Source organism: Chenopodium quinoa, unplaced genomic scaffold, assembly GCF_001683475.1.
Source record: "Chenopodium quinoa cultivar QQ74 unplaced genomic scaffold, ASM168347v1, whole genome shotgun sequence".
Classification (NCBI taxonomy): domain Eukaryota; kingdom Viridiplantae; phylum Streptophyta; class Magnoliopsida; order Caryophyllales; family Amaranthaceae; genus Chenopodium; species Chenopodium quinoa.
In genome coordinates, this window is record NW_018743099.1 from 382,971 (window position 1) to 455,059 (window position 72,089).

General features: G+C 36.5%; 3 protein-coding genes across 3 annotated transcripts; 2 read left to right on the plus strand and 1 right to left on the minus strand.

Annotated features, from left to right (window-relative positions):
• Window positions 1-2,933: 2,933 nt before the first annotated feature.
• LOC110731798 (plastidial lipoyltransferase 2-like) lies at window positions 2,934-6,304 on the plus strand. Its single transcript, XM_021911679.1, has 5 exons — window positions 2,934-3,304; window positions 4,000-4,096; window positions 4,195-4,478; window positions 4,886-5,036; window positions 5,470-6,304. The coding sequence occupies exons 1-5, from the start codon at window positions 3,191-3,193 to the stop codon at window positions 5,811-5,813; spliced, it is 990 nt and encodes a 329-aa protein (XP_021767371.1). The 5' UTR covers window positions 2,934-3,190; the 3' UTR covers window positions 5,814-6,304.
• A 3,260-nt stretch (window positions 6,305-9,564) lies between these two features.
• LOC110731891 lies at window positions 9,565-21,448 on the minus strand. Its single transcript, XM_021911811.1, has 13 exons — window positions 21,252-21,448; window positions 19,298-19,442; window positions 18,918-19,191; window positions 18,697-18,787; window positions 17,750-17,879; window positions 17,494-17,552; window positions 17,183-17,303; window positions 16,948-17,102; window positions 15,699-15,718; window positions 15,382-15,599; window positions 12,705-13,733; window positions 12,444-12,624; window positions 9,565-12,353 (listed from the first exon to the last, which is right to left on the minus strand). The coding sequence occupies exons 1-13, from the start codon at window positions 21,446-21,448 to the stop codon at window positions 9,565-9,567; spliced, it is 5,409 nt and encodes a 1,802-aa protein (XP_021767503.1).
• Window positions 21,449-31,369: 9,921 nt separating this feature from the next.
• LOC110731892 (replication factor A protein 1-like) lies at window positions 31,370-33,292 on the plus strand. The gene is made up of 7 exons (XM_021911812.1): window positions 31,370-31,513; window positions 31,606-31,867; window positions 31,965-32,094; window positions 32,154-32,281; window positions 32,357-32,435; window positions 32,966-33,086; window positions 33,158-33,292. The coding sequence occupies exons 1-7, from the start codon at window positions 31,370-31,372 to the stop codon at window positions 33,290-33,292; spliced, it is 999 nt and encodes a 332-aa protein (XP_021767504.1).
• Window positions 33,293-72,089: the final 38,797 nt, after the last annotated feature.

Below are 72,089 nucleotides of genomic sequence, written 5' to 3' on the forward strand. Positions count from 1 at the left end.
TCTACATCTGGCGCCTGGTCAGATGTTTCACTAAGGAGCACCCTTTGGGAGGAGCCGTCTGAGTTTGATATCATGGCAGTCTTTTTGGTTCTGGCCATCACGTTCTGCATAGACACAGATACAGTCGGACTTTGTATAAAGGGCAAAGATGGGTCCAGAAAAGGGCAGGCGGCACTCCTAGTCCTAGATTCAGCCGTCCCCGGTGACCGGCTGATCACTAACTTAGGTCGTGTCGTGTGCTTCCGTGGTGCCATTTCAAAAAATAAAAAGAAAATTAAGAGTAAGAGAACTGAGTTACCTGAACGAGTGACGGTTGATGAAGATCTGGAAATCCGGGTCAGTCGGCTTGTCAGAACAGGCGGTAGGCAGAAAAGGTCCGAAAATGTCAGAGCAAGTTCAGGGGTCCGAATGTTCTCGCAAAATTCTCAAATGTGAAAATGACCGAAGTCAGCACTTCCTTATATAGGCAAAGTGAGAAGGCGAATGGTCGCTTTCAAATTCAAAATATGGGCGGGAAAATCTCTCGGCCGTTTGCAAGGTGACACCTGTAGCAGGCCGTCGCCTCTCACCATGCGACACCTGTCACAGGCGACACGTGACCAGTCACGTGCCACCTGTGAGGGGCAAATGATTAGGGGATTTTTATCCTCCAATCACCTTCTGACAAGTGGACCAACCAGGTTCCGCCACGTGTCCTTCACGTAGGCCAATAGGAGCCTGCCACGTGTCAATCACAGATACGTCCTCTGCGGACCAATTGAGACACGCCACGTGTCCACCCATGCCAAATGGGAAAACCGGCCACCAAGGCCCAATCCTGTTTAGAGGCCCGGTCAGCCCTAGGTTTACCCTAAACCTAGAGAGTGGCACGCTTCTCAAGACTATAAATACTCTTCTTAATCCTCATTAAGGAGGGAGAGAGAAAAAGACAGAGAACTCTAATAACACACGGATTATACATTAAACACTCTCACCTAGAGAGACTAAACCACTTTAATTTCCGCACTCATTACTCCTTAATCAGGTACTAACTTGACCGTTGGAGGCGGAGCTCTCAGGAGTCTCCGTTATTTTGCAGGTACAGGCGGCCGGTTCCAGTCTCGGTGTTGTAACTCTCCCGCAGGACATCAGAAAACCCCGAAACAACTTCCTTCGCTCCAAAATAATTATGATATAAAATATAGATTTATATGATAATTTTATAGAATTATAATCTAATAATTTTTTTTTGAATAAAATTATAATTCAATTTGTACATCTGAAATTGGTATTTTATCAAACATAAAACTCTAAATTAACAATTTTATCGTAAAATTATATCCAAATAGATTTAATCCTAAAATATGAAAAAGTGTCGCTGGCTCGTGACCTGACTAAAAATTTAGTTTTATATATTAGTTATATGATTTAACCCAATGACTTATTAACACGATCCGCATTTAATAAAAAGGAAAATTTGTTAGAAAAAACCTTTTAAATGACTTATTTTGCAAGAAAAAACCTTGTAAAGCATTTTTTGTTAAAAAGCCCACCACGATCAATTTTTTTTGTTGAATGAAACCTGGTCTAACTTTTCCGGCATTGACCAAGACTTTCTTGGCGTTGACTCCCTTATTTTCCTACTTGCAACCCACAACAACAAAAACAAAATTCCAAATATTCAATAATCTAGGGCAACAATTTCACAATTCCAATCAAATTGAGTTGGTATTATTTAAGCCATCACAGTTCAAAATCATCAAACAACCAACAACAATTAGGTTAATTATGTTTGATTTAAGTTGATTTTTGGTTATAAAACCTAACAATTTAGACACAAATTGAGCAAATGAAGAACAAACCTGGGTTTGTACTTCACTATGTAATTGGGGATCGTTGATTTTTGTCCAAGCGTCTTCTTCCTTCGTCCTTTACCCATTGAAAAGAGTAAAAAAAATGGGCAACTTTGCTTGTCTTGAACACAGTAAAAACCCCAATTTATTTATGCTATGTTTGGATAAGAAATTAGAAGGGAAATGGAAGGGAGGGAAATAGGAGGAAGGGGAAGGAAGAGAAAGTGGAGGAAATCATGAGCTCCATTTTCCCTCCAAATCTCTCCAATTTTGAAGGGATGGTCTTTATTAAAGGAGGAGGGAAAATGGATCCCTCCCTCCCCCTCCCCTTCCCTCCCCCAACATATTATCCAAACAAGGAACTTTGTCTCCCTCCCTTTCCCTTCCCTTCCTTTCCTTCCATTTTTTGTTATCCAAACATAGCCTTAGGCAATTTTCGAGTTTAAAAGTTATTACTTTACACTTACCTCAATTTATTGATCAAGTATTAATGGCGAGCTGAGAGAGAGAGAGAGAGAGAGAGAGAAACCCAAATTGATGTGATTGTTTTGACAAAGCATTCATGGAGGAGAGGAGAGAGAGAATATTGATGAACTACTTTGGAGGGAAAATGAGGGGAAGAAATAAAAGGGGGAGTGCAATTAACAAAACAAAGGGCAGCAAGTAGGAAAATAATAATAAGCTGTTGTAAAAAAAAAAAAGTAGGAAAATAAGGGAGTCAATGCCAGAAAGTCTTGGTCAGAAAAGTTAGCTCAGGTTTCATTCAACAAAAAAAATTGATCGTGGTGGTTTTTTTAACAAAGAATGCTTTAAAAGGTTTTTTCTTGCAAAATGAGCTATTTAAAAGGTTTTTTCTGACAAATTATCCTAATAAATATTGTTGATTTATGTACAAAATGCCACCACATAAATTTTGTATTTATTTATTTATTATTTTCAAGAAGTTAGGGTTTGTTTGGTATCATTTTTGGTTTTCAGTTTTTAAAAACTAAAAACCAAAAACAAGAAACAAGAAAAAGGCGTTTCCACTTTTCTGTTGTCAGTTTTCAAAATTATCATAATTTTAATAAGTCTAAATAATTTTTGATTCAATATGTGATATATATAATATACTTTAAAAAAATAAAAAACCGAAAAACAGAAAACACATAGATGCCAAACGATCCTTTAAACTTCCATTAGGATTTGGCATTCGAAAAATGCTGGAAGACTGGGAATTTTTCTCTCAAACGATCCTCCATTTTCGCTCCTCCATCACACTCCATTGTGATCTCCTCTCCTATAGGAGCCCAAAAATGCGACGATAATTCGCAGATTAAATTTCCATCATTCTCTTTCCTCCTTTGCTCTGAGCAATCATGGCGCTTTCTCTCATGAGAGGTCAATCCGTCTTCATTAGCGACATTCGTAATTGTCAGAATAAAGATCAAGAACGTCTTACGATTGATAAGAAGCTCGGCATTATTCGTAAGGTTAGGGTTCTCAGTTTTAAATTTGTTATTTTTTCGGCTTTTTTTTTTTTTTTGAGATTCTACGCAGTTATTTAGTGATGTTGATGCGTAAATGTTAAAATTTGAGCTCAATTTGGGGATTCTTGTTGCAATTCTTATTAGTGAGTTGTCAATTTTGTAAAGGCATTGATGCTTGATCTTTGTTGTTCATCTTTCCTTTATTCTTGGTGATGTCTGAACAATGGAAATGTTTGGGGAAACTAGAATGCTTTAAGTTGGGCCGTTGATTGATTATTATAGTGGAAGTTGTGAATTTTTCATTGCAAATGCAGACTTATTATGAAATTGAAAATCAAATTGTATAGGTTTTGTATTTACAACTAAATTTTTTTGTATAATTGCATCATATTTTGAATATTATGGGCAGAGAGATCATTATATACAGTCGGGTGTACGGTACACCTAAGAGTATTTGTTTGTTCATTTGATGATAATGAGTAACAATTATCAAAATGACCAAAAAATACTCTTGGGGCACCGTGCACCCGGGTGTATGAAACAATTTCTATGGTTGGCAAACTTGATTTTGTGTGGTTCCAATCTGTTTATGATGGGGATCAATTAATGGGGTTTCGGGCCGGAACAGGGTTTTGCTGTGGCGTCTGTAACATACATTTGACTAGGTAATAATGTACCCAATTCACAATCAATGACAGTGTAGCCGCGATTCTTATGCTTTTCGTTTAAGCACACGCTGCCAAGCCAGGTTTCCATTAGCAAAGACTTTCTGTCAAAACTCTCCACTAGGAAAAGGTGAGATTAAGTTAAACACCTTCAAGACTCAATTTGACAAGCTTAACATACTGATTTGATATACTTTGTTGGAGCTAACATGGTTTCGTAATTGGTAGAGTCACCATTGTCCAACAGATGTGAATATGTTGACCTCCACAATGTGCTTGTACATTATAGTGAGGCGTTGGCGTTGCAGAAGGCCATTGTTAAAGAAAAAAAATATTTGATTGAGAGGAACGAAGAGTGCCCTGATACTCTAATTATGCTGCAACATCCTCCTGTGTATACTCTGGGCACTGGTAGCTCTGAGGAGTTCTTGAATTTTAATATGGAACGTTCCCCTTATGATGTGATTAGGACTGAACGTGGTGGTGAAGTTACCTATCATGGTCCTGGACAGGTACATTTTCTTCTTTAATATACTGAATCTGTCTCTTTTCTTTAACCTTTTCTTGTATCATGTCTTTTATTGCTGAAATTTATCTTGTGCTATGTTTTAAATTGTATTCATTTCTGACAGAAATTATGCATCTATTTTTTGCTTGTTTGAATTACATTACCAAGATTCCAGCCTTGGGCTAAAAATAACGTTAATATCTCTGTTAAGAGATAACATGAAAGTCCGAAAAGTACTTGAAATCGGACTTAAGAATGTGCAGATTTTCTGCATGTACGGTTGCAATATTTAAATAAATATTGTTTTGAAGTTCGGCACAATAGATGTATCTAGTACTTATTTCTTTTGTTATTACTATTTGAATTCAAATCATCCCGGTCACTATCCTAACTCTTTCATCTTTAATGTAGTTGGTTATGTACCCTATTATCAATCTTCGGAATCACAAGAAGGATCTACATTGGTACCTAAGGGCTCTTGAGGAGGTGGTGATTCGTGCTCTTTCCTCAACTTTTTCAATTGAGGCTTCTCGACTCAAGGGCTTAACAGGTGTTTGGGTTGGTATGAATCGTATCCTCTAAACTGATTCACCTTATTGTCCAGGTCATTTATCAACAGGGTGCATCTAGTGGCTGTACTTGATAATGTTGGTTAATAATGTTGTCGAAGTTTGGATAAATGAAATGGACATTTGACTTTTACAATGCATAATGGTTCATCATTTTATTCTTGTCTTTTAAAAGGACCTCGCAATAATCTACTATGAGCATAGCTTCATATTTATAAGTCGATTTTTCTGGAATTTCTGTATAGTTACTTAAAGTATAGGTACCATTGTCTTGTTGTCCCCTAATTATATGTTCTTGTCACTGGAAAAACCCCTTTTAAGTACATTTGTAAACAGAGGGAGCAAAATCATTTTTGTTAGATGGTCTCTAGTCTCCATGTTACCTATAGAAATCCTCTTTAATCTGCAGTTTCTCATCAAATGCAGGAAACCAGAAGCTGTCAGCGATTGGGATACGGGTATCTCAATGGATAGCATACCATGGACTAGCACTGAATGTTTCTGTAGACCTGACACCCTTCCAACAGATTGTACCTTGTGGAATACGAGACCGTGAAGTTGGAAGCATCAAGCAACTACTTGGAGAAGTCCAAGCATCCCAGTATAAATCAAACGTGGATCAACTCGGTACTGATGATTCTGTACTAATTGACATGGCCCAGAAATCACTGGTTCAGGAATTTTCTGAGGTTTTCCAAGTTAAACTTGAGCAAGTATCCTGGCCAACATCATATCTTTGGAAAAAAGAAAATCCTTCGACTTATGTGTGAGGGTGCAGTACTAATTGGTCTATCAGAAGAATTTTTCCATTATGTCCTCAAAAGTCACAAATTCAGTATCAGGAATGCACAAAAGGATCTGGCAGTAAGCGCTCCTATTTATGTAGTAATGTGATATTGGCATTCAGCATTAAGCAAAGCAAAAGCTTGTTACAGGGATAGGGTTTTGTAGGATAAACAATCAGGCTGATATACTAGCAAGCTTTCTCACACTTTTTAAATTTTTTTTTTTTTTTTAATTTATAATTTATTTATATATTTATTTATTTATTATTTTTTTCTGGGTAGGGGGTTGTAAAATAACTTGAACAATTTACACCAGACATTGCTGTAAAGAGAGATTTCACTAAACTAGATGTACTGTTATTTTCCTCCATACTTTATACTCGAGCTAGTTGAGTATTTGACTGATCCCTACCAAGTTTATAAGTAAGCAATTCAACCTTGGTTGTATGTGTTGCTACCTGTTCCCAGGAAAAATATACATGATACAAGAAATGATCGTTGGGCGACCGGGAGGGTTTCAGGGATTTGAATTGAATTTAAGATAAAATTATCATTTGAACACACTCCTTGCAAGAAATGATAGGAACTTGACCTCCATCATAGAACAATTAGTGCGTTTAAATCAAAATACCCGGGAAGAGGGTGTATCACCCAAACTCTGGCCAAGGTTTTTTCATCTCAAACTTGCAAAACAGGCTACTTGTACAGATGGGTCGTTCAATCGCAGGCACCAAAATCGAATTGGTAATTTTCTCAATGACCCACACATACACGAGATTCAAGTCTCTTTTAAGCTTAACTCTACTAACAGTTCACAAGATCTCCCTCGCTCCGTTTTTTAATGTGTCCCAATTTGACTTTTACACTATTCACATACATCACTTTGATTAATGTTTGTTATATAAGATTTAATCAGTGGCGGTTTTAGAAAATTTTTTAACGGGGTCAAAATACATTTGATTAATTTTAATAGGTCAAGTAGATAGTTTTTATGAAAAAACTCCATTTTAAAGAAAATGAACTTAATTTTATACCCCCTCCGTTTTTTAATACTTGTTCCATTTTTCTATGTGCGGAATTTTAGGAGAGATTGGAGAAAGTAATAAAATATAGAGGTAGTGGGGCCAGTGAAAGGTAAATTAGAGAGAGGAAATCTAAAAGTAATAAAATTGGGTCTTACTAGTTAAGAGAAATGAATTAAATATTATTGAAACTTTCAAAATAAGGAAATAAAACAAGTACTCCCTCCGCTTTACTTTGTTAGTCCCCTTTGGAATCAATCACTTAAAATAAGAAAAGAATGAATCTTAGTAATTTGGAATTTGATTGCAATTTTGTAATTAATGTTTTGTCTTTTCTTGTTTTATTTATGGTTACTGGATATAATTAATCGCCTATAATAAATTTTGATTGAAAAATTTGCCATGTCAGCAATTCACTAGCACATACATTAACCAATCAAAATTATTTGATTCTTAAACACCCAATTAGATTAATTATTCATGGATTATGAAAATTATTCACCTTATAATAATGTTAGGAAATATTAAATATGGGTACCTCATTTTGAAACGCCCAAAATAGTATATGGGACTAACAAAATGAAGCGGAGGGAGTATTTAAAAAAGACCGCGAAATGAAAGTGGAGCAAATATTTAAAAACGAAGTAATTTTTTTTAACTTAGTATAAGTTGCAACCGCCACTAGATTTAATTTGGTCATGTACTCATGTGAGTACTTGTTAGAGTCACCTAAATGTGTAGTTTTCAAACACTTGTACAATATTAGAACTACACATTGAGGTGGGCCAATTGACCATATTGGTATATAAGTTAACACCCTTATGACATATTGGTATATAAATTATTGCTGGCGACATATTGGTATAAAAATTAACATGTGGCGACATATTGGTATATAAATTAACAAATTGTGACATTTACCCCCTTTTTTTTCGGATGAAAGAGCGTGTTGTATACTTCAAAAATTTGTTTTAATTACTTTTGCAATCTTATTTATTATCATAATATACTTATTCAGCACCAAATAATAATTTTTCTCTCTTCCCTTCCAATACAATAACTTTGATAAATCAATCAAACGATAAAACCCCAAAGAACTAATAAACAATAAACAAAATCTCAATATTAGTTATTTAATTTCAAAACCAATTACTAGTAGACGCTAACTTTCATTATTACTTCATTTGTATTATACCCACAACTTTGTAAATCCACAATATAATAAGAAAAAATATATATGAGTGTTTTTTTTTTAAAAAAAAAAGAAGAATCTACCCTTGTAATGCTTCAATGACCAACGCCCTCAATACATTCAAGCTTATAACCCTTTGCTCAAGCTTTCCTATTCGTTTTCTCCTAGCTTCTTTCTCATCACTTTTGGGCTTTCAAAATTTTTTATTTATTTATTTTTTTGGATTTTTACTTCATAATTTTTTTAAATTAATATAAAAAGTAGAGAAAAGTACAAAAAAAACAAAATGTCAAATAAAAGTTATTAGCACTAAAATTAAGTGCGTGTATCATACGCATATCCTCCGACGAGAAAATAGGGGTAAATGTCGCAATTTGTTGACTTATATACCAATATGTCGCCACATGGTAATTTTTATACCAATATGTCGCCGACAATAACTTTTATACCAATCTGTCATAAGGGTGTTAACTTTTATACCAATATGGTCAATTGGCCCATTGAGGTGACTTGTTAGAGTTAACATTGAGGTTTTCAAATATTTTATACTCCCTCCGTTATTTTTTATTTGCATCACTTGAGATTGCACAAAGTTTTAGAAGAGTAATATATTATTGTGAGTAGGTGAATAAATTATTATGGTAAAAGTAATGTGTAGAAATGAAAGTGAAAGTATGTGAGAAAGAGTAGTGGGACCATGAGAGAGAATTGATAAATTAATTTGAGTGAGTTTTTTTTTTTTTTTTTTTTTGAAATAAAACTTGAGTGGGGTTTAAAGTAAGAGAGAAATAATAAAATATAATTTAAGTTACTATATATAAAGAAAAGAAGTGATAAAATAAAAAAACAACTATAAATGGGAAGTGATGCAAATAAAAAAAAAAAGAGGAGGGAGTACATATTAAAAGATACAAGCTAAAATATGCACGCCATGCGTGCACAATATACTACATACATACATGATATTTTATGAAAATTAAGAGTTGAAATTATTTTCGCATACATATTGTAGATATACTTGGAGATAATGCTGTAATAAAATTACAATATTAAAAACATAAAAAATATCCTTAGCATGAGTTGTTTTTGCTTCCATACACTTTTGATGCTTAGTTGTTGACTTTTATCACGCTTAGCTTGCTCCCTGATAAGAAGATAAAGAAGTCATTTCATAGATGTATATTACTTAAATAGTTATGTATGCATGTTTAATATTTACGATTATACCTGATAATTAGGGTTGTGGCATATGAGGCAGGAGGACTTCTTTGTAAACCACGTTTTTTTTTGTAAATACACCACATCTACCTAGAACATCTCCTTTACTAACCAAAACTCTGGTTGTTTCTTGTGAGGTCCCTCTCGATAGTGCAACATATAACTGTCCATGGCTGAAAACATGTTGGGGGAGATATATACCAACATGAGGAATGGTTTGCCCCTGCGATTTGTTTATGGTCAAAGCAAAACACAATTTCACAGGAAATTGTTTCCGGATCATTTCAAATGGCAACTTCACATCTTATGCCGTTTTTAAAGGAATACGTGGAATGAACACTCGTGTCCCTTTATGACTTCCGGTCAAAATTTCTGCCTCAATCACATGATCCGTTAACCGACTACATATTAACCTTGTCCCATTACACAACCCACTGCTTGTATCAATATTTCTCAAAAGCATGATTGGAGAGCCAACTTTTAGCTTAAGAATATGTGGTGGCAAACCACCAAAGGATAATGAATTCAAGAACTCCTGTTGATAGAGATTTTGACGATCTTCTGGAACAGTGTCACATGAGTAGTAGGTTTTTTCTTCTCCGACAAACTCTGTAAGTATCTTCTCAATAAGCATGTCAACTTCGTCATTTGTTGGTGTTATTATAGCTCTTTGTACCATGTATGACACATCACCTACGTGCTTAGTGAGGTTTGGGAATATTTGATGGATAAGATTATCAACTGAAATATTATCACCATTTCCTGCACATATTGAAGATGGTAACTTTATCATGTCTTCATCAACTGTAGGCTCACATCCATCTCCAACTCTTAAAAGAAAGGCTGCAAATTCAGTATCCTGTATCGATCTCATATTTTGAGTGAGATGGAGTCGCTGAACATGTCTCCATAGTGTTGACCTGACCAAACACGCATCTATAGTTTGAGCCTTTGTTCCTTTTGGTACAACGGGTAAAATTTGCCTAAAATCTCCACCAAACACTACGACTTTGCCGCCAAATGGAACATCAACCCCTGTTAGATCTCTTAAACTATGATCAATTGCTTCATACGCATGTCGATGAGTCATTGTTGCTTCATCCCATATAATGACAGCTGCATACTTGACCAATTGCGCCTCTACATCTTGTTTACTAAACTTCCAAGTTGACGAAGCATGCAGCGTAACCGGAATACCAAGAGTTTTATGAGCGGTTTTTCCTCGATGCAATAGTGTGGCAGCAATACCTGAGCTGGCTACTGGTAATCCAAATTTCCCTCTAAGATTGACTGTTGCAAGTATGGCTCGATATAGATAAGTCTTACCTGTCCCACCTGGACCATCTATAAAGAAAATTCGACCATTCTCTGCATCAATAGCTTCCATTATGATATCAAATGAAGACCGTTGGTCGTCATTAAGATGCTCCGCACAATGCACGTCTTCAGGGGGCACTGGTGCTGATAATTCATCATGTATGGCTCTAGCTACTTGTGCATTTCCATCCAATCGCATGTTTATTTTAGTTAAGTCGAAGTCATTGACACTCTTTCCTAATTGTTTTAACATGCGATCTATATCATAGAGAACTGAATCACGTACCAGCTCTGGATTTGTTGAAGTTGAATATAAGTAGTCTTCAGCCATGTAATGATAAAATTCATCCCATAAAGATCGAACCCCAGTTGGTTGACAATAAACCAATAACGTGACAAACAATCTTCTCAATGATGATGGCATCTTAGAGTTTGATGCTTCACGCAAACAATCACGAATGCTTGCATCATTCTCCATGAGACCTAGTTTTTCAGCTGCTTCTCTAAAAGTAGAATAAACAATCCCATTGACAGTACGTAGATGCTCAAATGATTCGGGGCCTTTAACATGATCCAACAACAAACGCAAGAAAAATCTTTCTCCTTCCATTGGTGAGTCTGTGTAGATTCTACCTATCACTCTTTGTGTACTCCTCCTTTTTCTCCATGTTTTTATAGCCGTCAGCCACCGATAACGTTGAGGAAATTCTCTATATAGGTATGTTCTTGCCTCTGGATCTAAGGAATTCATCTTGAAGAACTCTGTGAGCATAGTTCGAGAGTTTTGTGGCATTTGAAGGATGTCTTCAATAGATTGATTTGTACTGAATCTAACCATTTTCCTATCTTGCAAATGTAGCTGTAACCGATCAACAGATGGACACATTCGAGTAATGGGAAACTGATATATCCTCCATAATGCTTCAGGTGCACATACCCACCTAGCATCCACATATTGTTGAATCTCATTGTGTTCAGCCCCTGTTCGAACTTCCATTGAAACACGATCTACACCCTTATGCACATACTTGTACAAATATTTTACACTCTTGATGCTACTACAGATCTCTGCATTGATATGACAATCATATTTTAGTAGCAACCATGAATTATATGGAACAACCCAACCATTATCAACGAAGGTTGCACTATTCTCATGTAAAGGCACTGGCGAACGATCACCACGACGACGATTAATAGGATATGAGTTCTTGCCTTGGACTGTGCTTTCTGCAAAGGGTTTAGGAAATTTACGTTTACAAACCCCATTTTCCATGCAAGAAGAATTTCGACGACCTTCGCCACACGGATTATGGATCATATGCTTCAAAACAACATCGTATAATCGTGGTTCTTCATCTCTATCAGGTATCTCGGCTCTCACAAATGTGTCATACTCTTCCGGAGATTTTGGTTTGTCTTTTTCGTCCAAAATGAGCAGCATGTGAACATGTGGCAAGCCTCTTTTTTGAAACTCAATGACATAGACATAGGCAATAACCTTCCCTAGAGCGCCTTTTTCTACAACGTCCATCTTGAATTCCTCAAATTTTGCATGGAATATTCTGGTGATTAAGTCGGGACGATCTTGTGCTGTTTGACCTGACAATAACTCATCTACAATTTTTCTCCATGATGGGTTGCATGTCATTGTCAAAAACAGGTCTGGTTTTCCATAATGTGTAACTAATGCCATTGCATCTTGAAATCTTTGATTCATGTCTCTTGGACACCCGACAAACGAAGAAGGTAGAACGGTTGTTTTCCCGGCATTTGCTATAATTACAATGTACCGTAAATTATATTATATTACATAATAATAGTAAAATTAAAATTAAAGGCAAACAACATATTTAAGAAAAGAACCTGGATTGAGTTCTCCGACATCTAAACAATCTTGAAGTCCCTGATACAATTCAGCTCTAATTGTATCTTGATTATCTTGAATCCATCTTAGCTTATTTGCCTCAATTTTCACAAACATGTCAACAATGAATTGTTGAAATAAGCGCCCTGCCATTAAGATGATGGAGACATATTGTCGTACCTACAATCAATAAAGTATTGTTAAATTATGAGAAAATAATATAAATCTACGTGTTAATCCGAGAGAGGAGTGTACTTTACTTGAATGATATAAGCGTAGAATGCTCGGCAAGGTATGGTTCTTCCATTATTATCAAGACTGTTTATCGACCATCCATAAGAACCATATGGAAATAGTAATGGATATTGAAGGGGATCATAGTATCCAGCAGTATCCAACACATTCATTAATTGGCCAGAGGTTGATTGAACTAAAATATCCCTTGGATTTAAGTTCGCAACCTCTTCTCCTCCGACAATCACAGCCGCAACTTGAGAAGAAGTAGGAAGACAATATTGTGGTCGATCTGATGGTTGTTCATTAATACGGAGTGCACATTCTTGTATGTTTCCTTGTTGAGCCAAACTTCGAAGATTATGAACAAAAGGATTGCACCGATCAAGGATGGCTTTAATTTTTTCTACAATATCTTGTCGTATTGTGTTATTCTCCACAAGACAATTTTCAACCTCATGCTCAGTGTCATATATGTACAACTGAAGGAATCGTGGTCGAGATTCTGATGTACTTGGGAGCAGCCCGCCTATCTTGTGATATATAGACCCTTGAGCTCGAAATGTGTATACTCCGTGTTGAGCATTAGCTAAGCTCTCATCTAAGTGCACTCCCATGGAGGTTAAAGCGAATAAGTGATTAATTTTTCTAATGTCACTCTTAAATTGTATTCCAATAGGTGTTTGATCAATGTATAAAGAACGTAGATCTTCGGGAACAGGTAAGGTTGGCAAGGTAATCTTCCCAGACAAACAACATATTTGGGATGTTTCATTATGAAAAAGGCGAGCTTGACAAAACTCACACGTTCTCGGAGGTGATAGTTGAACGATCGGGACTCCTCTTTGCTCATGAAAGTTTATTGCAGAACGATGACATACTCTTCCCTTATTTCTTCTTTGAACATTGTTGTTATGCATTACATTAGGATTGCCTTGAATGCCACTATCACCAAAAATTGTGCTACCACCTTGGATATTTTGTTGTCCATTACACGTAAAATTGTGCGATATGACACTTTCACCAATATGAATTGTTGTATAATGAATGAAATACTATATAGTAAGTTTGATAAAAATTTAATATGTTTCAATAATTGATAGAATACATAAATGAACATGTATTGACTTTAAAGATTAATGAAATATTAGTGTGCATATATATCACAATTATTAAATATTTTTATAAGCTTATTGATTAGTTTGTGTCACATTTTCTTGAACAATTATTATGGAAATTGTTACTTTATCATTTTTTTTTGTGTCTTATCCAGTTCACCGTTTGGGATATTTCGGATTTGGGGATAAGTTATAGATGGTTAGGTTCCAATCCCTTTTCAATTGTTGTTACTTTATCATAATATAATGATATTGTTTTCTCACCAACATGAGAAGTGTAATAGTTATAGTAGCGGGAACCGATTGATTTCATCATAAAAGCATTAGAAAATTTTGGTATGCATAGTCTGAATGTGTGAATATAATGGTTTAAATTTTAGTTAGTATATGTCTATATGACATGGCGTAGGCATTATTATAATGGCAAGTGTGCTATTATTATTATAAAAGGTCCTTTTTTGGTTTTGGATGGAGGCTATGTTGGCTTTTTTAATAATTATTTGATAAGTCAAAGAATTTTTCCAATGGTTAATCAGTTGCAAATTGGTTTCATTTGTAACGTGTATATTTGAATAGTATAGGGTGAGTTAGGTTCACTTTGAATTTTATTAGAGCTATGATCAGGTATAATTTGATCTAAAAATGATAATAATACAATTTTAAAACAAATTTAGGTGTAGAAAACACACAATTACTGTATAGTATCATGTAAGTCTCATTTGATTTAGTAATTAAGAAAGAGAAGGAGAGAGTTATAATATTTGCAATTTTGCATTGGCATTCACTTATTTAGAATAAAGTGAGTTTTGAAAAGTTTAGTTTGCAATGCAATGTGGAAAATAAAATCGTACATTTAATGCTTACATATACGTACATTAAAAATGAAAAAAAACACAAAACTGAAACATGATGGGTGATGAATATTTATTTCTCCTTAAATGTGAAAATAGGTGAAGCTGATTGACAACATGCCAATAAATATATCAAATACATTCATTTCTATTGTTTAGAGTGAAATTGAATATTCATTTCTTCTTCTAATCTCAACAGACTGTTCTTCTCGAGCTTTCAAGAATCACTTACTCTTATAATTGGAAATTTTTCCAAATTTAAATCATGTATTAGAGGTGAATCATTATTTAGTGTTCTTCTCTCAATTAGTGACTAATCGAGTCAATACAATAGCTCTTTAAAACCTTAATTGTTATTAGATAATAATGTTGTTTTGTACAGTAAAAAATTAGTAATTAGTAAAATAATTTTGTTGTTGGTCAGAACTTTAAATAAATCAGATCTTAATTGTGGTTTTGTGCAACTAAGTATATATGTAATTCATTTGCGACAACATATAAGCTATACTCCCCTGGCCTACTTTTATACTTTCAAACTATTTTTTAGTCATCTTTATAAAGTAAGTACTGTAACTACATAATTTTTTTTAACACTACAAACATAAATATCTATGATCTTTTGTAAATAACTCATATTCGTATATCATATAAAGAACAATGACACTATTTACAATATGGAAAATGCTTCAAACGTAGTCTATGTAACTGAACTCACATGTGCTTCTAATTGAAACATGATTTGAAGAAGTGAGTGTGCCACTTGCGACATCTTGATTAGTAATATCAATTAAAGCTGAACGATTGTCATTTTGTCGAGCATCTCTCCTTAATTGGTAAGTAGCCCGCCTTTGAGCATTTCGGGCAATAGCTTCTTGTTCAAGTTGCTCAGGGGTCATCCTTTCTCGTGATAGCCTACGATAGTATGATGTAGATGACATTTGATTTTCCATACCTTGAAACATAACAAAAAAAATTATAAATTTATAAACAACCAAAATCATATATTATTATGTTTCCCTAAAGCTCTTTATTAGATTTCCCAAAAACTCACCTTGCAATACCTTGCAACACCTAGTTATATTTGAGTAGGGAGCATTAATCTAGTACATTGCAATTGAAGAATGAAAATAGTGGATGTCAATAGAAAAGGAAAAACAGTTACTATTGTACTCATGTTTTTAAGGAAATATAACTCCTAATTTGATAGTGGACATGGTCACGTCATAGTTCATTTCTTAAATGTTAAGAGAAGTTACTTTCTTATTTGGATAATAGTGTGAGTAGTTGTTTTTTAATAATACAATAGAGACTTAGTGTAGTAACGTAGTAAAACTGTATGTGAAAAAAAAACGTTAAAAGAAATGTAATTTATTATTTTTTTTTTATTTTGACAAAAAGGTTATTGAATAATCTAAGAAGTAGAAATAAAATTTATATTGATGTTTTTTTTAATTAAATGGATGAATATTTAGATATATATATAGTTAGTGAGGAAGATCATGATAATGATGATATATTAATGGGAAGGAGTTGATGACATGTTTAATAATAGTGGTTGTTGATACATTTTTTTAATATTTTTTTTTGTTGGAGTAAAGAAGCAGTTTTGATTGATTCCAAATGAAAAATAACCTTTGAAATTGTATCCCATATAAGATGGACGATTTTCTTTTTTATGTGAGGACGGTTTTTTTTTTTTTTTTTTTTTTTTTTTTTTTTTTTTTTTTTGTAGGATAGTGACTAATTTAATTTAATCAATTCTTATCCCAACAGTAGATAGTGGAATTATGATAACTTTGAATTGTTAGGTTTGGTTTCCAAAGCATGGTATAATTATATATGATAGATTAAAAATAATCCTCCATTAATTATGGAATATTCATGTATACGTTGTACATGTGTTGAAATTTAACTTTATGAATTCTTTGTTTCATATTACATATTACGTTGATGATCAATAACTTGATGAATTCTTTGTTTAAGTTAGACTTTTATCATTTATTTCTTTGTGAAAATATTGTTGAAAGTAAGAGTATGAACATTGATTACATTGCAAAATAGTAAAATTCGTATAAAGACTATATATTTACATATCACATAATGTACAAACTAATAAATTCTTTTACAAAGTGCTAAACTATATAAGTAAAAACTTTATGGAGCACCATCAACAACGCGTTGGCTTCATGATTGATTTATAGTCATTTCTCGTTTCCTAAAAAAAAATAGAATCAATATAGTGAATATAGCATATAATAGTTTAGTTACATTGAACCAAAATATGTTATGAATGTGCTCACCTTTTAAGTAAATATGCACATTCTTCCTCCCAATTAACAAATGTGACATAAATAACTTTGTAGTGTGACGATAAAGAACTTTGGGATGTAAGAGTAAAAACATATGAGGTATCATAATGTGTATGTAACAACATCATCATCTCTTTCTCATTTACCTGTGTATAATATAAAATATAATAATGTTAGAAAAAGAAATAAATGAGATGGCAAATAAAAATATGTTGTGTAGATTAACCTGTTCATGCAAGTCCTTTAATTGGGACACAGTAGACCGAAGAAGGAATTCAATTTGTTGGTTGAACAAAATCAAATGCAATATTCCACTTGAGTCTCTGATAGTAATCTTGAGTGATAAACTGTTTACCAAAATAAATACATAACAATTTTAAAAACTGATTAAAAATAAGAAATGATTGATACAGACTAAAAATAATTCAGGGAATTTACCCTTGAATGATTTCAGGATTATATTTGTGGCAATTTGAACATGTCCTTTGATCACCAAAATAATTGACTTTATAATTGTAAATAGAGCATGCATCATACCATGTGAGGCTTTTTACATTAATATCAACCAACATCCCAAGAACTCTATATACCTTTCCCTGTAAATTATAAGGAAAAGATACATGGACAATTTATAAAGTACAACAATTTAAAAATATAATTATGTAGAAACAAATAAAAGATAATTTGGACAATTTAATAAGTATTAAATAATAAAACTTGAATAATTGAAAATAATAGTTGATGGAAAAAAAAAAGTAAATAGTGTATTTATTGAAATATGGTGAAATATTACTCTTGGCCTTGATGGAAACTTAAATGTTGTAGTACGACGGGCATTTGATATCAAAAGTGTCCGATGTAACGAAAGTCCACATGTTTGTATCCACTTAGCTTTTGATTGAGCAAAGTAATCATTACAATACCTTTTAAAAAAATTAAGATTGCATTAGATATTTTAAGTAACATGCTGATCATATTTTTAAAAAAATACATATCATCCTCAATGTATAAGAAAGTGACGGTTGAAATTATTAGTTTAATATTATTATTTATGTATATAAAAAAAATCATTAATATAACAAAAATAGAAAAAAGCATTACAATAACATAAATTATTAACCATTTTGCTATTTCATGGGAAGTAGAATCATTGTGATTGATATATAACCTTGTGTACCTTCCGGATGTCAAATGTAGTGTACTTAAAAGGTGAGTTTAGAATAATTAAATCAATATCTACATAAAATTAATCTTTTGTAGTAGCAAACTATGATTTTATAATAAAAATTGTTCATGTAATTAAGTTTACCATTATAATTTTGAAGTTGGACACTACATGCAAGCAAAGTGAGATTTTGATCATAATCTTCTATTGCTCTTTCACCAATGTTGTTGACAAAGCTATTCCATATTGTCAATCTCATAGCAAAACAACTATTTAAAAAAATTTAGTTCATTAGAATAAAGTAATATATATATATATATATATAATAAATAAATAAATAAATAAATAAATAATATTGCGTCATTATCATATTGGGATTTGTTAAGATATTATTAGATATTCTTATCTTATATTTTTTGGGTAGTTACCTTGTTTATAGGATAAATTGATGATATCTTAATATGGTTTTGATATCTTAGTACTCAAGCAGTGTACGATATAAATTAAATTAATGAATGAATGCATGAGTGATTGAGTGGGCAAGCTTTCAAGTCCTCTAAAACTTTAGATTTTACCTTTGATCAAGCAGGATAATATCTTGTTTAATAGTACCCGTAATGTCATTCCGGTGAATCTCACTTGCATATATAATTAGTCCCACAACATCTAATTTAAAAAATAAAAAACATAAAAGGAAAAATATTAATTAATTGATTACTGAAGATTTCCAAAAAAAAAAAAAAAAAAAAGTACCGTAAATAAAAATAAAATGTAAAATGAAAGGTGATATATTAACCTATCACAATTCCTTCAATGCGCTTGAATGAGGTCACACCGTGTAAAGACACCAAATTGTAGAAGTACTTGGGGAAATCTTCAATGTCGGTATCAATCAAGGATATTTCTGTGTCTGTAGTAATGTTGAGTTGATACGGATTACGAACTATTCGTAACCAATTGTCAGCTTGAATAACTTGTACCCTTTTAAAACAGTACACTAAACCTTCTTGAAATTTGCCAATAAAATTGTCAACATCCTTTGTAAATATAATACCTTGAATGGGTTCTCCCTGTAAAAAAATATAGATAAATATAAACGAGTATGTTATTTTTTAAAAAATAAAAAATATAATAAGAATGCACTGTAAAGAGGAAGTATAAAAAATGTTTACACACCGTAGCATCAAGAAGAACCATTTTCCAATTTTTTTTGTTATTATTGACATGTTGAATTTCATACAATCTAATTATCCTTGCCTTTACATTCCAAAATTTGGAGTACGGGTTCAAATACACGAAAGGAGCGTAAGCAATTGACATCCTGCAAATAAAAGAAGATGAAAATGAGTAGATAATGATTGGCAAAATTGAAAAAAAAAGAAAAGAGATTGACTATAAAAGTTATGGAGTTTAATAAATCAATAATTTTGATATGATAAAACCAAATTCGTCTATTATTATGTGCCCAAAATACTAACCTTGCAATACTAAAAACACACAGTTGAATTTGAAAAGAGAGTGTTAGTCTTCCAAATTAAGATTAGAAAATATAGAATTGGATGTAAAAGGAGAAAAGGAAGAGTAACTACTGTTTGTTCTCATATTTGTATTGGAGGATAACTGCTAGGGAGTAATTTGATAGTAGTGGACATGTGTTCACCTACTAATGCAACACCTAATTTCAAGGAGCAGTTTTTTTTTTTTTTTTTTTTTTTTTTTTTTTTTTTTTTTTTTTTTTTGGCTTTGAATGGAACCGTAGATAGCAGTTCTATTTTTACCACCAATTGAATAGGATGCACGTGCATGGAACTTTATTTGATATTTTTTTTCCTTTTTTTTTTCTTTTTTTTTAATATGTTTGTATAATTCAGTAACTATGAAAGGGTATTTTTGGAAAGGGAAAATTCCCAACCAAAAAAGGGTGTTCCCTTTAAAGATTAACATAGATTGTATCATTTATTATTTATGTACAAAAAAAATACATGTAATTAGTTAAATTTCCGCCATTTGTGCTACTCAAATTGGGGCACAATTATGTCAATAAATAAAAAAAATACGTGTGTTGTATATTCCTAAATTTACATAAATTTAAATTTTTATACTCAAACCAAAACGTTAATATTCATATATTTTGAATTATCGTACATGGTTAATCTACTGAAATCTAAAGCACACATGTATTTAGATGTATTGTATCATTAAAGAACATAACCAAAATTAAAAATTTGCACCGATGCAACTACCATCGATCTGGGATGGAAAGTGTTAATTGTTACTCATCTATCACTTGGCTAAGGTTGTCTAAATTATTCCTGCAAGAGAAAGAAGCTAGAACTTCTAGCTAGGTTCACAAAAAAGAAAAAAAAAAAGCACTCCTAGCTAAGTTAACCTATAGAACACACCATATTGGATGGGTTACACCACGAATACGTGACAACCCAACTCGTGGTGGTTGGTTATAAATTTATTATCAAACTCTATGTAAATCCTTCCTAATTAAAGGTATGTTCTGACTTATTGAATCGAGCTGAAATGAACTGAATTGAACTGATTGGAGTTGAACTGAACTGAACTGAATACATCTGAAATGAATTGTTTATGAGAGAAGGAAATTAGGAACTGAACTGAACTAATTAGAGCTGAATTGAACTGATAACTGAAGAAATTAAGCTGAAAAGAACATGCCCTAAGTGATTAGAAGCTTACCAAGGACATAATATAAGCTGATTTATAAATTATCTTTTTTCCTACATCATAACTATTATAAGATGATTTATCGAACCTTAATTACTTAAGTTTGTTCGTTTAATCAGCATGCATCAATAATAATTGGAAATGCAGCCTAATGTTCAGGCCATGGCCTCCCCCTTGGCTCAAGATAAATACTAATATTAAATTTTGCATACTCCCTCCGTTTCTTTTTACTCGCAACAAATACTATATATAGCCGTTACACATTACTTACAATAAAATATTTTCTTTTCTTTTATGGTAAGTTTTTAATGGTAAAATGACAATTTTACCCTTACTTTATTTTTTTTAACTTCTTTTAATTTTCCCTAAACACTACTTATTTAACTCCTAATCTAATTCACTTAATCTAATCTAATCTAATATAATCTAACCTAACCATTCCCACCAAAAATTACCCACCCCCATCTGATTGCATAAGAAATCATCCAACTCCTCAACTACCACAATTGAATGATCTTCATTCAATTGACCTCGACAATGGTTCCTAGGCTCTCCTTCTTCTGGATATTTCTCCAGAATAACTTCATAAACCCTAGATCTACTCCATTTTCCTCCTTTCTCTCTCATCTTCATTCTCTATTCTCTCTCTTCCATCTTCTCTTTAAAACCCTAACTTCAATTTCTTTGCAATTTCTGAGAAAATGAGTCCAAAAAAAAAGACGTAGTCCCTAGTTCATCCTAAGAAAGATGAGGAGTCCACTCTTTACATTGCTCGATGAGGATTTGGAATTATGAAACCAGTTTGTCGTTGCTCTGCGTCATTTTCCAGGTACTTTGGAGGCAAAATTGGGGCTAAATTGGCTGAGTATATATCCAACGACGACGAGAAGGAGGTTGTGGAAGCAGATCCGGTGCAGGCTGTTGATGTTCCGGCGTCAGTGGTTGCAGATCTCCCTGCTACTGGTGGAGAAGTGGTTGATGCTGATGATGGCTTGAAGGGGAGCCCTAAACTTGCTCAGCCGGAGAAGAAGGAGACGCTTGAGAAGGCGTCAAGTAGTGGTGGTTCTCCTCGGGGAAAGAAGAGGGGTAGATCTGTCTGGAGGGAGGACTACAACGACTAGGATCCCTGCTACATGGCCTATCTGAGGACAAATACCCTCATGACTTCCCCCCAGATATCTAATCATGCAGCGTAACTATTACTAAACCCTAATTGCATGATTTTTGCTTATATCTAAGTCCCTTTGAATGAGTCATTCTTGTGTTTCTCTTTATGAGTTTGATTATGTTGGCTAAAGTTGTTGCTGGTTGTTGTTCTGGCTATGTTGGCTAAATTTGTGGCTGTTAGTTGTTCTGAATATGTTGGTTGAAGTTGTTGCTCTTGGTTGTTCTGATTAATGACTTATGCTTGTTAAATCTGAGCATAAGTCATTATGGTTATTGTTCCTTTATAATGATTTTGAGCATGTTGGCTGAACTTGTTGATGTTGGTTGTTGTGATTATGGATGTTCTCTATTTTTAATTAATTATGGTAGTTCTAAGTCCCTTGTGCTGGTTGGTATGAATTGTTGTTGATGGGCTGGATGTGTGTTGGCTGCTTGTTTATTTGAGTCTATAGTCATGCAACTTGGAGGTCTTGTGATGTATGGATGATGACCATAACACTTGTGGTATAGCCCTTGTAATACTCTGGTTTGAAGTGTGTTTGTGTTGTTTCCTTTGAGTCCCCACTGTTTGCTGGTGAACAAGTTTGAGTGAGTCCCTATTGTTGGTTATTATATTGATGCATTGAGTCCCCCCACCTACCTTGCATCATAGTTGTATGGAATTCCAAATGATGAAGGGACTCTTATGACTTGAGCCCATTGTATAAGGATGCTCCAACATCTTCTTAAAAAGGATGTTGTTGAGGTTCCTGTTAATGGTAGCTAATATGGTTAAACCAATCCCATCTAATGGAACTTAGACACAATGACCTTGCCATAAATGCACAACTTATCAACATGTTAATTCTTTCACTTCATTTGCCCAAAAAATGGTAGAGTGTACATAAGTTCTATTCCATATTCACTACCTATTCATGACTGCCTACCTATTCTATTTAACAAAAGACACCTAACCATTACAAAAAAAACAAAACCTAGTTTTATTGTTAATGGTTATGTGTGGCAGTCTCTGATCTTCTACCTTGGTTCTTCTTGTGCAAAAAATTGTTAGTTGCTGACTGAACACTATACATGGGATAATGGGAAAAAGGCATGGTTTCAGAGAAGAAATAAGAAAATAGTTGTTGGAAGGTTAGCCTTTGTTGCTCCAGGCGAGGGCGAATTATTTTATTTACGTCTGCTACTTATTAATATTCGGAGTCCTACATCATTTGAAGATTTGTTAACGGTGAATGGACATGTCTGTTCCACTTTCCAGGAAGCAGCTATTAAAAGAGGCCTTATGGAGGAAGATGGTGCAGTGGTGGCTTGTTTAGAGGAAGCATCAAAAGTGCAAATGCCTGTGGCAATGAGGCAACTTTTTGCTACTATCCTTATCTTCTGTCAGCCCAGCAATCCAAATACTTTATGGCTCCGCTTCTACAATTCACTTGCACAAGATTACAGGCATGCAAATCCAGGTGATGAAGAGAAAGCAAGGAGGCTAACTGTAACATCAATTGAACAGTCGTTAGAAGGCATAGGTAGATCATTAGGAGATTTTGGCTTAGGCCATTTAATCTAGCCCGCTGATGCAGAAATCAGGAGAACTAAGGACATTGCTGATGCGTTACAAGCACCAATACCTGATGAATGCATTGCTTGCAGAGACTCCCTGAATCCAGCTTAGTAAATTGCATTTGATAGCATTATGGAACATGTAAACAACGGTATTGTTGGTTGTTTCTTTGTAGATGGTTCTGGTGGAACCAGAAAGACTTTTTGTATAATGAATTGTATGCTGAAATCTGGTTAGCTGAGAAGATTGTATTGCCTATGATCACTTCAGGGATAGCAGCTTCTACCATCTGGTAGGACAACACATTCTAGATTTAAAATTCCTCTTGATTCAGACATATCTCTTGCATGTGATGTCCCAAGACAGGGTAGTTTGGCCGCATTAATAAAAGTAACTTCTTTGATAATATGGGATGAAGCATCTATTACACGACAGGAAAATGTGGAATCCCTTGATTTTCTTCTCCAGGATCTCTGTGACCCTGATCAAGTATTTGGAGGGACGGTGGTCGTATTTGGGGGAGATTTCAGGCAAGTTTTACCAATTGTTCCTCGTAAGTCTCAGAGAGAAGTGGTAGCTGCAAGCTTAGTCAGCTCATACTTGTGGCCTAAGCTAATAAGATTTCGATTAACAGAGAATATTAGAGCTAAACACGATCCTACATATTCTGAATTTTTACTGGCACTTGCAAATGGATAGCTGCAGAATGCTGAAGTTGATTTTGTATAGTTTCCGCCACACATTGTACGTTGCTATGATCAAGAAATCAATCCTGTACCTGTCGTGGCATCTGCTTCTTTTCTTGAAATTAGCAGTATAGACATATGTCTAACCATCTTCACAGAAATAGCAATCCTTACACCTATGAATGAAGATGTAGATTCAATCAATACTTATATCATTGACTGATTTCTTGGAGAGCACGCTACTTACAAAAGCTTCGACTCGCTTCTTGATGATAATTGTACACTACTATACCTAACTGAATTCCTCAACAAATTATGTCTCGGAGGTATGAGCCCGCATGAGCTCATCTTGAAGATAGACTGTCTTGTCATCTTACTGCAAAACATAACACTGTTGGAAGGGCTGTGTAATGGAACAAGACTTATATGTAAGCGTTTTTTACCAAATAATATTCTCTGCGAGATAGCAACATGCACTTACAAAGGGAAATATTGGTTCCTGCCGCGTGTTAATCTTCGCCCTTCATCTTTAGCAAATTACCCTTTTCAATTTAAGAGGAAGCAATTTCCAATTAAGCTCAGTTTTGCCATGAAAATAAACAAGTCACAGGGTTAAACATTAAACAAAGTTGTCATATATCTCCCACAGCCTTGCTTCTCACATGGTAAGCTATATGTAGCACTTTCGCGTGCAAATAAATCTGAAAAAGTCATTGTCTTCAGCCTAAAAGTATCTTCAACACTGTTACTTCACATGTGAAAAATGTTGTTTCTTACGACGTCCTAAGATTAGTTTCAATCATTTAGCCAGAAGAAACTGTGGTATGTATGAACTTGTCACTGTTCAGTTTCATTAGTTTTTGTATAGCCTATTGCAGTTTCTCTTGACTTCATATGCTTTTGCTTTTATGTAATACAATCTAGCATTACTTTTATTTATATTTTTAGTATATCTTAAGACTTTACTAAGATTTCCTTACCATTATCAGCACTCAGTTTATTTTACACTAAACTTTAACAAAGCTTCATGCATTACATATACGTTGAGTAAACAGCTGTTATATGGATATACTAAACTATAATAGGAACAGACATTAAAAAACAGCTTCTGACTAAAAGTTAGCTGGCATTAATACAAATAAGAAGACATAAAATAGTGATAAATCACACTTAGGGTGCATAATACAATACAGTCAATAAAACTTCAGCACTCAGGCATTACACACCTAATATTAAACTCAACACATTCCTAGCATTATACTACTTCAGGGTACATTTAGAAAACTAACAATAATTACTTAGATCACCAGTAGTGTAATACAAACTTAGCAGTTATTTAAATAGCATAAAGACTCTCTAGCTTAAAATGAACCTCCGTATGAAGCATCACTTGCAGGGGAGTATGATGGACTAGAGTGATGGTGGATATTAGTGCTGCGAAGGATAGGATGACCAGTGTACTTTCTTGTTACTTCTCGTGAGTTTTCTTTAGCATTAAACTCAACAGAATGCATAAAAAAGTTTCCTTCTTGACTGGGGAGTTTATCTTCAAGTTAGCCAAAACAAAGATAAGAAACAAGCTTCTTTAGCTTCTGCATCCTCTCCTCAAGTGAATTAATTAACACGATTCACCACTGCTTCCATAGTTGTTTCTTTTGGTGACGCATGCTGCCCACTACTATCCTCTTTACCTTTCCCTTGCCAACCATTGTGAAGTGTTTGTTTTGAAATATATTGTATAAAATAGCTAAGAAATTGCAGAAACCACGCACTATAAAAAAAACTGTTAGTTTCCTTTATATAGACAAAAATATTTCAATTTATTGTTTTTAGGGTAAAGGTATGTCCTATACAAGTGTGCTCATTACAGTTCATGTACCACAAAATTAGATAACACTTTAAATAGACTGATTGACAAAGGATTATGCTCATAGGATTAAATGCTACTGAACATTAATTGATAGGTAAAACTGCAAAAAATTAATGTGCATTGGTTCTGATCCACTTGAGGCACTGCACAGCATAAAAATGCATATCTGATTGTGCAGAGGTGTGGCTTACAGCTTAATGTGTCCGTAAAATGTAAGACCTTTAACTTGAACCCTGAATTCATTACATCTTGTGTTCTAGATTTTCTGAACATTGTGGCATGAGCTCAGCAGATATTTGTTTACAAAAAATGTTTTAAGCATCTTTGCTTGTTACATTTAACTTTATGGATTAAGGTTCTTGCATCATTAAAAAATTCCTTACAGTTTAATAGTCCTTGACAGTCTAATATAAAAAACTACACAACATAGAACTTCTTATATCATAAAAGACATGTGATTAGAAAAAGCATGCTAAGCAAAATGTCCATACAAGCACCACCAATACAGAATGCCTAAATTAAATTGTACACATTACACTTATCTTATTCCGTGCTTCAAAATTCATTATTAGGACTTATTACATGAAACCTAGACGAAGGAAATTTCTCAGTGGCTCAGACTGGCACTAGATCTATATCAAAGAGTGCAGGATATCCCTTTCTATACTTAATTAATGCCCCTTTATTTTCTTGAACATTATACTGAGAAGTGAAGTTGTTGACTTTCTTTATCTCACACTTGGTGATCAGGCCATTTTTCTTCACACATTTCACCTTAGCACGAAACTGTGTATCAAAGTTCTGCAGTAATACATGAGTAGAGTCCTCAAATTCACTTAACCAGTAATTTGCAAAATTGACAGGCACATTATGCAAACAACGCCAATATATACATTAATAATCTATCAGGAAAAGTTTAAACCATACAAAAAATACTTAACTACAATAGGCAGTTATTATCAACACATACAATTGTCCCTATCTTAAGATAAGGTGTTGTAAAAATAAATTTAAAATCCGGCTCATGACAGCAATTTGCAAGCTCTTAAAGTCGAGCATTTGCTTCGGTCATACTTCCTGAGCTTTCATGATACGCAGGCTTTCGCCCACACCTCTTGTTCAAACTGTCATTTTCCTTGCCAAGTCTATTGCTTTATATTCTCCTCCTATCTGTTGGCCTTAGTATCTGGACATAGAACACACTATGGCCTGTATATGAAAATTCTAGGCCATCGCCGGGGATTACACCATTATCCCTAACAAAATCACACCAACCACCTTCTAAAACAGTGATCCATTATTTGTTTCCATCTTCTTCTTGTACCATAGTAGCTTGCCAGATTCTTAATTTTCCATGCACCAGCAATTCCACATTTTGGAAACCCTCATATAATATGTCTTGGAATTCATTAGGGATGGGCTGTAGATAAAAATTCATTGACAAAGTATAAGCGCAGGATACTAAATCAGCAAAAAAAAAAAAAAGAAGAGAAAAAGCAAAGTTATATTTCATACCACTTTCTCAGCATGCTCAGCCTCATAACGAACAGTAAACATCATTGCATAGCTAGCCATTATACCTTATAAATACATTGCTAAGATATGTATTTTTTCTGTAATCACACTTCGATAGACATTGGATGCTTGATAGCAAACAATGCTATATATAGAACCAAATGCAGGCCAGTTATTTGTATCACATTAAATGCATTTAATTATAGCTTTGACAAGAAGACACTTAAATAAAATTTAGTTTTTAGAAATTGAACAGAAACCATCTTAAATATTCCTTTTAAATATTCAGTGACAGTAATAATGACAAGTTAAATAGATTCAGCAAATTTATAACGTTAAGCATAATTTCATCTTAATTAATATCTGCGTTTTTTAAAACTGTCATGTATGTTTTCATACAGATATAACACATTCTATGTAAAACAGAATTCGTTAAAAAATATTATCTTACCCACTAAATAAACAGATAGCAATTTATTAATGCCAAGCATTGTAACTAGTAGAATAAACTTAATGGGCAGCCACAAATGGCAAGCGGTTATTGAATTCCGCTTGCCAAAATGTAAATGGCAAGCAGTTTTGTATGAACCGCTTGCCAAAATGTAAATGGCAATCGGTTTGAGCATTGAACCGCTTGCCATTTGGGCAAAAAAACCCTAGGAAATTAAAACCCACTTACACGGCACCTCATCTTCTCTCTCCTCCGTCCCCTTTCCCCTCATTTTCACGCTCTCTCTCCTCTTTCTCCCCTCCATCACGCCTCAGTTCTCTTTCCTCTATCTCCCCTCCATCCTCCATCTCATTCTCTTTCTTCTCTCATCTCCTTTCTCAGCCTCCCTTCTTTCCTTTCTCACGCCTCACCACAATGAAGAGCGACAAACACCGAGTACCCAGCGACGAGAATGAAGAAAACGTTTGGGTTCAGTTTTCCGGCTCGACGTTAGGGTTCAGATCGCTGCTTCTTAAGTCATATCTCTGTAGACACCCATTTGTGTATCCCCAAAACCAAACCCAGGGATGAATACCTTTCACGTCATTTGATTATCGAACAAAGAGAAAGTGTGAAAAGTCTAGTGATGAGGATGTTTTTATTAAAATATCTCTTCTTTCTGTTTTTGAAAATATTTTTTTTCTTACCTTATTTATGAAAAACGTGCATTCCAGTTTAGTTTGGTCCATGATAAGGGTCCAATAATAGTGTATTTGGATATGGCTTAAAAAGACCTTTCCAACGATATATTATAAGCCCAATTACGATGAATAATGAGGAAGTTATGGCCAAAATACTAAACTGGGCTCGATTTGGTATTTATATGCTGCCCAATGATCTAGAGGAGGGCCTATTATTAATTATCATTCCTAAAGCTATTAGGATTGATTATAGTCTTCTAGAATATTCTAGAAGGTTCTCTTAAATCCTAATGGAGTTAGGATTGATAATTATGTTTCAAAGAGTTTGAAATTGAATAAAACTACTCCTTTTTAGAATCCTTGTTTTGTACGAAGTGGAATATATTCAGATTTTATTTTTGTGCCTCGTAATATTTATCCAGTTCTTATATGGTTGGATAGATATTGAAATTATCTTTACAATGATATATTATAATATTAAATTCGAGTTATAACGAAAAAGATATGAATGAGATATGAAACTCTATCCAAAACTGACACCCTTCCACTATTTCGGCCATATCTTTTTATCTACAAAATATTTTAATTTTATTCCAATTGGGTTGGAAATTAGACTTTAAGAGCTTTCCAACGACATATTATATGAATTTTTTGGACTTCTGGATCTAAAGATATGATTAAAAACAAAATCCGCAAAAACTGTTTTCCAGCGCCTGGCGCCACTCATGGCGTCTGGCGCCAGAGTCTAGCGTCTAGCGCCACTCCTGGCGTTTGGCGTTAGAGTCTAGCGTTTGGCGCCACACGCGTGTTTGGTGCTGCGGTTGTGTTTTATTCTTTTCGAAACTCTGATTCATTTTTTTTTATCATATCTGGCTGATTTTCTCTATAAATAGCCTCTTAAAATTCTGTTTTTAATCATCAATTCTTCTCATCAATTCTCATCAATTCTTCTCATCAACTCTCATCAAAAATTTCTTGATTCTCCCTCTCTTTCTAAACCAACCCTTTTACAAACACAATTCCTCATACATTAGCACTAGACACACACCTAGCATAGTTCGAAGTTGCCTTCGCCCTAGACGTGAAAGGTTTGATATTTCTGAGGGTTTGGTCCCAAATCTTCCTTTCTATTATTTAATTTAATTGTTTGATTATTATTTTCCTTGAAGTTACTAACGTGTGTGTTTTGTTATTAGAAAGAGATACGAGGCATCCAAGTAAGCGCTTTAATTGATTTTATTGATATTATGATATAGAAATCATGTCTATGTTATTGTTATGATTCCTAATGTCATGTTAGGGCGTTTTGATTTTCCTAGTATCATGTTTAGGGAATAGGTTATAATATCAAATATGATAATTATGATTCCTGCGATGCTTCTTATGTCCTTCCTAATTTTCATGATAGTATCATGTTAGGGTTAAAGCTTTGACTTTTATTGTTTAGTGACATGCTAGGGTTTGTTATTAATCTTGTAGTATCATGCCTAGGATCTTGCTATTAATATTATGCTTTAATATTATCATGATTATGATTATTGTCATGATTATTATAATTTTGTATTATTATTTATTATTATGTTGCTTGATTATATTTATCGTTATTGCTTGATCACGCCTTTTATGCATGTTTAAAGGGAATTGGTACTTGTGATCACGTTTAATAAGATAATTAATAATCTTGTTTAGGGTTAATGTGATTATAATTCAAGTGATCGCCAATAATAGTTTTATTTGTGCATTAATATTCAACCAACATAGATTAAACAGGTTTAGGGTAAACCTATTGATTGCATGTTAGTCAGAAAGCGCACATGAATAAGATCAGAATAAAGTAGAGGCCTATTGTTAGGGCAGGTTCAATCTATTTTAGGTTGGATTTGTACCTTCATCCCCAAACTACCAATCATGGTTCCAGATACTTTTGATTTGGGGATACGACTATACCCTGTCAGTATTTATGCATGATGACTATTTTGATTCATGTACATGGAATTAAATAGAAATCATTACTGTCTGTATCATATAGCCACCTACATCTATCATATTTATCTACTATTATTGTTTGAATTGTTGCTTGCATTACTTGCACTTAATGTTTGTATAGTGATATTTGTCTAAATCTACTTCGTCTTGCATGCTTATCATTAATGATAATAGTACTATGCATGATATGACTATCTTGATTCTTCCTAATATTGAAATATTCATGTACATGGAATTTAATAGGAATCATTACTGTCTGTATCATATAGCCACCTAGATCTATCATATTTGTGTACTATTATTGTTTGAATTGTTGCTTGCATTACTTGCACTTAATGCTTGTATAATATTATTTTCCTAAATCTACTTCGTCTTTCATGCTTGTCATTGTTAGCCACATTTCTGTACACCATTAAATTGTTTTGTTACTGTGTTAAGATTTTATTTCCAGTTAAAAGACACCAATAGCATGCACATAATACACTTGTTTTGGTTTTATGGCTACTTATACTAGCTGTTTACTTTATTTCCAATTCAGAATTAAAATAGGCTATTGTTGGTTTGGTAAGCTAATCAAGACCTAATATGCATATGTATATATGCTTTGTGAGACAATAAACTGAACTGTATTGTATTATTAGATGAAACCTGAATATGTGCCACTTAGCAAGCTCACTCCAAAGAGCAAATCATACAAAATCAAGGTTGCTGTAAAGGAAAAGTCTCCTGTGAGGACTCCTCCTAACAAAAGGAGGTTCCAAAAGCTTATCTTTGCAGATGATGAGGTACCATCTAATGGTTGTAGCTATCGTAATTTGCATACAATGCTAACTGTCTTGTATCACTAACACTTGTAGCTATCTTCTTATGTATACAGGGCAATAAGATTAGAGAAACTTTGTTTGGAGATGAAATTGATCACTTTAAAAAACTTCTTGATCACCAAAAGGAATACATAATAGAACATGCTCCTATCAAACCTACTGACCCCAAATTCGTCAATAGAGAAGGGCCATACCAGATAGGCTTTGGAGGAAAAATTGCAATCCAGCCTGTAGTTCCAGATTCTGGACCTGTTCTTCCACAATATACTCCTATTACTGTGGTTCCCCCAACAAGCAATGACAATAACCGATTCGGTAATACTGTTCAATTTTAATAGCTAGATATACAAATGCTCTCTCATGAATTATTCTTGCCATATATCTAATGCATTTACTACTAATCATAATTCAGACATACTCGGTATTGTTGTTCACATGGAAGATGTTCGGCAAAAGACTTCACTCAATGGATTTCCATTTGATGTTCGCGACATTGCTTTTGTTGACCACACTGTTCAAAGGACTTGTTATTTCATATACCAGTAATAATTGCACTACTTATAACTTGCTACTAAAGCTAGACATATAATTGTGCATGCAGAGATGATCAAGCTCTTATTATTTTTGTGTATGGAGAGTTAGCTATTGTTGACTGTGAACAATTTAGTAACTGGTTAGACTCTTTCAAAATAGTAAGATTCAGGCATTTAAAACCAGCTATACACAGAGGTAATTATACTTTAACACCTTAATATATAGTCCATTTGTTTTCTGTATTAGCTGACAGTAGACAATTGTTGCTAGGTTTTTCCCTAGCTTCTTCTATGTCAACAACTATTGATCCAAATCCAACTTCTCTTGAAGCAGTTGCACTGCGAGACTGGTACATTTAACTCATACACTACTAATTAAGCGTCCTCCACATAATCTACACATTTGAAAGCCTTGGTCGCCTTTTGCTGATACTATATATGCATGCAGGGTTTAAGGAAATGCTGACAGACTAAATGACTGTGTTTCTCACCAACTTAAGCGCATTGAATCTCTTAGCAGCAAGAATGTCACACCAATTGCTGAGATTGATGATAAGACATTATGCTTTGCAAATTGCCCTTACAACATAATCTAAAAAAATCCTTTCATTTTCTAACAAACTTAATTTTTACAGTCTGCAGATGTTACTCCTGATACACGCTTCTGGGCCAAGATAACAATTCCTAACCCTTAGGAAGAAGATGTTTTTGCATATGTTGGATGTGTAACTTGTAGCAAGCGCTGTGACTATTTTCAGGGCTCTAAGTTTATGTGCACATATTGTGGAGAAGAGAAAATCGCTGAATTAAAGTAAACTTTGATTCATTAAACTAATTATATATACATATACAATAGCTAATATGCATTCAATCAATGCAGGAACAACTTCACTTTTATTGCAACAAATGGGACTGGAAGCATTCGGTTCACTGCTTTCGGCGAAGAATATGCAAAGCTACTACACTCTACGCCCACTGAACTTCTAGAAAAGAAGAAACAGGTAGTTAGCAATGCAAATATTCACTACATAAGCTTTATGCACCATAGTAACTACACCTGTGCACTGTATAGGAGACCTGGCCAGAATTCAGTACTCTAGCTGTTGAACTACAATATAAGGCATCGCTTATTCAAGTCGACCTTGCAGGCACCATCAAGAGGTCTGGCATGCTCAAGCGGTACGTCAAGGTTGTTTCACTGGACTAAGAATTTCAACAAATCAGACTAATTGGGCTTCTAATATGAACACATTCTCCTAAGATAAGCTATGTTTATCCTTTTTCCTGTGTTCCTGACAGGGTAAAGTCGTATCCCCTAATCAAAAATAATTCCTAAGTCCTCTAACTAAAGCAGATAGGGAAGTAGGGTCGATCTCCACAGGGAAACAAGTCTTTTTACTCCTAATTAATTATTATAATCTAAATTATCTAAGTAACCAATATTTATATTTGAATAAGAAACTAAACTACTAAGATTGAGAATAGGGAGTAAACAATATATAAAAGGATCTAGGGCATAGGTTCACTAATAAATAATACTCCAGGGTAAAACATAGTAATCAATCATTGACATTGCATAAATAACATGATTAACAGGATCTCGCAATTTATTAATCAACATAGATCTAACAGGCTCTCGCAATTTACTAGATCTAAGTTCTTATTGAAAATAGACTTTAATATCAAATTAACATCTGCTCGATTCATCAATTCAATACTGCTATACTTTTTCAAGCCGCAATTGTAAAACGTTAAAATAATTCAATAAGAAATTATCATGCAATACCAATAATCAATAATAGTCAATCACCAATGCATCAATTCACCAGATTGTAAAGGGCTTTCGCTACGTATTACAATCACACAATTAATTTACCGGTATTAAATATCATCTCTCGAATCTCGACTTAACCATTTATAAATTAATCTGCCTATTGAAACTAGACCTAAACATCAACCCTCATCTCTCGAATCTCGAATCAATGTTGTCAAACTCATGCATAAAAGATAGGCCTAATCTAGTCACAGAGCATTAATTCAATCAATAGGAAATTAATCTAGCATTGATAATTAACAACAAAAAATTACCCCTTCATATTATTTATGGATCCCCATAAACCCTAGAAATAAAACTACTCACACATAGTAGAAATTAAACTAATCAAAGCAATAAAGCAAGACATGATAAAAGGAATAAAGTAAATAACTAAGATTAAGAGAAGAGAAATCGTTACCAAACTAATCTGTATTAATGGAAAATAATCAAGAACAAGAGTTGAGAGAAGAGTTAAGAGAGAGAAAAGATCATAAGTAGAGAGAGAAAGTCTAAGAGAGAAGATCCTCTAAAAAATTCCGTACAAAATCGTACTTAAACGTTTTCTAAAACAAACATTAAAACTAAACTAATCAAGCTACATAAAAACACGCGCCCGATCGGGCGAAGGGCCGCCCGATCGGGCGCGCCTTTTTCTTCGCGTTCCTTCCCATCAGCGTCGCCCGATCGGGCAAGAGGCTCACACGATCGGGCGCGCTATAGCACGCTCAACAACAAAGCCTTGCCGCGCCCGATCGTGCTAGAGGTTGCCCGATCGGGCCCTTGCTCCATTTTGAGGCTTGGAATTCGATTGGGCTTGATTTCTAGGCCCAATCCGGATTTCCTCCTCGGGTCTTGAATACTTGGTCCAAATGCCTCGGGATCCCAATTACCGAGACCTTAATCACCGGCTTTCACCGATCCTGGGCTCCAAAAGTGGTCGTGTCCTTCTAGCTTCCGTAGTTGATCCATAAAGCCTGGGAAAATGCTCCAAGAGTGCAATTTCCTGTAAAATACAACTAAAACTACGAAAACACTAGAAAACTCAAATTAGTAATAAAAGTGGCCCGAAAGAGCAAAAAACACTACTAATAACGACCAAGGGACGGGGGTAAAACACTATATAAAATGGACATATCAAACTCCCCCAAGCCAAACCTTTGCTTGTTCCTAAGCAAAGAGCTCATCAATGAATCAATAAAACATACTTCACCCCAATAATCAAATCAAGCACCAACGATTCAAGGCAAATCTAATGAACATGCTTCAACATCAATCAATCTTATCCAACTAATTACCAATCTTCCCTAACAATTGTCAAGTAGAGCAAACCACAAGAGCATATAGAATTCAAGACTAGTGCTCACACACTCATCTCTCATTTATGTGGTGAGTAAAAGATGTACTGGATCGCTCTCCAACCAACCCCTTTAATGTGAACAATTCCCTCCCAACTCACACTCTCGTGTGTATAAAAACAATGAACGCTCATCCTACTAGTCGACTCGAAATATGCCAAGTCATAACTTGCATTGATAAACAACACTTTCACATTCATACAATTCTATGCACAAAGGTCGGAAGGTCTTTAAAGCTTGTAATGTAAGGCTAGGGCAAAGGGTAGGATAACTTTGGGAATAAGTGAGAGAAAAGCTATGCTTAAAGGAGCCATATCCTAATAAAACCCATGATCAAAATAACTAATGATCATACATCTCCAACAACATAACTAACTCAAACATCAACCAAATATACTCCAATCATAATAAATAAACCCAACTCTTACAATTTCACTCATAAGATATAATAATGAAGAAGTAGAGTGAATAAACAAACTTTATTTTCAAACTTGAATTTTTCATTGAGGCTCAAAATTATATTTTTCTTTGATCAACCTCCAACTAGAACATTTGAACATTTTTTTTCTTTTGAAGTTCACTTATTTTTTTTCACTCTTTTTTTTCTTTGAACTTCTATTTTTTTTCATAATATCATGCTTTATTTTTTCAAGAAAATATAACTCTCAAACTCATCAAAAATAAACATGAATAACAACAAAAAAACTTCTCAAATCCCACCCAAATTGTGCAAATAATAATCACACCACAAACTCCCTCACCTCACTCACTAATTGCTCCCCAAGCCAAGCTTGGGACTAGTAACCAATGGGGCAAAATAGGCTTGTAATGCGGCTAATAAATAACAAAAGGTCAAGGCAACAACATGGGTAGCAAGAAGGGAACAAATGTATCTACAATTTCTGGAGGCTATCTAAAAGAACAAATGCCTTCGTCCTCCACAATGTGCATAATAATGAATCATATAAATATTACTAATAGTTGCAAACCAATACTCAAATTCATTGACATACCAGGAACTATGGAACTATCACACATTCCTTACCAAATCAACTAGTCAAGCACTATATTCACAAGTAGTTGGACAAAATTGACGCATGTAAAGGTTTCAAGGCAATCAAACACCAAATCATGATCAACTAATCCACAATGCTTATCATCAAATACCAAGAATCAAAACAATTTTCTCAAGTAAGGGGCATAGGGAAGCATAATTTATAATTCATTAGAACGTATTTTTGAATTTTTTTTTTCAATTTTTATGTATTTTTCATAAATAAGAAAGTAATAAAAAACTACACTAGGAAAACAAATAAAGGGAGAAAAGGAAGAGAATTACCAAGTGAAGAACACCCCCCAAGCCAAATCAAGCAATGCCCTCATTGACTTGGGAGTGGAGCCTACTCCTCATCCTCATCCATCCTCGAATAGCCTCCTCCGTGGCTAGAACCGGCTCCTCCTTGGCCAGAGCCACCACCTCCATTACCCAAACCACCTGCAAAGTAGTTAGGGTCCACATTCCCCCCATACCCCTAAAAGGAGCATCACCCCCATATCCGTGGACTGAAGAGTAGTCCACATAAGTACCATACGCACCGGGGTGAGAATACCCTCCTTGGGGGTATTGGAACCAATCGGGAGTAAGTGAATCGGGAGGAATAGCCCCCCGATGGGCATAATCGTCATACATGGGGTATAGACCCCTCCCGAGGTTCCTCTCTATGTAACCAACCCGCCCATCTAAGGTGCTTAACCTAGAATCTAGGTTTTGCATCATACCCTCAACTCGCCCTTGCCCCGTCTCGATACGGTCTAATTGGCTCCTGAAAGCCAAAAAGTCATAAGGGGCATTGGGGTTGACGTTATAGTCAACCGAGGAAGTGGGTATGCCATAGGTGAAGGGTGGAGGCGGTTGGTAGTGTGGTGAATGGTGAGTGGGGGAATGGTGTATGGGAGAGTGGTGAGGTTGAGGTGAAGGGTGAGGTGGTTGAACCTCACCTTGACCGTTAAGCTCGAAAGTGTAAGAAGGCTTTCCCTTCTCAAATTTGGTCAAGGTGGGGTTGGGTAAAGTGAAAGCATTATCCCTCCTACCCGATTCCCGTTGAATCACCCACCAAGTCTCCCCTCCCATGACATTAATCCAATTAAGGCCACCTAGATAGGGTAGGTCCATAATAGTTGGGCCGGCTACCTTACCGTCATCGTTAGGGACAAATCTAAGGTGTTTGACCGCTATATGTGTAACTAGGCCACCAAAGTAAATGGGTACCCTAGACCTACCCGCCTCGGCCGCATTGGCCACCCGTTGAAAGTGGTTGGCCATTTTGTGGACTATATTGAGCTTTTCACTCCTAGGGATCATGTATGACCCTAGTAATTCAAGCTCATCCCGCCTAACATTGGCGGGTTCATGCCTTCCAAAAATGGTAAGGCCAACAAACCGTTGCCAAATCTTTGGCACGGGATGTTGTATCCAAGTGCCTTTAGCATGTTGGAGGTTCAAATTGGAATCTCCCGTAAGGGATTGATAGACAACGACAATGTTGTCTTGGGGCGGTTCAAGGGGCCTATCCGATTTCAACTCAAAAAGTTTACCAAATTCTTTCAATGTCAATCTAACATCATTATTGAATAATCGAAATTGAACATGAGAAATTAAAGCATTTGATTTTAAGACATTAAAACTAGAAACGAATTCTAAGGTTAAATAATCATAAGTATCGTAATGCATGTTAAAGAAACCGCTCATGCCAACTCCCTTGAATAATTTTTCTACATGCTTATCAATTCCTAATCTAATGAGGGTAGGGTGATGAATGAAACGAGTGGGAATTACCTGCCTCGTAATGATGTTAAGCATCCTCTGTTTTTGCTCTTGGGTGGTGATGACCACCCTCTCCCATCCCGGAATTTGCAAATCCGGGTCAATTCTCGCCTCTTGTTGCCTTGAGCCTTCCCCCCTTACCGTTCTTGATCTCTTGAAAGCCATTGAGATTCGAAAGTGTAGGAATTGAGTGGTTTCTCTCTCTTAGGGTTTAGAGAAAATTGAGATAAAATGGTAGAAATTGGGTGTAGATTGTAGAGAAAGATGAAAGGATTAAAAATATGTAAAAAATTTTGAGTTTTGATGGAAGGATTGGAGAAGATCTTGAAAAATAAGTGAGTTTGAAGGTGTAAAAATGGAGGTTTTAGAGAGATAAAGTAATGGAGAAGAAGATGAAATAAGAAGAAAGTGAGGAAAGAAAGAAGAGGAGAAGTATAAGGGGACGACCAAAATAGGCGCGCCCGATCGGGCAAGCCTCGCCCGATCGGGCGGATAATCTTAATTTCCAGAAACATAGTTGCGCGCCCGATCGGGCGAGCTCCGCCCGGTCGGGCGCGAACACGAACGAAAATTTCGCCCTATTACTCGCCCGATCAGGCGAGCTTCGCCCGACATATCTTTCCCTTCACTCGATTAACGCCCGATCGGGCGAAATTTCCTCGAGTTCCTGGCTGCACTTGCGCGCCCGATCGGGCAACTTCGCCCGATCGGGCGAATTTAAGGCTGCTTTCCAGCTCTCCTTGCGCGCCCGATCGGGCAGCCACGCCCGATCGGGTGAATTTAAGGTTGGAATTTTGCCTTCCTTGCGCGCCCGATCGGGAAAGCTCCGCCCGATCGGGCCCGTGCCCAGTCTGATTTCCTTAGCTTTTCTTCGTCTTCAAATTTTTCTAAGTCTTACGACCTCTTAAACCTATACCTGTACAAAAACACTTATAAACGGTAAAATTTCACTCTCCTCGCCTCTCTAAAATAAAAATAAAAATAAAAAAAACGGAAAACTAGTCTAGAAAGCAAGAAATACGGGTTGCCTCCCGCAAAGCGCTGGTTTATCTAGGTCCCGCACGACCTTCTTACCAAGTATAATATCTAGGACCCTTGGCCTAACGCTTGATCGGGTGGTTTCTCACCCGGTCTAGCGGTGTTCAGGCTGCGATGCAGCTTCCTGACATACCCTGTGGGACGCCAAATTACCTTATTTGGTGGTTCCTCCTTGACTTAGACTGGGGGATCTTCAATGCTACGCACTAAAAATCCTTCTTCGATCGAAGGTTGCTTCAAATTGTCATTGCGTTCAACACTTGCAACTCGATCTGGCGGAACACTTACCGTAGGCTCGATTCGCACAACTTGCTCGATCGGTTCCACCTGTTCATCCTCGAAACCAAGACCAACAGTGTAAAGCGCTCTTTCTATTGCATCGACTTCCTTCTGCCATTTGTCTATCTCATCTAAAAAGGATGCAACACAAGATACCGCCTCCAAGGGACCTTTTCAAGAGCTTGGGGCTTGTTAGAATAATTTTCAACCACATTAACACTGAAACATTTCTCCTCAGTCATGGAGCTTTTAGGGGTATTATTCAGATTAAAAATAACTTTATCATCCCCTACTGATAATGTTAATTTACCACTTCTTACATCTATGAATGCTTAAGGAATGGTCTACCCAAAATAATTGGGGTTTGCATATCCTCAGCCATATCAAGAACAACAAAATCTACAGGTATATAAAATTTACCTACTCTAACGGGGACATCCTCTAAAACACCTATGGGGTATTTGAAAGAACGGTCGGCCATTTGTAGAGTTATATTGGTAGCTTTTAGTTTACCCATATTCAGCTTAGAACACACAGATAATGGCGTGACACTAACACTAGCACCCAAATCACATAATGCATTATCAATCAAGAGATTGCCAATATGACAAGGGATAGAAAAACTACCCGGATATTTTAATTTAGGTGGAGACTTATTTTGAAGTACGACATTACACTCTGCAGTGAAAGCTATTGTCTCTACCTCACTAATATACCTTTTCCTCGTTAATATTTCCTTCATAAATTTTGCATACGAGGGGATTTGTGTGATTAATTCAGTAAAGGGAACTGTTACCTTCAAATCTTTTACCACCTCCAGGAACTTACCAAACTGCTTATCCAAGTTTGTCTTCAATTGACGATTGGGGAATGGAAGTTTGATAATTGGCTTTGGAGCATTATTACTCATGTCTGGAGTAGCCACCTTCTCTGGAGTTGTACCCTGCAATGTAGAATTAGATATGTTAGTATTATCCTTTAGCCCTGCAGGGCTATCAACTACATTGTTTGGTTTAACGGAATCAAGATTATCATTATTTAATAAAACAGGTTCATCAACTCTGGGCATAGGGGGCCCTTCATAGTTTGAACCACTCTTTAGAGTAATTGCAAATGCTTGATCCGTAGGCCTAGTCGGCTGTGCCGGCAGAGCTCCCTGTTGGCGGGCTTGTAGAGTAGCGGAGAGTTTTGCAATTTGATTATCTACAATTTTATTATGCGCTAGAATTTGATCAATTGTCGCATCTCTGCTCTCCATGTGCTTTTTCATATTAACTAACATTGCTCTAATTTTCACCAGAGAAGGGTCCGAAGATGAGGAGGGTTGTTGTGGTTGGTTCTTCTGGCCAGCATTGGGATGATAATATTTCTGCTGCTGTTGCTGTGGCGCCTGTGGTTCTTGTGGTGGTGGATTTTGAACATTAGTGCTCCGGTAGGAAAGGTACGGATGATTCCAATACCCAGGATTGTAGGTGTTGGAGTATGGGTTATTCTACCTATAGGCTTGAAAGGCATTAACTTGCTCCACGGAACTTCTGCAATCTTGCTCCCAATGACCTACAATACCACAATTTTCACAGAAAGCCTCATTAGAATTATTATTAATCGCAGAAACATTAGCTACATTAGCAGTGCTCAGATTATCTAATTTTTGGCAAATAGAGGTTAGTTGAGCTTGCAAAAAGGATACAGAGTCGACACTATGCTTCCCCTTGTTAGAAAATCCTCTAGGGTTCCCATATTGGGAATTATGTATCGCCATGTCTTCAATAACCTGACTTGCATCCTCAACATCAAGATTCATAAACCTCCCACTAGCTGCAGAGTCTAAAATTATTCGAGAAGAATTTCCAAGGCCGTTATAAAAGGCTTGGATTAACTGCCATTGTGCTAAATTATGGTGGGGGCAATCTCTTTGTAAATCCTTGAACCTCTCCCAAGCCTCATATAAAGATTCATCGGCTTCTTGGGCAAAGTTCTAGATCGCACTCCGTAGTACGGTTGTTCTCTCTGCAGGGTAATACTTGTTATAGAAATTCAGAACAAGAGTTTCCCAGTCAGTTATACCAAGTGTAGTTCTATTTAAATCATTAAACCACAATTTAGCTTTTCCAGTTAAAGAGAAGGGAAAGAGAATCTCCCTGATTTGGTCTTGAGTGACCCCGGCTTGCCTGATGGTGTTGCAATATTGACAATAGTCGGCAATGTGAAGATTCGGGTCTTCACCCTTGGCTCCACTGAATTGCTTCCTCTCTATCATCGTTATAAATTGAGGTTTAATTTCAAATTGAACCCCATCAAGAGCCGGAGTAGGGGTGAGATGTGGAAAATCCGTAAGCTTTGGTTGTGAATAATCACTAAGCTTTTTTGGAGCCGTCATCTCTGATTCCGCGTCTGATGATGTCTCTGAATCGCTAGAACCAGTTAGAGGATCTCGGTGATTATTGTTATTATCACCAGAATCCGCCAGGATTTACTTGTAGAGATTTTTCTGTCTATGGAAGGAACGTTCGATCTCACGATCGAATGGGATATAACCTGATCTTGAACACCTAGGCATAAACAAAAAACTAGAAGCAAATGTGAGATTTGTCTCAGAGAACTAACGCTCTATAAGACAAAAGGAAAATAATCTAGACTACAAAAACAATAAGAAATAAAAATAAAACCGTCTCCCCGGAAACGGCGCCAAATTTTGACAGGGTAAAGTCGTATCCCCTAATCAAAAATAATTCCTAAGTCCTCTAACTAAAGCAGATAGGGAAGTAGGGTCGATCTCCACAGGGAAACAAATCTTTTTACTCCTAATTAATTATTATAGTCTAAATTATCTAAGTAACCAATATTTATATTCGAATAAGAAACTAAACTACTAAGATTGAGAATAGGGGGAAAAAATATATAAAAGGATCTAGGGCATAGGTTCACAAATAAATAATACTCCAGGGTAAAACATAGTAATCAATCATTGACATTCCATAAATAACATGATTAACAGGCTCTCGCAATTTATTAATCAACATAGATCTAACAGGCTCTCGCAATTTACTAGATCTATGTTCTTATTGAAAATAGCCTTTAATATCAAATTAACATCTGCTCGATTCATCAATTCAATACTGCTATAATTTTACAAGCCGCAATTGTAAAACATTAAAACAATTCAATAAGAAATTATCATGCAATACTAATAATCAATAATAGTCAATCACCAATGCATCAATTAACCAGATTGTAAAGGGCTTTCGCTACGTATTACAATCACACAATTAATTTACCGGTATTAAATCTCATCTCTCGAATCTCGACTTAACCATTTATAAATTAATCTGCCTATTGAAACTAGACCTAAACATCAACTCTCATCTCTCGAATCTCGAATCAATGTTGTCAAACTCATGCATAAAAGATAGGCCTAATCTAGTCACAGAGCATTAATTCAATCAATAGGAAATTAATCTAGCATTGATAATTAACAACAACAAATTACCCCTTCATATTATTTATGGATCCCCATAAACCCTAGAAATAAAACTACTCACACATAGTAGAAATTAAACTAATCAAAGCAATAAAGCAAGACATGATAAAAGGAATAAAGAAAATAACTAAGATTAAGAGAAGAGAAATCGTTACCAAACTAATCTGTATTAATGGAAAATAATCAAGAACAAGAGTTGAGAGAAGAGTTAAGAGAGAGAAAAGATCATAAGTATAGAGAGAAAGTCTAAGAGAGAAGATCCTCTAAAAAATTCCGTACAAAATCGTACTTAAACGTTTTCTAAAACAAACATTAAAACTAAACTAATCAGGCTACATAAAAACACGCGCCCGATCGGGCGAAGGGCTGCCCGATCGGGCACACCTTTTTCTTCGCGTTCCTTCCCATCAGCGTCGCTCGATCGCGCGCCCGATCGTGCTAGAGGTTGCCCGATCGGGCCCTTGCTCCATTTTGAGGCTTGGACTTCGATTGGGCTTGATTTCTCGGCCCAATCCGGATTTCCTCCTCGGGTCTTGAATACTTGGTCCAAATGCCTCGGGATCCCAATTACCGAGCCCTTAATCACCGACCCTCACCGATTCTGGGCTCCAAAAGTGGTCGTGTCCTTCTAGCTTCCGTAGTTGATCTATAAAGCCCGGGAAAATGCTCCAAGAGTGCAATTTCCTGTAAAATACAACTAAAACTACGAAAACACTAGAAAACACAAATTAGTAATAAAAGTGGCCCGAAAGATCCAAAAACACTACAAATAACGACTAAGGGACGAGGGTAAAACACTATATAAAATGGACATATCAGTTCCTAATTGACACCTTTTACACAATGCAGGATTAGTTAGCCCATTTAATTTTCCTTATCTGGTCTGCACTTTATGCACAGTATAGTTTATGCCAAGCACATATGTTTATATACTTGGCTTTTGAAAACTTTTATCTATTATGGCAATCTGTGCCTTTATTTCTTCTAACAATGCACTGAATTCTACATGAGATTATGGCATTTGCTATGGCAATGTGTACCTTTTGGTATTATTAGTTTAAACACTCGTGATCTATACTTTGATTATTGCACTTCTCTATTGAAATATATTTCTATGCATGCTATTTCTGTTTTCGTGCATTGTTGTTGGCGCGCTATTTAAGCTATCTATTTAACTGATCATTCTTAAATCCCAAAATTCTAATAGCTTCAAAATATTACTAAGTTTTTGAAAAACCAAAGAATGTGCTTTGTTTTCCTTCAATCTTTAGTTTTTGAACAGAACACTTAATTTGTGTTTAGCTAATCTAAAACTTCATCCAGAACACCTGCTCGTCAAAATTTAAAACTTCACGTTAATTGTCATGATTATGTACGATTTCTATTCAACAGAACTCGTGCTATGCACGGTTTTAAAGTATAACAATACTTTCATTATTCGTTTATCAAAAAATGAATAAAACAAAACCATTGTTAGTAAAAAAACATTAAAAAAAATGTGTAATAAACATTATATTGTAATTCCATGGCATGCTAATCTAAAACTTCAGCCAGAATACGCTAAGATTAAAATGATAGTTTAATTAAGCATATACACTCTACTGTCAAATTGCACCACAAATAGCCAACCCGAAGGCAAAGCATATATCATAACAAAAAAAATCAGTACAGCCTACAAGCATCCATGTTAACAGCAATAATCTCAGATTTATCAAAAAATCTATTTCTATAAACTATTTGTTTGAGTTTAATTTATCCTAATTAAGTGTTTCAGAACATAGAAAAAAACGTCGGCGACCGCCCACAAGAGAAAAATTACAGCTGCCGAATCAAGTACACCTAACCAAAAACTAGGCTGAAAGTTTGTACAATGAGGCAAGCTCAAGCAAAAAACATCTAAGAAAAAAAAAAACTGAAGTTAGATCACGACAAGTTTGAAGTTAAGCGCACGTTGATCCGCAAGACTCTGACTACTGCTGCCCGAGTTCCTATGCTTCAAGATGATTTGGTTGTGCTGAGCTAGAATCAATGGGCTCCTCAGTACCAGATGAGGACTCGGTAGCTTGAGCAGAAGCCTTCTCAGCTTTTTTCTTCTTCTGTGCCTTCGCCTGTCTCTCCTTCTCAGCTGCTTCAGCCGCCATCTTGGTTAACTTGGCATCCCAGCGAGCTAAGAATTCACTTTCAGCTGGATGGGCATTATCCAAATAATATTTATCACTAATATATGCCCATTCCTCAGCCTGGTCCCAATTTATCTCTGGGTTAACATGAATAGCAAGGCGTCGAGCTACCTCGTAACCAATGTTGTAGCCCACGTCATACTCTTCCTGAGTATAAATTTTGACCTTCAGCTCTTCCTTAGCATCAACAAGTTGCTTCTTAGTCTCATTGAGCTGGAGCTGAACCCTAGTGTCTCATCCGTCTGCTTTTTCAATTGGTTTCGCACAAGGTTTGTTGCAGACTGAGCTTGAGACAGTTCTGTCTCTTTCTCTTTCAGCTTATTTTCCAGCTCTTGCAGCCTCAGAAAGCTGGTTATCTCTGTTTGCAACAGCCTGGTGTAGACGGGATGCATCATCCTCCAGCACCTTGATTCTTTGATTAAGCCTTGCCTCTCGGCTCACCATCCGAGAATCAACTTCAGCCTCGATCTTCCGCTCAATTTTAGCTCGAAAAGTTGGGATGTCAACTGCCCCATACTCATTCAGCAGTTTTTCTCCTTCGATAAAGGCAAGGAGAACATCTTTCTCTATCTCTTTGCAGAAAGTGTTAAAGGTAGTGACAATTCCCTTGGCTCGAGCTTTAGCCTCAGTCTTACTCTTCTCAGCCTCGGCAAGCTTAGCCTCCAACTCATCACGCATAGCCATGGATACCAAGTGGTTATCCGACAGCTGCAAAAATCAAGGAAAGTGAAAAAAAAAATTAATTAAGACTGAATATTAAAGGTTGAAAGGATTACCTGCAACAGAAGTCGCTGCCTATCGACAAAAGGGTCAGGCACCCTATCTAAAACTTCAGGAGCACCAACAGCAGCTCCATAAGTCCAATACTTCATCATGTCCAGCTCAGAAGCGCCGGCAGGGTCGCCGTAATAAACAAAAGCATGGGGGTGCCACTCATTCAGAACGAGCCGAGCCTTTAAAGGCAAAGGCACCGTTGGAACAGATCCAAACCCCATCTCCAAAAAGTGGAAGGTCTCAAAGTAGCCGGCCGCCGAGGAAGAGGGCATAAATGTCATGCGCTGTTCGATAGTCCTTTGATCCTCGGCAGCATCCTGAAGCTTCTTATTAGTAAAAACGCGTGGAGCCTCGTGCAAGATCTTCACATCTTCATCATCCTTCTCCCCCTCAACCAAAGACTCCAATTTCTCATCCTCAATTCTAATTTCAACTAAGAATGACGTCGCTGTATGCCGAGGGGAAGGAACAATTCTTGAGTCCCCCTAAGCTTCAGCAGTTTGCTCAGGGGTCTCTTAGGTAACCTCCTCCTCCCCATGAACTTCGCTCTAGGGAGGAGTCTTCTCAGCATCACCTTCTTTGGCAAGGGGAGTCTTCGGAGAAGAAGTAGCCACCTAGGGGTCAGGGCTGCCGCATCCTCTGTCCGAGGTCTCTTCGAATGAGGCGCTTCTCGGAACGGTCCAGGGTTTCTAACGGTTCTTTTGCGGTTCAGCATCAATCCCTCTTCGTCTGAATGAGCCTCTTCTTCAATATGATTGTTCTCCTCTTCCTCCTCGTCTTGCTTCAGAAGAGAACAGGGGGAAAAATGTCAAACAAGCCAAAAAAAGAAGCAAAGCTAAGTCAGACGCCAAAAAGCTTACCGTGGTAACCAACAACTTTGCGTCTTCAGATTCCTCCTTCGGCTCTTCTGCAACAGTATGAATCCCTTCTTCGCTTTCGACAGCTTTAGCAACCCTCGCTACCTCAGCAGCGGTAGTAGCAACTTCTTCCTCTTTAGGAGGTAAGCGGAAGAAAGGGTCCTCTTTTTTCAACCAAACCTTCTGCTGCATATATTCGGAGGCCTTAGTGATAGTGATTTTTTTAGAGTGCAAGTGAAAAGGCCGGTCCTTGGAATCAGTAATGGCGGGCTGATTGTTGGTAATAACCCTCTGAGCGTTTATCCCGAGCCGCTGATAGTTGACGGCGACGTTGTTTTCATTAATACTAAAAAAAGGAGAAATATTTGCGTAAGTTTAAAGAAAAAACATGCTGAAGTACTACAATATGAAATTAAAGCAAGAAATATGAGTCACTAGCCCCAGCCAAAGGTACATACTGTCTCTATATTTTCGGCTGAGGCCAACAACAGCGAGCATGCGCTCCTGTAAGACATAGTAGTAGTATGGCAGCCAAGTCTCCGGGACGAACTTCCATCGGCATGTTCCTCCGGGATTCTCCATCTTACCAAAGTAATTCAGCTGAGCTTCATCAGGTGCCCTAGCTGGTTCATGCCTCAAGTTTTGCATCCTCGGATCAGGCTGGGATAAGTATCGGGCACACCGAAAAAGTTCGGATGCCCGGGGTTTGAAGGTGCCCTAACCCAAATCCACTGGCTTCGCCAGTCCTTGTAGGAACTGTTGTTTGGCCACACGGTTAGGTACCATATTTACTCTGGGTTTTCGGCACAAGATGATGCAGCTTCTTGAAAGTGAACGCTCGGCTGCTGACGGTAGAATAAGCACACCTTGAGATAGGTCATTATTCTTCGGATGCTTACAGGCGTCAGCTGGCATAGAGAGATGTTATAATTTCTCAGCACCTCCATAACAAAGGGGTGCAATGGGAACCGAAGCCCATACTGCAGTTGTCGTGTATACACCCCCACATAGACTGGAGGTGGACGATGAATTCTGTCAGTTTCGACAAGCATTCGACATTAATACCCGTCTTCCTCCAAGATGCCATAAAAAATTTCAATTTGTGCGGCAAAGCGATAAGCTTCACCATTCTTCGTCCACCAAGAATAGGGTGGACAAAGCATCAGCCCCCAGTTGTCTTCATAATGCCCCCATTTAGCAACTCTAGGGGGAAAATCCCAGACTACAGCGACCACCTCCTGTTGGCCGGAGGTGCTCGCCTCCCCTGTTCCTCGAAGAGGCGTCGCTCTAGAAGTGTTAGCCTCGGTCGTCTCTCAAGGAGGCACTGTATTCAACGGAACGCCATGAATTCCTCCCTCTTCAAAAGAGTGGGAACCTTCTTGGGTTTGCGTAATTTTGTCCCTTGGATGTCGAACTAGGCCTCGTGCTATGGTTTAAGTTGCCGGAAATTCGAAAAGAAAATAAAAAAAAAAGGGTATTTCGAATATAAAAGAAAACGGAATCAAATTCGGCGAAAATTACCTTAAAGTGAACCGCAATTCGCCGATATACAAATTCAGAGTGTCAAAATTCAATTTCGAAGTCTTAATCTCGGAGAATCAGTGAAATTTGAATTCGAAATCAAGAGTTTGAATGAATGTAAAGTGCGGTTAAGTGAAGAAATAAAGAGACAGAGAGAGAGAGAGAGAGAGAGAGAGAGAGAGAGAGAGAGAGCGAGCGTGCGCCGACTTAAATCATTCCAGAAAAGAGAGTTCTAGGATTTTGCACCTTTAATTTCTCATTAATCCTACCTTAAGTAACCCTTAAACGCACCTCCTTCCAATTAACTGCCCATTTTCCGTCCAACTCCCACAATCATTACCCAACGTTCGTTATCTCATTAATGACTGTTCAAATTTTAAATCTTTTTTATTTAATTAAATCATTTACTTCCCTCCACTTTTTTAATAAACACCCAACCCGTCATTCTTCCAAATTGGGTCTGGGAGACAAGTTGTTTGGGTCCAATGTGACTTGCTACGTTGATTGGACCCTTAACTTGACTTGGCATGGTTTGGAGAGTTGGACCTTTAATCATGAGCTTTAAATTAAATTATTTATGGACTATGCCCAATTGACATAAATTGGACCTAAAAAACTTGCCCCCAGACCCAATTTGGAAGAACGACAGGTCATGTTTCGATTAACAAACAATGAAGGGAAATATATAATTTTGTTAAATAAAAAAATTTAAAATTTATACAGTCGTTAATATAATAACTGTCATTTGGATAGTGATTAAGGAAGTGCGAAAAATAATGGATAGTTAATTGCAGGAAGTTTGTTTAACAGTTAATAAAAGATTAAAAGCGCGGACTCCTAAAATTCCAATTTCTGGAAAGATTAAAGCAACCGCATGCGCTCTCTCTCCTCATTTCTTTACACATTCTAAACTCACGCAAAACCCTTGATTTTAACTTCAAATTCCACTGATTCCCCGAGATAAAGGCTTCAAAACTGATATTCGATACTCTGGACTTAAAAATTGGCAATTTGCGCTTCAAATTATGGTAAGTGTAGACACCCATTTGTGTCTCCCCAAAACCAAACCCGGTGATGAGTACCTTTCACGTCGAATCATAATCGAATGAAGTGAAAGTGTGGAAAGTTTAGTGTTGAGGATAGTTTTAATTTCTTTTCTCTTCTCCCTGTTTTTAAAAACCTATTTTAAGAAAACAGTCAATCCAGTTTGGTTGGTCCATGATATGGGTCCAATAGTAGTGTATTTGGATAGGGCTTGACAAGAGCTTTCCAACAATATATTATAAGCCCAATTCCGATGAATATTGAGGAAGTTATGGCCATTTTACTGAACTGGGCCCGGTTTGAGCCTTATATGCGGCCCAATGATCTAGAGGAGGGCCTAATATAGATTTATCATTCCTAATGCAATTAGGAATGGTTTTAGTCTTCTAGATTCTTCTAGAAGGTTCTTTTCATTCCTAATTTAATTAGCATTGATAAATTGACTTTTAATGACTTTTCAGAGTTTTAATTAGAATCAAAGAACATTTTTGAGGAAAAATACGATTTTATCCTCCTGTACGGCAATTTTTATCTGATTTTAAGAAAACGCGTGAATTTCTGAATCAGCGCCAAACGCCAGCTGTAGCGCCTGGCGCTAATGTTGGCGTATGGCGCCAATAGCCAGCGTTGGCGCTAATCTTATTTTATTTACGTCAGAACTCTGTTTTTGATATTTTATCTTTTTGGCTGATTTTCTTTATAAATAACGTCGTAAAAACTCCGTTTTCATCATCAATTTTTCATCAACAATCATCAATTCTTATTCTTTCTAATTTTTACCAATTCCAACCTACAATCAATTCTCTCTTTTTTTTCTAAACTAGCTTCTCTCAAATACAAAATTCCGCATTCATTAGATCTAGATACACCTAGCCATATTCGAAGTTGCCTTCGCCCTAGACGTGAAAGGTTTAATTTATGAGGGTTTGGTCCCAAATCTCTCTTTCAATTATTTAATTTAATTGTTTTGTTTATTATTTTCCTTGAAGTTACTAACGCGTGTATTTTGTTATTAGAAACAGATACGAGGCATCAAAGTATGTATTTTAATGGTTTTTATTAATGTTATGATATAGAGTTCATGCTTAGGTTGTTATTATGATTCCTAGTATCATGTCTAGGGTAACTTTAATATTAAGTATGATTAAAAGTACGATGCTTCCTATTTTCTTCCTAATATTCATGTTAGTATCATTTTAGGGTTAAAGCTTTGATCTTTATTGTTTAGTGACATGCTAGGGTTTGTTATTAATCTTGTTAGTATCATGCCTAGGATCTTGCTATTATTATGCTTTAACATGATTATGAATATTATTATTATTATTATTATGATTATCATGATTGTTATTATGATTATAATTTTATAATGATGATTATTATTATTGTTATGATTATTACTATTATTAGGTTGCTTGATATTTATTGTTATTGCTTGATCACACCTTTTATGCATGTTTAAAGGGAATTGGTACTTGTAATCACGCTTAATGAGATAATTAATAATCTTGTTAGGGTTAATATGATTATAATTCAAGTGATCACCAATAATAGATTTATTTGTGCATTAATATTCAACCAACATAGATTAAACAGGTTTAGGGTTAAACCTATTGATTGCATGTTAGTCAGAAAGCGCACATGAATACGATCAGAATAAAGTAGAGGCCTATTATTAGGGCAGGTTCAATCTCTTTTAGGTTGGATTTGTACCTTCATCCCCGAACCCTATTTGGTTCAAGACCTTATGGAGTTGACGATCTCTTGGATCGTTAAGGGGTGTAACCTTCACCCTGTGAACGGTTTACAAGTTCCTAAAACTTGTTGGCGACTCTTTTTCTCTATCTTCTTTCCCTTTGGATGCCACCGTACTTTAGTGTATGATCATAGTGGGGTTCAAACAAGGGGATTAACGCTTGAAATATTCCCTACAGTTTTTGGCGACTCCGCTGGGGAGGATTTCTATTTAATTCCTGAATTTGTTTCGGCAATGATTTAGAATGAGTGGATGAGACTCGAAACGTTCTAAGTATTTCATGTGCGTAATTTTGATTAACATTATTGTCATATGCATAAAAAAGATCTCATTGGAAAGACCATCCGTAATGAGTTAAAACATAGGATTTTACACGTAGGAAATTTGAGGAATATCTTTCACAACTATGACCGAAATAACACTGCGCAAAACTGGAAAAATTTATCGAGCACAGAAAGTTGCTGAGGCATGTAGGAATTAGCGTCAGCGGCCAGAGCATTGGCGCCAGACATTTAACTGTAGCGCCAGACGACAGGCTTGACAGGGTAAAGTCGTATCCCCTAATCTAAAGTAATACCTAAATCCTCTAACTAATGTAGATAGGGAAGTAGGGTCGAACTCCACAGGGAAACAAGTCTTTTTACTCCTAATTATTTATTATAATCTAAATTATCTAAGTAACTGTAGGCGTCGCTCGAAGCGCGCCTACGTAAAAAGCATGTTGTGAATATGCTTGACACTCATAGGAAGTGGGAATAGACATAATACGATTAGGGACAAGGAAAGTAGGGAGCCGCCAACAAGTTTTTAAGGAACTTGTAAACCGTTCACGGATCATAAAAAGGTAACCACGAATAAGGGACAACAAAGGCAACAACGATTGACCCGTGAAGGTTACACCCCATTCATAATCCATGAGATTACTAACTCCATAAGGTTCGGAACCACGAAAGGAGGATCGGGGATGATGGTACGAAGTGAGTCATGGAGTCACATTCGCCCGTATTGGCCTCTACTCGATTCTTATAGTGAAAAGTGATTCCTGCGATCTCAAAGGCATACAAACAAAATATTCAATTCGCTCCAAACTATTATTAAGCTAAATTGGTTGAATATTAATGCAACATATAATTCTAAAATATTGGTGATCACTTGATTGAACAACAAGATTAAAAAGGAACCTAAACCGGTTGTCCAAATTATCTTATTAGGTGTGATTTTCAATTACATATTCCCTTTAAACATGTAATATAGTGATCAATAAATAATAATAGAATAAACATTAATATTGGAAGCAATTCAACAATAATAATGTTAGTCAAATCAAATATAAAATTAACCTAATCATGATACTAGCAATATTAAAATAAAATAAGAGTAATTAATTAGTTAATTACTCACATTCTGCGCGTTCCTTTAAATTGCTACATCATGAATAAACTGTTAGCAACTTCAATAAAAAAAATGTAAAGTAAATGAAAATTAAATTAAATAAAAAGTAGAGTTGATTTGGTCCAAACCCTCAGTTATTTGTACCTTTCACGCCTTGATTTAAGGACGGAACCTCGGGTTAAGTATAGACTCCTTGGAGCGCTTAAGGGAATTATTATGGAAGAATAAGGAGGCTAGAAATTAGGTTAAAGAGGGAGAATAGAATGATTTTTGGTATAAGGTGAGAGAGAATGATTATTGGTGCCCCGTACATCAGAAATGAGGGGGTATTTATAGAGAAAATGTGCTGAGGGAGCACACGGAACCCTAAAATGATAAAAACCCTAAAAACGTATCCCGCGACACGGCAAAGTGTACCGTGACACGGGAAATCCCACCGTCAGACGGGAAACTTTCCCGTGACACGGTACAAATTTGCGTGACACAGGAAATATTTAGGTTACGGGAAGTGAAAACGCGTTTAGGGATTACGCGGAGAAAACAAGGAGCAATCCCGTGGCACGGGATGTGCACCGTGACACGTGAAGAAATGCCATGACATGGCATTGTCCACCGTGGCACAGTGCAGTATGCCGTGTCACGGTGTAAAAAGTACGCGGAAATTACACGGAATATTCCCGTGTCACGGAATGGGCACCGTGACACGGGAAATTGCACCGTGACACGGTGCAAAATCCCGTGACACGGGGAAAATTGTGCAGAATTACAAAGATGGGCACCGTGTCACGGGAATAAGCCCCGTGACACGTCAGCTTTTGCCGCGTCGCGACATTTTTGCTGCTGCGTGGTAATTTCAGTTTTTTTACCCGTTTTTAAAATAATCATAACTTTTGATCCGTAACTCGGAATAAGGCATATAATATATCATTGGAAAACTTATCAAGTCTAATTTCCAACCCAATTAGAATCAAGTCAAAATAATATGTAATTTTGAAGATATGGCCATTTTAGTGGAAGAGTGTTGGTTTTAGGCCGAGTTTGGTGTTTTGCTCATATCTTTTTCGTTATAGCTCGGAATTGGGCTTATGATATATGATTGGAAAGCTTATTTAAAGCCTATCCAACAAAATAATAATTGGATCAAAATTGTATAGCCATAAAATCAGTTTCTCTCAGTGGACACGAAAAGTGGAAAATAGGTTATGATTTAGGGAAATGAGCTAGAAATTGGATTGGTTCATGAAATATATTGGATAGAACATGGATTTAAGCACTCCAAAGATTAAATACTCAACTCGACCAATAATGGCGGTGAAAGGTGTTCATCAACGGGTTTGTATTTGAGGAGACATTTTTAGGTGTCTACAGTAACCAATATTTTTGGGAATAAATTCTATACTACGAAGAATAAGTTTAGGGAGAAAAGAAACAATAATAAGGAAGCCTAGGGTCACAGGTTCACCAATAATCAATATTCCGGGATAAAACGAAGTAATTAATAATTAACATTGCACAAATAACATGATTAACAGGCTCTCGCAATTTATTAATCAACATAGATCTAGCAGGCTCTCGCAATTTACTAGACCTAAGTTCCTATTGAAAATAGCCTTTAATATTAAATTAACATCTGCTCGATTCATCAATTCAATATTGCTAAACATTCACAATCAAATTACATCTGCTCGATTCATAATCTAATTGCAAAGAATTAAAACAATTCAATAAGAAATTATCACGCAATATCGATAATCAATAATAGCAAATTATCCCTTCATATTAATTATGGATCCCCATTAACCCTAGAATGAAACTACTCAGACATAATTAAATCTAAACTAAATAAAGTAATTAAACAAGACATGATTAAAGGAATAAAATAAACAACTAAGATTAAGAGAAGAGAAATCGTTACCAAAATAAATCTGGAATTAAGAGTAGATTAAGAACAAAGGTTTAAGAGAGAAATCTAAGAAAACAATTAAGAGAGTAAAAGAAAGAGAGAGAGAGAGAGAGAGAGAGAGAGATAGAGAGAGAGAGAAAAGTTTGAGAGAGAAAGAGAAAAGAAAACTAAATTAAAAACTAAAACTAAAAACAAACCAAAAACAAATTAATTAAAAAGCTACCAAATCTAAAAGCTTGCCATTAAATACGTACTACTACTCTTCTTTATAGAAAACCCACAAATCCCACTAAGAATAAAACTCCAAAAGCGTATATTGGCCTATTAACCGCTTCAACACATATTGGGCTTCTTGAAACAAGGCCCAAGCGGCTTATAGTAGCAACAGCAAGCACTCCCCTGGCCCCGGTCAGTTGGAGTTCTTTAATGTTCAATTCTCTTTTGTTCTTGGACTTGGTGTTTTAGAGTTCATTAGACCAAGTTTCTTCACTTGTTTGGTCCATAATACTAACATGTAAATTCTTGGACCTCTTCATATATCGAGCCCTTAATCATCGAACCAAATTTAATTAGCTCGACCTTGGGCTTAAATATACGGTCATAAAATACGATAAAACTCCAATGTCTTCGTAGTGGTCTAATAAGCTCTGAAATTGTCACAATTCTGCAAATTCCTACAAAATAACATCAACACTACAAAAACACTAGAAAACGTATATTAGTAATAAAAATAGCTCCGTAGAGCTCAAATAAGCACAAATATGACCGTGGGACGGGGAATAAAATATATATAAAATAGACTGATCAAACTCCCCCAAGCCAAACTTTTGCTTGTCCCTAAGCAAAGCAATGAATAAATAAATCAATATTTCACCCCCAAAATAATTTAAATCAATAAATACGATTCAAGGTAAATCGGACAAACATGTATTAAAGTCAACCAATCAAATCCATCTAACTACCAATCTTTCCTAACAATTGTCAAATAGAGTAAACCACAAGAGCATATAGAATTCAAGACTAGTGATCGCACACTCAACTCTCATTTATGTGGCGAGTAAAAGATGTACTCGATCGCTCTCCAACCAACCCCTTTAATGTGAATAATGCCCTCCCAACTCACACTCTCGTGTGTATAAAAAGATGTACACTCAACTTACTAGTCAACTCGAAATATGTCAAGTCATAACTTGCATTGATAAACAACACTTTCACATTTACACAACTCTATGCACAAGGTCGGAAGGTCATTAAAGCTTGTAATGTAAGGCTAGGGTAAAGGGTAGGATAAATTTGGGAGTATGTGAGAGAAAACTATGCATTAAGGGAGTCATATCCTAATAAACCCATGATCAAAATAAATGATGATCATACATCTCCATCAACATAACTAACTCCAACAAGAATCCACCAATTACAACTCCAAACAATATAAACAATCCCAACACTTACAACTTTCACTCATAAAATATGATAATGAAGAACTTGAGTGAAATACAAACTTTGAACTCATTCTCTTTTTTTTTTTTTTCTTTTTAAACTTGAATTTTTTTCTTTTCTTTCTCTCGAACAACCTTCAAATAGAACATTTGAGCATTAAATTTTTTCTTTTGCTCTTTTTTTTTTCTTTTTAACTCATATTGGAAATTTCAACTTTGTAACACAACATATCAATATTTTCCAATCAAAAATCAAAGAACAATCACTCTTCTTTTATTCCCACATTGTGCAAATAATGTGCACATCACAACTCCCTCACCTCACCAATAATAGCTCCCCCAAGCCAAGCTTGGGACTAGTAACCAATGGGGCTCATATAGGCTTGTAATGTGGCTAAATAAACAATAAAAGGGCACAAGCAACAACATGGGTAACAAGAAGGGAACAAATGTATCTAATACTCTGAAGGCTACCTAAAAGAATGAACGCCTTCGTCCTCCTCATGTGCATAATAATAAGTCATGAAACACTACTCATAGTTACAAATCAATACTCAAATTCATTGACATACCAGGAACTATGGAACTATCACACATTTCCTAACCAAATCAAGTAGTCAAGCACTATATTCACAAGTAGTTGGCAAAATTGACGCATGTTTAGGAATCCAAACAATTAGACTTCAACCAACAAATCCACAATGCTCATTATCAATAACCAAGAATCAAAACAAGTTTTCTTAAGATAGGGGCACAGGGAAACATGATTTACAATTCATTGGAATGTATTTTTGGATTTTTTATTTTTATTTTTGAAAGCAATAAAACTAACCTAAGAAAGCAATAAAATCTACTAAGCACACCAAAAGAAAAATAAATAAATAAAAAATAAAATAAAATAAAAAGAGAGAGGGTGAAAGATATACCAAACGCACACGAGAACCTCCCCCCAAGCTAAATTAGACAATGTCCTTATTGTCTTAAAGGGAAGCTTGTAGTCAAGGTGACTACTCCTCATCATCACCACATCAATGTCACCAAATCCTCGAGGATTGCAATGCATCTCTTTGGAACAAAATTGGGCAAGAAAGAAACAAGGTGTTAGTGGGAAAAAGTTCAAATTTGAGTCAGGTGCACTATTCTGATAATATCTTTTGATATATAAATGATAATACAGTTATTCCAATTGCATTGGAAACTAGACTTGTTTCCAACAACAGGTCACACGCAAAAATCGGATAAGAAACGCAAAAGTTATGGCCTGTCGAAGTTGACAAAGTTTGCTGACGCGTACGCGCGCCCGATCAGGCGAGCTCTGCCCGATCGAATACGAGTGTAGTTCCAACGTGAATGAAGCCTTCTCTAGCTCAAAATCTTCACAAAAACAAACTCCCACAAGCATTAGTTACACTCTCCTTACCTATCTAAAAAACAATAAAATAAAAATAAAACACACACACAAAAAGAATGATAAACTAAACTAAAAAGCAAATTAAAGTACGGGTTGCCTCCCGCAAAGCGCTAGTTTATCAAGGTCCCGCTCGACCATACTCCTTCTCTCAGTCGGAAGAATTCAACGCCTTGAGTAACTTATCAAACGCTCCTGCAAACATTTCATTAAACACTATATAGGGCTTAATTGCAAGCACATTAATTCCTACAAAGAAAAGGTTAAGGGCGCATAAAGAGAACTCAAGGTAGAAGGAAAAATCAAAAGAGAGAGATGAAAATACACCACAACCTTCTACTTCCTCCGTTAAAAATTTAGAATTAATAAAACGAACATGGAGGTAGTCATTGTCTTTATCATCCAATATTGACTTGAAAATTCCACCTTTACGAATAACCTCATCATCAACAAAGGAATTTTCAACCACCGTTTCTACAACTAATGATTTTTCAATCACCGATTCGTCAACCAATGATTTTTCAATCACAAATTCTATAACCGATGGTTCTTCATCCTCAATAACATTCATATTATTATAGTGTCCATAGACTTTTTCATCAAGAGCCTTCCAATAACTTTCATTAGCAACTAGTCGTTTCCGAATATGATCATATGTATATGGAAAGACTCTAAAATCATCCGGAGCACGCACAAAAAACTCACTATAAGGGCATTCAGGATTTTCATGACAAAGACGTTGACAACAACAGTAATTAGGTGTTGCATAAAAATTATATAATTCTTGTAGTGACGTAAGCATGGATATTTTCAACTCATAAAAAAAATAAAAAAATAAAAACAATAAAAAATAAAAAAATAATCTAGACTTTAATAATAATTGAAAATAAAAATAAAACCGTTTCCCCATCAACGGCGCCAAATTTTGACAGGGTAAAGTCGTATCCCCAAATCAAAAGTAATACCTAAATCCTCTAACTAATGTAGATAGGGAAGTAGGGTTGAACTCCACAGGGAAACAAGTCTTTTTACTCCTAATTATTTATTATAATCTAAATTATCTAAGTAACCAATATTTTTGGGAATAAATTCTATACTACGAAGAATAAGTTTAGGGAGAAAAGAAACAATAATAAGGAAGCCTAGGGTCACAGGTTCACCAATAATTAATATTTCGGGATAAAACTAAAAGTTTGAGAGAGAAAAGTTTGAGAGAGAAAGAGAAAAGAAAACTAAATTAAAAACTAAAACTAAAAACAAACCAAAAACAAATTAATTAAAAAGCTACCAAATCTAAAAGCTTGCCATTAAATACGTACTACTACTCTTCTTTATAGGAAACCCACAAATCCCACTAAGAATAAAACTCCAAAAGCGTATATTGGCCTATTAACCGCTTCAACACATATTGGGCTTCTTGAAACAAGGCCCAAGCGGCTTATAGTAGCAACAGCAAGCACTCCCCTGGCCCCGGTCAGTTGGAGTTTAGCTTCAATGTTCAATTCTCTTTTGTTCTTGGATTTGGTGTTTTAGAGTTCATTAGACCAAGTTTCTTCACTTGTTTGGTCCGTAATAATAACACGTAAATTCTTGGACCTCTTCATATATCGAGCCCTTAATCATCGAACCAAATTTATTTAGCTCGACCTTGGGCTTAAATATACGGTCATAAAATACGATAAAACTCCAATGTCTTCGTAGTGGTCTATTAAGCTCTGAAATTGTCACAATTCTGCAAATTCCTACAAAATAACATCAACACTACAAAAACACTAGAAAACGTATATTAGTAATAAAAATAGCTCCGTAGAGCTCAAATAAGCACAAATATGACCGTGGGACGGGGAATAAAATATATATAAAATAGACTGATCAAGGCTTGTCGCCAGGCGCTACAGCTAAAACCTGGCACCAAGCTTTGTTTGCTGGCGCCAAATTCTTCCAATACCGAGCCAAAAATATGCGTTCTAATTTCGACCAGTTTTTCGCATTGTTTGCTCGATCCTACTTCCTGATTGAGTTTTTTCTCACTTTTCTGAAACCCATATGCGTTTTACATATGGACATAACCCTTTGGGAATTCATGCTCCATCTACTTGATTGAACACCTGAGCAACAAAGGGTACATCCGAGAATGTTGAATTCACCAAACCATGGAAGCGAGTTTTTTTAAACTTGTGGTGTCCCATCCACTTGCGCCAACCCTTCACGGTTAGACTTCCGCGCGGTGCATCTGGACAATTAACCATGGAACCTCTATTGACTAAACCATATCCCGAACTTTAGAGAACTAGAGCCATGGTTAGGTTGCAAACTCATTGCATCATATTGTGCCTACTTGACTAATTGTGCATTATTTTTTGTGCATATACTATGTTTTCTTAACCGTTTGTTTGACTTGTGTTGAGATTAAATAAATTAATGACTTAAAGAACTTTGCCTAATTAATTAATTAATTTGAATAAATGAAGTAATATTTTAATCAGAATTGACCTAGTACGACTTTAGGCATACCCCTGTTGATTAATAACACCGAAAACAGTCCCAGACTGAAGCTCCTGCATTGGCGTTAAAGTCTGGTCTGTAGCGCCACTCTGTGGAGTGTGGCGCCTGGCGACAGCTCTGTCGCATGGCGCTACACTACAAAGAGAGGCGCCAGTCATGTCGTTTTGACGACAGTTCGGATTATTAATCGTGTCATCACTTTGTGTCTAATTAACCAGTTTACTAATTAATTCGGTTAAAAATTACTGTCAATAATGCCTTGTTAAGACATTAATTGAATCTAGTCACATAGTCTAGCCACATGGTCATGACACGAGTCTTAACATGTCACCTACACTCACTAATCTTAGCACACACTTCGAGTATATGTCACCATGACCATGTCTTAGGTTCATGCATGAGTCGGTCTTTTCTGTCATTTGAGTTGGGGGTACATTCTATCCCTAATTCTTCATATCCCTCCATCTACATCATTTTCCTTTACATTCTATTCCAATCTTTCTTCACTTCCTCCATCCATTGCATGTTGAATAAAGTTTGAGTCAAATAATTGACAATAAATATCCCCAAATTCCTTTTCCACAGTACTTGGTCGAGGAGAGAAGGACGATTAATCAAGGACAACACCTTTGTTCAGGTCTCTCTTTTTGATAAACCAAGAAGAGGTTAATGAACTTAGGAATCAATTGAATGACGTGACTGAGGTGTTAAAGGCTTTAACCCTCAAAATTGATGACTCTGTGAAGCAACAACAAATGAACCTCATGCAAGAAAGTTTGAGCAAGCTATCTAGTGACTATAAATTTTAGGGCTTTTGTTCACAAGGGGTCTCGCTGGACAAGGAACTTCTTCCGCATAAGTTCAATGCCACTGACATCCCAAAATTTAAGCCAACAGATAACCCTTACTTTCATCTAAGAGCCTTTGAAACTATAATGAACATTAAGGGTATCGATAAGAAGGTTTTCCCCTCTCTATTCTCACTATCTCTTGAGACCGTTTGCCAGCAATGGTTCTTTTCTCTCGAGAAAGAAAAAACCTCCACCTGGGAGTCCATAGCAAACGCCTTCATAGATAGATATAAGTGCAACATCCAAGACGAAACAGACCATAGACAACTCGAGATGTTAAAACAAAGAGAAAACGAAGGGTTCACTTCTTTCTTCAACAAATGGAGGGAAACTTCCGCTAATATGGTCAAGGCTCCTATCGAAAAAGAATCTGTGAGGATGTTTATCAAGAATCTCCAAGGGAAGTATTCAAGGCACTTAAAGTACCAACACAACTTGAATACTTTCAAAGCTGTGTATAACATAGGCATTGACATTGAAGATGACCTTCTAAAAGATAATAGTGCGAGAGGAAAGAAGAACGACCATCCTTCTTCTTCCTCTCCATTAATGAAGTACATGCTACGAACACCTCTAAATCACGAATCCAAAGGTCAAAAAGGATGTTCACTCCACTTGGTATGAGTTATGAAACAGCTTTTGAGAAGCTACATCACAAAGGACTAGTCATGCCCATAGGGCCTATCAAAGATCCAGTTCCAGAAGCCAGGCCACCCAAGTGGGACCCTAATAAGCACTGCAAATATCACCAAGGAAAGGGTCACGACACTGAGGAGTGTTGGAAACTCAAAGAAGCTATTCAAGATCTGATCGATAACAATGAAACTTCCGAGATTCTAGCCATCGAAGAAGATCAGACATCCTTCGACCCATCACTTCTTATCACACCTGTAGGTGATCCCATGATCGAGACAGCTTATATAACCTCTCTCGATAAAGTGGCCATGATTGAGGAGGATGAAAGTCCTTTCTTAGGTAATACCAGGGAAGACTCGTCAAGTCTAAAAGAGGACGTTCGAAAACTGCAAGATGTTATTGCCATGCTCTTGAACGTGGTAGAAGGACTAGTAAATCGGGTGATGATCATCGAACAAAATTCTCGCTAAGGGTTTAATGAAGAACTCAATGCTCCTAAGCCACGGGCAAAACGGATTATTGAAGAATACACACCAATAGGAATGACTTACAATGAAGCTTTTGACTGTCTTCACGATCAAGGTCATATTCACTCCATTGGTCCCAATCAAGACCCTCCATATGAAAACTTTTTCCCAATTGGGATCCAAATTCCTATTGTCGATACCATAGAGGTCGCGGTCACGCTACTGAAAAGTGTCTCGCCCTCAAGGATCGTGTTCAAGACTTCATTGATTCAAATCTCCTTCATGTTCCTCCGCGCGACAAGAAGGCCAAGATTAGTAACGACAGTAACAGTGGCTGTAAAGGGAAGAAGAAAGACTATCCTTCTTCTTCCGAAAACACCTACTCTAGTAACAGTGTTGGCACTTTCAACCTTAATGAGATCTTAGCCATGGATAATCGAGGATTTAGAAGGCAACAAAAAAAGGATTTTACCCCTATTGGAATTAGCTACGATGATGCTTTCGATCGACTCCATGCCAAGGGACTCATTATTCCTATTGGATCTCTTCAAGATCCTCCGCTTGAAAAGAGATTGCCTAGTTGGAATCCAAATGTGCGCTGCAAGTACCATCAAGGTAGGGGTCATGCTACTGAGAGCTGTTGGAAACTAAAGGAGGCTATCCAACATTTGATTGATAATAACAAGCTTCCCATACCTCCAGTTAACAAGAAGAGCGAGAGATGATAAAGCAAACAATACAAGACAAGAGGCGAGCTTCAACGACGAGATTTCATGACATTTTTTTTCTTTTTCTTTATTTACCCTTTCCCCAATAAGTCTAGCATAGGCACAGTTCTTTCCCTTAGATTAATTTTTTAGATTCTTTCTTTTTCCCTTTTTAATAAAATGAGCATTTATTCTCTTACATATGATCATTTCATTATATTGCATTAAAAAAAAAATCCATGTCGAACTAAATACAAGGTATACCAATGATTTGAGGCACCCCTTGTAGCCACATCATATCTCCTTTCACCTTTCTAATTTACAATCCTTTCTTCATAAACCACTTTGAGCCTCGTCTAATGATAGACCTTTCATTTTCCAACCCATATCTACCTAACCTTGGGATGGGACAGTGTGCAACTCATGCAATTTTAAAAAGCTTGAGTGATTTCAAAAGATCAAAATAAATAGAAAGCAATAGAAAAAATTAAATAAAAGTGTACAAAAGGGTAAGTGTTCCAATGTCTTTGACATGAAAATGCTTCGATATGAACACGTCTCAGATTGCGTCTCTTATCGAGTGCTCGGTATCGTGCCTGAGAAACATGAATGCCAAGTGAGTGATAGACCGCATGATCGGGATTGCCCACACTCATTAAAATAAAATAAATTCTAAAGCAAAAAATAATAAAGCAAAAAAAGTGTAGAAACTCAAGCATAAAAATACAAAGATTCAAAAGCGAAGTTGCACACCTTGGGGGCTTATCGAGGGTCTTGAGCCTTTTTATCCCCTTCTTCTTTAACCTTTAGCCTAACCACGTTACAACCCTTAAAAGACCTTTTTGAGGTATACACATACTTGTGCGAGGTTCGGCAAGAGCTACGTTCGGCCTGATTCCTAACGGATACGTAGGCAACCTCACATCAAGGTGCGGCCGTAATAAAAATGCATTCATATTCAAATTCACACACTTACACCATGATCATATCAAGGGATCCCTATGCTCATCCCTTTTCATTTAGAACTAGACTTGGGGGCTTGATCCTTATATCATTAGCTTACCCAACCTAAGAGTCACCATCATTTGACTCTTTTAAAAATAATATTTTCCCACACACTTAGCCCTTGGGGCCTAACTTTAGTGTCACTATCACACACTGCACAGATACATGACCAAATGTACTTCCCTTAGGAACCCTTTGTCATGGAATCTTAACACACCGTTGAAGCATGCCTTGTCATATCAATATCACTCATCATTGCATCACGAAGTATGAAGTGCTTAGCCTCCGTGCCTAAGTTACCCAAATACTTTGAGTCAACCATTGAAATAGCCTAGGATGGATTAATCCTTGCACCTTGAGAGATAGTATCAAATGACATTTGACTAAGCTCATTCAACATGCACCTTCAAAAACTTCGCTTCTTTCTTTTTTCGCGTCTTTCTTTTTCGGGAGAAAGTCGGTACCCTCCACAAAAATGACGGAAAACTTTTGCGTTTTGCATTTTCGAGTCGCACGATCACATTACAATGCACACACGAGTCATGTACATATCGAGTCATGTCGTGTCATATCACCATGATTTGAGTCTAACACATGTGTCAAACACTTTGAGTCGAGTCAACCTTGAGTCAATCACAGCGAGTCAAGTTTATACCTTGATTCATATCAAGTCAATGAGTCAAGCAATAGGTCAACCCTAAGATGATTAAAGAGATTAGCAAAGTTCTATAGTAAAAAATAAATACAGGTGCAGCAGAATAGGGAAGACCCTACCCTAGTGCCAGACGAAAACATCTAGCGTCTGGCAATAGCTTTTAGCGCCTGGCGCTAGATCCCAATGTCTGGCGACAGAGTCAATTCTTGGCGCCAGAGATATTTCAGCAGCGACAGAGCTTGAAGCCTCTCAGAAAGGTGATTTCGACCTCATACAACAATTTCGGGTTCCTTGGTACGCTAATTAGCCCATATAAGCAATTTGACATGATTAAGTAGTCGGTTTGATTACAGTCACAATAAGTGATCGACCTGATGAAAGATCATCTCACTTAGCTTAAAGCGCCTAAGCATTGGCTTATCACGAACGTAATGGTTCACAAGCAGCAAACCGTCGACGTATTGGCATAGCGGAAGCAAAGTTCAAGCAAGATTTAGAGATCGACAAGCGTTGGTCTTCAGAAATTTTTCTTCAGAATATTATCGCAATAAACGTTCAAGTATCATCAAAGCTCTTTTGTTCAGAGACGCGTGTGGACATTTCTTTCAAGATCTTTTGCTCTAGAGTACCGTGGGCATATCATCAAAACTCTTTTGTTCAGAGACGCGTGGACATTTCTTCAAAGCTCTATTGTTCAGAGACGCGTGGACATATTTTCAAAGCTCTTTTGCTCCAGAGACGCGTGGACATATTATTCAAGCTCTTTTGCTCAGAGACGCGTGGGCATCCTACTTTTCAAAGCTCTTTGCTCCAGAGACGCGTGGGCATATCATTCAAAGCTCTTTGTTCAGAGACGCGCGGACATTTTCATCAAAGCTCTTTTGTCCAGAGACGCGCGGACATTTCTTTCAAGCTCTTTTGTTCAGAGATGCGTGGGCACCCTATTATCAAGCTCTTTGTTCAGAGACGTGTGGACACATCATTAAAAAGTTCATATCCAAAAAATAAAGAAGCTCTTTGTTCAGAGGCGCGTGAACATATCCTAAAAAAAGAAGCTCTTTGTTCAGAGACGAGTGAACATCAAAACAGCAAGATGACGTTCCATAGATAGTGGAAAGTTATCAAAAAGCAACTGAAGGTGATTTCAGGCAAAGTTGTCTTCGATCGTGTTCCCTTAGACATGGAGGATGGTCATAAAGCGGAAGGGGATGATTTCAAGCGAAGTTATCCTCGATAGTATTCCCTTAGACGTGGAATATTATCAAAGTGGAAGAGGATTGTTTCAAGCGAAGAAATCTTCGATAGTATTCCCTTGGATTTGGAATATTATCAAAGCGGAAGAGGATTGTTTCAAGCAAAGCAATCTTCGATAGTATTCCCTTGGACATGGAATATTATCAAAGCGAAGGAGGATCGTTTCAAGCGAAGCAGTCTTCTATATTGGAAGCAGTAACAAGCGTAGCGACTTTCAAGCGGGATGGCATTCTCTTGGCATGAGGACATCAAAACAACGGCAAAGCAGCAGCAAATCGGTTACTTTCAGAGACGTGTGCTCGACGGTGCAAGATACGCGTTTCTTAACTCTTTTATCTATTTAACTAACGCTAGTTTTGCAGGTATCGGCGTTACAAGAGTGATTTAGGATCGCAGAACGTTTTGAATCATTCTCCGTCCCTATCGATACTTTGACTTTTGTTTTCGAAACTTGCGTTTCTCCAAACTCAGTCAAAGTGGGGGCTTCTGTAGACACCCATTTTTGTCTCCTCAAAACCAAACCCGGTGATGAGTACCTTTCACGTCGAATCATAATCGAATGAAGTGAAAGTGTGGAAAGTTTAGTGTTGCGGATAGTTTTAATTTCTTTTCTCTTCTCTCTGTTTTTGAAAACCTATTTTAAGAAAACAGTCAATCCAGTTTGGTTGGTCCATGATATGGGTCCAATAGTAGTGTTGTTGGATAGGGCTTGACAAGAGCTTTCCAACAATATATTATAAGCCCAATTCCGATGAATATTGAGGAAGTTATGGCCATTTTACTGAACTGGGCCCGGTTTGAGCCTTATATGCGGCCCAATGATCTAGAGGAGGGCCTAATATAGATTTATCATTCCTAATGCAATTAGGAATGGTTTTAGTCTTCTAGATTCTTCTAGAAGGTTCTTTTCATTCCTAATTTAATTAGCATTGATAAATTGACTTTTGTTGACTTTTCAGATTTTTAATTAGAATCAAAGAACATTTTTGAGGAAAAATACGATTTTATCCTCCTGTACGACAACTTTTATCTGATTTTAAGAAAACGCGTGAATTTCTGAATCAGCGCCAAACGCCATCTGTAGCGCCTGGCGCTATGCTTGGCGCCTGGCGCTAATGTTGGCGTATGGCGCTAATAGCCAGCGTTGGCGCTAATCTTATTTTATTTACGTCAGAACTCTGTTTTTGATATTTTATCTTTTTGGCTGATTTTCTTTATAAATAACGTCGTAAAAACTCCGTTTTCATCATCAATTTTTCATCAACAATCATCAATTCTTATTCTTTCTAATTTTTACCAATTCCAACATACAATCAATTCTCTCTATTTTTTCTAAACTAGCTTCACTCTAATACAAAATTCCGCATTCATTAGATCTAGATACACCTAGCCATATTCGAAGTTGCCTTCGCCCTAGACGTGAAAGGTTTAATTTCTGAGGGTTTGGTCCCAAATCTCTCTTTCAATTATTTAATTTAATTGTTTTGTTTATTATTTTCCTTGAAGTTACTAACGCGTGTATTTTGTTATTAGAAAGAGATACGAGGCATCAAAGTAAGTATTTTAATGGTTTTTATTGATGTTATGATATAGAGTTCATGCTTAGGTTTTTATTATGATTCCTAGTATCATGTCTAGGGTAACTTTAATATCAACTATGATTAAAAGTACGATGCTTCCTATTTTCTTCCTAATATTCATGTTAGTATCATGTAAGGGTTAAAGCTTTGATCTTTATTGTTTATTGACATGTTAGGGTTTGTTATTAATCTTGTTAGTATCATGCCTAGGATCTTGCTATTATTATGCTTTAACATGATTATCAATATTATTATTATTATTATTATTATTATTATTATTATTATTATTATTATTATTATTATTATTATTATTATTATTATTATTATTATTATTATAATTATCATGATTGTTATTATGATTATAATTTTATAATGATGATGATTATTATTGTTATGATTTTTACTATTATTATGTTACTTGATATTTATTGTTATTGCTTGATCACACTTTTTATGCATGTTTAAAGGGAATTGGTACTTGTAATCACGCTTAATGAGATAATTAATAATCTTGTTAGGGTTAATATGATTATAATTCAAGTGATCACCAATAATAGATTTATTTGTGCATTAATATTCAACCAACATAGATTAAACAAGTTTAGGGTTAAACCTATTGATTGCATGTTAGTCAGAAAGAGCACATGAATACGATCAGAATAAAGTAGAGGCCTATTATTAGGGCAGGTTCAATCTCTTTTAGGTTGGATTTGTACCTTCATCCCCGAACCCTATTTGGTTCAAGACCTTATGGAGTTGATGATCTCTTGGATCGTTAAGGGGTGTAACCTTCACCCTGTGAACGGTTTACAAGTTCCTAAAACTTGTTGGCGACTCTTTTACTCTATCTTCTTTCCCTTTGGACGCCACCGTACTTTAGTGTATGATCACAGTGGGGTTCAAGCAAGGGGATTAACGCTTGAAATATTCCCTATAGTAAGTATCTCCAAATTTAATTCGATTTTCTTTGATTTCAATGCACCCGTTCTTTTTCCGATTTTTCTTTCAAATATCCGAGCAATTTAAGCCATGGCACGAGGCCAAGTTCGACATCCTAGGGATAGAATTTATCGCTCTTCTGAAAATGAGGGAAAGGCTAGCACCTCTAGAACCACGCTGCCCCGTGGAACAAGGGAGGTGAGCACCTCAGGTCAAAACGAGAATGTGGCCGCTGTACTTTGGGACTTGCCCCCTGGTGCTGATGAATGGGGGAACGTCGACGAAAACTCGAGGCTGATGACTTCCCCGCCCTAATTCTGGTGGGTGAAGAACGGCGAAGCTTATCGCTTTGCCGAACAAATTTAAATTTTTTATGGTATTATGGAAGAGGATGGGTATTGGTGCCGAATGCCTGAATTAAATGATAGAATTCACCGTCCACCCCTGGCTATGTGGGGGTATACACTCGGCAATTACAGTACGGACTCCGATTCCCTCTGCCTCCTTTTATTGCTGAAGTGCTGAACAAATACCATATCTCTTTATGCCAATTAACGCCTGTCAGTATCCGAAGACTAATGACTTATCTTTGGGTGTGCCTGTTCTACCGTCAGCAGCCGAGCATTCACTTCTTCAAAGAAGCTGAATCGGCTCGTGCCGAACACCCAAAGCGGTTATGGTGAACATGGTCTTGGCTGGTGGCAAATTGAAAGCCTACTGAGGTATCTGACAATGTGGTCGAATGATAGTTCGGACAAGGACTGGCGAGGCTAGTGGATTTGGGTGAGAGCTCCTTCAGATCCTGATCACCCAAATATCTTCAATGTCCCCCGATATCACTAACAACCTGACCCAACGATGCAGGACTTGGGTCCTGAAGCAGCTAAAATAGATGGTGATGCTCAGCTGAATTACTTCGGAAAGAAAGAAAATCCCGGAGGATCAGGCCGATGGAAGTTCGTGCCGGAAACAAGGCTACCAGATTCTCATTACGTATTTCAAGAGCGCATGCTCGCTGTTGTCGGCCTCAGCAAAAAATATAGAGGCAATAAGTACATTCGGCTGGGGCCGATGACTCCATTTCTTTTATTTTAATTTCAAACTCCAATACTTCAACATTTTTTTGCTTATACTTATGCATGTTTTTGCTTTCCTAAGTATTTAACGAGGACAACATTACCATCGACTTGGTGGGAGAAGAAATACCCTCACTGCCGCTTGACTCCTGAAGAGGAAGAAGCTGTTGCTACCGCCGCTGAGGTAGCACGGTTATCCTTAAATAAAAAAAGGTGGTTACTGGTGAACCTCAGGTTGTCATTCCCCCCTCTCCGAAGACCTCTCATGCCGAAGGAAGTAGTGCAGAGAGGACTCTTCTCTGAAGCGAAGTTCATGGGGAGGAGGTTAGCCAACAAGTTTAAGAGCCAACAATTGAAGCTCGGGGTGATCCACAGATTGTGCTTTCACCTTGGCACACAGCTAAGTATTTCTCGACTGAGATTCAAATCAAAGCTAAGAAAACTGGGGCCCTTAACCAGGGAGGAACAAGACGATGAAGACGTGCAGATTCTACCTAAACCTCCACGCATTTTTACAGACAGAGTTTCAGGAAGCTAGTGAAGATCAAATGGCTACTGAACAGCGCAGGACTTATATGCCTCTTCCTTAACGGATGGCTCCTTCGGCACCTTCTAATTTTTGGAAATGGGATTTAGCTCTATCCCAATGGTGCCCCTGCCTCAGCGCGCTCGGCTTGTCCTGGACGAGTGGCGCCCTCATGCCTTTGCCTATTTTGGCAATCCTGCCAACGTCTCTGAGTTGGAAAGGCTGAAATTTTGGACGTACGGAGCTGATGCTGGGGCTCCTGAAGTTTCAGATAGGGTGCTTGACCCTTTATTTGATATCTAAAAGCTTCTGATGCAGGTAACTCTTTCGGCTTTTCATTCTTAGACTTGCTTTTATCACTTTCATTTCAATTTTTTCACTTTCCTTGCTTTTCACAGTTGTCACAGAACCATTTAGTGGCCATTTCCATGCGTAATGAGATGGAGGCTAAGCTGGAAGCAGGTGATAAAATAAAAGATGAAGCTGAAGCTAAAGAAAAGAGGATGAATGAAGCCTTCCATATTTTTTGCAAAGAGATAGACAAGGATGTCCAGCCAGCCTCTAATAAAGGAGAAAAACTGCTTAATGAGTACGAAGCAGTGGACATTCCAATTCTCCGGGCTCGAATTGAGCGAAATATTGAAGCTGAGGTGGCCTCTCGAATGGCTGACCGAGAAGAAAAACTTGAGCAAAAAATTAAAATTTTGGAGACAGATGTAGCGCGTCTGGACCAGGCTGTTGCAAATAAATATAATCAACTTTCAATTGCCCAGCTCGCTGCTAAGGCCAGAGACAAGAGGTTGCAAGAGATGGAAGATAAGCTAAAGGAGAAAGAAGAGACAGAACTGTCTTAAGCTGCGACTGCATTAAGCTTTGTCCAACATCAATTGAAGAATATAAGGGACGAGGCTGCTAAGATTCAACCCCAGCTTGATGAAGCAAAATAGCAGCTTGCTTAGGCTCAGCAAGAGCTGCAGGTCAAAATTTATACTCAGGAAGAGTACAACCTCGGCTATAAAATTGGCTACGAGGTGGCTCGGCGCCTTGCTATTCATGTCAAACCAGAGATAAATTAGGACCAGCCTGAGGAATGGGCATATATTTGTGATAAATATTATTTAGATAATGCCAATCCAGCTGAAAGCGAATTCTTAGCTCGCTGGGATGCCAAGTTAACCAAGATGGCGGCTGAAGCTGCTGAGAAGGAGAAAGAAGCTGAGGCCTAGCCGCCCAGAAAAAGAAAGAGGCTGAGAGTCTTGCGGCACAGGGGGCCCCATTGGTTCCAGCTCAGCACAACCAGATCTTTTTAAAGCATAGGAACTCGGCCAACCGTCCTCAGAGTCTTGCGGATCAACGTGCACTTAACTTTAGACTTGCCGCAATCCGACTTCAGCCTTTTTTTGCTATTCTGCTTTTTTGAAAATTTTTACAAAAATGTTCTAAGTAAATACTTCGGCTTAGGAAATTGCACCTCAATATACTTTGTGCATGTACACTTATTGCCCCCCCAGATTTCTGAAAAAGCTATGTCCAATTTCTAAAATAACTGCTTGCCCGTTTTGGACTCAGACAAAGCTCTTTAATGTTAACAATATTTTTAACACTTGTGCAATTTTTCTGTTTGTTTGTCTATACAAGAGAATGAATATCAAAGACACAAGGCTAATTTAAAGCACACTATGATTTATGCCGAGCACACATGTATATATACTTAACTTTTAAAAACTTTTATCTATTGTGGCAATCTGGGCCTTTATTTCCTGTATTCTTTACTGGAACCAATATCATCAAGATCTAAAATTTAGACATATTCATATTTTTATAAAGCAACAACATCTCAAAAAAATTTCAAAATAACAATCAGAAACTAAAATTGAAACCACACTATTTACTAGCAACATCAGGAACATTATAGCCAAATTTCATGATCAAATCATTAATAACATCATCCCTATCAGATTCTTCTTCTGTGTATTATCACCAAAACCAGTAGCCAATTACTGCATCACTCTCCACTTTCTTGCCTTCAACAATGTCATTTTTCACATTTTCCTTATCTGTACCATTACCTTCACCCTTAATGGCATCCACATCATCTTCACTAAATTCTGTCTTCACCAAATTCTGTCTTCAGCATTTTGGTGTTCTCTGACTGCACCATAGGCACAAACTCATCAGTCTGGCTTGCAACATTCTTCCGAACTCTTTTTCCTTCACCAAAGCTCTTGATTTCGAAAATCTCATTTAATAGCTCATCTAATTTCCTCTTTAGCTTGGTAATCCTCTTACCTACATCAGAATGAATGGTCATTACATCAGATAATTTTCCCTGTAAATTAGCTTCCCTAAGCTCTAGAACTCGAAGTCTAGCTTCAATATCATGTTTCTGCATGACGAGAAGAAAACTAGGTCGTTATCTAATCTTCCCTCAGTCAAACTAAATTTATAAACACTTAACAAACCTAAATACGAGTATAGAGGCAAGTCAAGGGTCGAACCCAAAGGAACGGTAATGTTCAAGCACTTTCAATTATGCACCTAAGCTAGGTAGAAATCAAAGGGTAAAGGGAGAATACTAACAACTAACAAAACAAGTAACCAAAGAAATAAAACACTAGGAACGGGGATCAACAAGTAATCATGTCAATTGCAACAACTTGGAAAGATCAAGTCAATCAAAGGTTGTGAAGACTAATGATAAGAGCAATCAATTGGAATCAAAGAGCTATCTCCAAATTG

Bases quoted from the DNA above. Each gene is read 5' to 3' on its own strand.
- LOC110731798 (XM_021911679.1), top strand. From the start codon at position 3,191: ATGGCGCTTTCTCTCATGAGAGGTCAATCCGTCTTCATTAGCGACATT. The intron at 4,097-4,194 runs GTGAGATTAAGT...CGTAATTGGTAG, and splicing joins AAACTCTCCACTAGGAAAAG to AGTCACCATTGTCCAACAGA. The intron at 5,037-5,469 runs GTATGAATCGTA...CATCAAATGCAG, and splicing joins CTTAACAGGTGTTTGGGTTG to GAAACCAGAAGCTGTCAGCG.
- LOC110731892 (XM_021911812.1), top strand. From the start codon at position 31,370: ATGAAACCTGAATATGTGCCACTTAGCAAGCTCACTCCAAAGAGCAAA. The intron at 32,282-32,356 runs GTAATTATACTT...AATTGTTGCTAG, and splicing joins AAAACCAGCTATACACAGAG to GTTTTTCCCTAGCTTCTTCT. The intron at 33,087-33,157 runs GTAGTTAGCAAT...TGCACTGTATAG, and splicing joins TTCTAGAAAAGAAGAAACAG to GAGACCTGGCCAGAATTCAG.
- LOC110731891 (XM_021911811.1), bottom strand. From the start codon at position 21,448: ATGAAGATGAGAGAGAAAGGAGGAAAATGGAGTAGATCTAGGGTTTAT. The intron at 17,880-18,696 runs GTAAAATCTAAA...TTTTTTTAAAAG, and splicing joins ATTATCCTGCTTGATCAAAG to GTATTGTAATGATTACTTTG. The intron at 15,719-16,947 runs GTGAGCACATTC...AAATATAACTAG, and splicing joins TGTGCATATTTACTTAAAAG to GTGTTGCAAGGTATTGCAAG.